Below are 72089 nucleotides of genomic sequence, written 5' to 3'. Positions count from 1 at the left end.
TTAAGAAAACTCAGTGAGTTTGATTAATGCCCTGTGAAGAGTACACTGGCATTGGACTCAAATAGAGATATCTAAAGGGAAAGCGATGAAATGACTAGCAGCTTTGACACACAAGTGATAGAAAAGTAGCTGCTTTGGGTGGCCCACCTTCCCAGAGCTTGTTGGGATAAAGCATCTGTTCTTACCAATGACCAGATGTGTGCCAAGCTATGAGAGAGTTAGCATGGTTTTGTCTTGGACATCATCCAAGAAAACTGCCGTGAGGTGTAAAAAGATCTCAGTGAAGAGACATTCGAGATACCACTACAAAGTTTAAAGCTGAACAAAGACAAAATGGCTGAAATGTGTAGAGATGCCTTTTTAAGGTAGCTTTAGATAACTAACAGACAGCCTCTAAGTGATAGGCAACATCCATAAAATTTTCCAAAGTGAAAATTCAATTAAAATACTTTCAAGTTCCTGAAGCTAATGCTATATGAGTGCAAGACTAAGTTGAGTTATAACGTTCCTCTTGCTGCTACACTTTCTCCTCTTTATAGCAAAACCTTGTAAAGATCAGAAACGTTATCATGATAGGAAAAGGCAGATCACCCACTTTTTATGGCTCTAGAGGCACCATTCCCATTAAACAAAACGTGGGTGCTGTTTCAGAACGTATACAGCATAGCAGTTCATGGATAAGAGAAAAAGAAGTGTTGGCTGAGAAAAGAGAAAAATGAACTAATCATCTTTCCCAATAAACTTGAATACTAAAAGGGCCAGGGAATAATGTATAGCCTAAGTTAAGAATGAAATTTTGACAAACACACAGGGCTACACAATCAAATGATGGTAAACTGAGACTGTGTGTTATTTTTTGGAATGATCAGAATGTTTTTGTTATCTAAATACCACCATAAAATTCATGTGTTTTAGTTGGCAACTTCCAAGATGGTCCTCAATGATCTTGTCTACATGTATTCATGCCCTTATATAATCTTTTCCCTCATATTGTGAACTAAGGAGTAGAAATATGGCAGAAGTAATGTGCATCACTACTGAGATTAGGCTCCCAAAGACTGTAAGATCTGTTATGCTGGCATTGTTTATTTGACCTCGTGCAGGTTCATTCTAATCAAGCCAGCTACCATGCTAAGAGCTATTATATGAAGAGGCCCATGAGCTGGAAAGTGAGAGAAGTCTATTGTCAACAGCTTATGAGATATTCAGGCCTTTTTTTTCAACAGCTTGTAAGGAAATAAATCCTGTCAACAATGAGTAGAATAAGCTTGAAGATTGATCCATACCCATCAGGTCTACAGAGGAGAATATATCACTGGTTAGCCCCATGATTGCAGCTTCGTGTCAGACCCAGAGTCTGACAGCCCAGCTAAGCCATGTCTGGATTCTTGACTCATAGAAATGGCGAGATAATAAACATTGTTATTTTGAGCCATTAAATTCTGGGACAGCATGTTACAAAGCAATAGATAAGTAAACATGAACCCTGCCTTCAATTTCATCTACGGACCTCAGAGGATATAAGTTTAGCATCTAAGTGTAAGAACAGTAGGAGGCAAAGATAAAAAAATTGTGTCTTCTCCTAATACTCCAGAGGACCTGTTTTCATATATGTAACCATTAAAAAATCTACATAAGACATATTACCTGATTTTCAACAGTTTACAATCTCACAACAGATATCTGCAGCAAGGCAAGATGTCCTAAGAATATTTTAAAATGTAGGTACTGGAGAATTCCTAGGCCCTATTTGTAGAATTCATAAAATCCTAGAAGACCATAAGTTCTTTTCCCTATCTTTAGCTCAAATATCCCACTAACAATGAGTTATCTCCAGTTAATGATCATCTCAGTACCCTAAGTTGTTCTCTTTCTTTCCCACATACTTTCACATATAAAAATTCACATGTGTACACACACACACATACACACACACACACCACCTCCAGAAGGTATTTAAGTGTAGAAGACTATATTGAAGATTAGAATAGTGATGGGAAGAACAGAAGGTATACTGATGTTTAAACAACATGCATTGATACAAACAGAATTTTAGAAGCAACAATTACAATTATTATTTCCCTCCAACTCAAAATATTTAGAAGCTGTTTCATTTTATATAGTACACGATTCCATATAATCTCAGTATTTAGTTATCCAGGCAGTGCCCTTCCCTTTATAATTCTCTGTCCCTTCTTTCTTAAGAACAAAATATATTCCTGTAATTAATTATCTACATTGTACACTTGGTTTCTCTCTTCAGTTTCTGAGGCCCTTAGCTAATACTCATATTCTAAAGGTCAATCCCTTTATCCTAGACACCTATTAAAATATTGTATTACAAAAGCATGACAATTTTTAATTAAAATCAGTTCTGTTTCAAGCTGCTACTTTTCAACCGGTTAATGGAGGTTGACAGTAATCTAATTTAGATTGATGTTATGGACACTGAGGTGTGCTCCCCATATGTCCTCCTCTTTTTAAGACAGAAGCATCCATTTCCTCCTAGCTGATTAGGCTGTGACAACTGAAATTGACAACTGAATTCTCTATGCTGAGGAGAGCTACCTTGTCCAATTATGAGAGATTCCTTTTGAGAGGTAGTCTACTCTAATGACTGGCCAGTGTTGGAGTATATTCTCATCTCCTTGCCACAATATTTTTCCTTTGTGTAATTCTGTTCCTACACTATCCCTGTATGTTAATCATTCCTAACTTTCTGCACACATACTCTGTGTGTAGAAATTGTGTGTTGATCGCAGTTAATAAATCTTTACCTTTGAGTTTTATTACTGGGGAACCTAACCTGCAAATATTGGCTGGGTAGAATAGCAGACTTGAGGAGGATGTTAATGAGACAGATTTCAGATATATTGGATTCTATGTTCTATTAGATGGCTAGTGTAAATTGCTTGCTGGTAGCAAAGAGAATAAATAGAAGACTAAACAAAGTTGAATATATAGATGTTGGAGTAATCAATACACTGATATATTTGAAATCACAGGAGTTAACTAGTTTCTTTTTGTTGAAAAAAAAATCTACAAAACAATGAACAAAACTTGTCTTTTGGTTCCAGGACAGCCAAATTTTTTTTTCCCTCTGGAATTTTCACCCAAGTTCATTTCTTACTTCTCACCTGCTAATAAAATAGTCTAATTGCTCATAAGTTAAATAACTAATTCATTCAAATAATAAACTTAATTCCTATAATGTACCATAGAATGTCTAAGATATATTGTAATGAAGAGCAAAGAAATGTTTCACCTAATAATTAGGAGGTAGACAATCAATGATGTGATAGAATAATAATCCAGGCAAGGATTCTGATGGGTGAATTTGTTTGGTGCACTTAGCATCATAAATAAGACCAGTGTAGCTGGAAAGTAGTAAATGAAGCAGGAGGATATACAGAGATGAGTTAAAAGAGTTGAACATGTGTTATAAATTATAGGGCTTTTAGACCATGCTTTGAATTTGTTTTACTATTTAATAACAGCAGGAAGAAACTGGAGATTTTATGCACCACATAAATTAATGCATTAATTATTAAACCTTACTGAGCACCTACTCTGTGTTAGTTTATATCTCTTATTACTGGGGTTCCAATGGTGAACAAAACAGATTACCTACTTGTATCTACATGCTCATGATATAAGAAATTGACAATAGAGAAATAAAGAAGAATAATAGAGTAGAAAAGTAAAATACATGAATAAACAGGTAAATATTTGTGTAACAAAATACCAGGTAGTGATAAAACTCATACAAAAGATAAAGCATCAAAATATATAGAACGACAAAGGGTATTAATTTAAAATGTGTAATCAGGGAAGACTTTTTCAGCACACACCTGAATAAAGCACAAGAAAGGATACAAAAATAATTGCATTTGTTGTTACAATCATATTTAAACTTTAGAATATTATATTAGCTGTAAAAAATTTGGGGATTCACAAGCAAATAGATGACTTTTAGAACATTGCTATTGGATAAGTTCACCTTAAAAAAGAATGTAAAAAGCAAAGAGATAAAAGCAGAAGTAGGCAGAGTTCAACAAGAGTCTTTCTGTTGAGAAGAAAGAAGAGAGTCCCACTGAAATAGAGTGAAGTGCGAAGATGTAGAGTGGTGAAAAGCGTAAGTCTGAGAAAATGAGAAAGTTCTGAGAAATTCTTCTGGGAATGAAAAAAGATGTGATAATTGGGGTGGGGTCAAAGGAGTTTTTTGATGATCCTGTTGTACATTCTGTGTGTTGGTGAAATACATTGATCATGTTGAATTTGGTGATGCGGCAGAGCAGAAATAATTTTAAGAGCACAGTTCTTAATAATGGAGGAGAGAGTGTGAGCCAAGGCAGAAATGGAGAAATTGGCAATGGACAGGAAGAGAACTCTTTCCTCTGTAACAAGGGAGAGACTCCAAACTGAAAATAAGATTATTTATGGTGACCTCAAAATTAACAAATACAAATTGAACACACCTAATTTCCCCAATCTTTTCTTTATGTGTTTCCTAACTCAGTCATTAGAACAAACTAAATGTCCAAGATGGGGGGGGGGGCGAGGACAATCTTCAAATCCCTTTCCCTATCACTAAATTCTAACATAACCATCTAAATTATCTCTAAGCCCTCAAACTTCAGTGAGAGTGAGACATACGGGTGGGATAAAGATGAAGCCCTTCAGTGCAGTCTCTGCCCCAGGAGGGTACCTTTCCTAAGGAACATGGTTGCTTTTTGTATCTGTTATGTTCTGTTCTTTAATGTTCTCTTTATTACTTACCAGTCAATCTCTCATTAATCTAATAGCCTATTTTAGTCATTAATTCTTTAGTATCAGTTTTTCCTGTTCAAATTATATGCAGATGCTCTCCCAATTTTAATTTGACCAGTATCTCTCCATCAGTTCACATAAGAAGGGAAACTGAAATTCAAAACCAGATCTATTAAAAACAGATAGTAATATTTATGAAACTGCACTACAACATTTTATACCTTACTTGAACAATGAACTCAAGTCTTTATGAAATTATCTTAGTGAGCAGAACTTTTGAAAAGAAGACGTTGATTACTCATGTAGATCTGTATTACCAGGCAGTTTGGTTATAAGTAGAAAAATCATTCATTAAATAGATATTGAGAAAGCCCTTGCCATACTCAATGTATTGTTGTTAGGCTCTTGAACTAGAGAAATAAATTCGACTAATGAAATCTATAATTTCACTACTTCTGAAAAAGAAAGTGTCATAAGTTTTACTACTGATGTTTTGGGTGTTTCAGCATTGTTTTATAGAGGAAACCTATATATGCTTTGTGTTCTTATGATTATAAACACTCATTGCAAACTTTGTACATTTCTGTAGACTATTATCATTGACTATTATACTTTACTCATCATATTCTGTGTTACACCTCCTAAGTTTACATTTTTATAATAATAAGAGAAATAAAAATCAAGTGAAGATAATTTTATGTTACTGTTTTACTGGAACTTAAACAATCTTAAGTTACAGAATGTAAAAAGATTTGACTTTTTCTTAAAAATGAGTTTTCTCTTCACTCAAAGTACCATTCAAAATATATGATTTTGGGGTGCCTGGATGACTCAGTCAGTTAAGCATTTGCCTTCAGCTCAGGTCATGATCTCAGGGTCTTGAGATCCAGCCCCTCATAGGGCTCTCTGCTCACTGGGGAGTCTCCTCTCCCTCTGTCCATTCCCCCAACTTCTGCTACCTCTCTCTCTCTCTCAAATAAATAAAATATTAAAAGAAGTGTATGATTTCACACTAAGTCACTATTTTATAAGTTACACCTCTTACAAATGAAAATTCCTGGTGGTTTAATATCCCCAATGGGTGCTTCTATCCCTTCCCATTTCCTTTTTGAAAAAGATTATTGTAACAGAGGAATTCTTTCTGCTCAGAAGTAATGGCAATTTGAAATATATTTTCATAAAGATTTCTTATTTTTATGGAAATTTTAAAGAACTTTTTTCTTTATACTACTCACATCCAGCATCATACTTTTTTCCAGGTGGAAATAAGGTATTTCTTGATCTCATACATCAAAATCTTGACTTTGTGTGTGCATTTGAGATGTTACTCATTAACTATCAAACACATAATTAAAACTTACTATTCTTTAATGAGATAGGTGTCTTGTAAATTAGACAACTACAGAAGGCACACATATTAAAAATCATGTATTACTTTAAAAATAGTCATTGATGTGTTTACTTAACATTCAACATCTCCATCATTTCATATTTAAAAATGTAAATATGTCAAAAAGATGTAAATATATCACCAGAAATGTGTTTCTAATCATAGCTTCCTGATGCTTTTTAAAGAGTCACGGGAAAATATACACAGCGTGGTGATAAAAAAGAATCTGCTACAAAATAGACAAAATATTGGAATCTAGGATCTAGAATCTAGAAATGCCTCCCTTCTCAAATATCATTACTTCTACACCTTATTAATTTCTAAATCCCTTTTTTATAATTTCAAAAATTTTCAAGACAATTTCAAAAAGAAATTAATATATTCTCAAACTTAGGAAGGATTCTTATATTTGTGCCACAAAATTAATCTGAAAAATATATAAAGTATATAATATTAAAATAATAATATATCTATAATATTAATATAGTAATATTATATAATACAAATATATAAAAATATATAAAAATTATTTTTTCTCTTTTTAGAGTTTTTATTTACATTCCGTAAAAATACACAATTTTTAAATGAAGTATTAAAATCTTTTTAAAAATTCTTAAAAACAACAACAACAAAATAAACATGGATGTGAGGTAGCTCAGTCCGTTAAGCCGCTGCCTTTGGCTAAGGTCATGATCCCAGGGGTCTTGGGATTGAGTCCTGCATCAGTCTCCTTGCTCAGCTGGGAACCTGCTTCTCTCTCTGCCTCTGCCTGCTGCTCTGCCTCTTTGTGCTCTCTCTCTCTCTCTCTCAGACAAATAAATAAGTAAATAAATAAAATCTTAAAAAAAAAAACTGCCCAAGCCTTAACTGTTCATTTGAAAAGCTTATAAATTGCAATAAGTCGACACAATTCAGAGTTATGCTAATAATTTGTTAGACATATATACTCTGAGGAAATATAGGCATAGGTGAACTTTCTTTATGTGTAAATCAAAATTTCCAAGTTCCTTGGTAGTGAAATATTGGATGTAGATTTTAATACAGTAAATCTGGTTTAATATAACATGTTTATAGCTGGAATACCTACATTCTAAACAAACAAAACATCTAATATGTTAGATGTTTCAAACATGCAGCATATTTAATTGTATGAGTACTTCATTTTTCAACCAGAGAAAATTTAATCTTTACATTATTAAGGGTTCCTTATGTGGCAAGAAAAAAAGAAGTGTTCTTTGTCTTCATTCAGTTTTTGTGAATGTGTGACAGGGACGCTCCAAATCTCCAAGTCACTAGAAATGGAAGAGTAATCAACTCAACCCTATTGTTGGATTTTGTCCTCAAACTATACTGTGAGTTATTAATATCCCCTCTACAACAGACCACAAAACTGGAAATAGTAGAAGTAGTAAGTTACAAAGTCACCAATACAGCCCATGCCTGTCTGTAGAAATAGACGATTTAAATAGATTCCTTAAATCGTCTATTGGTGACTTTGTAACTTATCTACAGTTTACTATACTTATTAATAGAAAAAAGATAATAATGTCAGCTTTGAAGTTTTATCCTATAGTACCATTTGTTTAGGATATAGTTAGTTAATGAAAATGATGTTATACAAGCTTTATATTTATTCATTCATTGTCACATCTGTGTTGAACATTGATTAACTTAGATCTCATATAAATGAGATTCCTTTTTTTCATTAAGAAAGAATCAGTTTTAAACATTTATCTTTTCTAAGAAAGAAAGGGATTAGGGTGTTCAAATGAAAATCAATAAGAGCATGATTTGAGGGAGATACTATTCTCCACAGTTACATCAGGCAGAAACTATTATAAAGAAATTTGCTTGTAACTGATAAATCGGAATATATATCTAAAACTAAAATCATAATTATAATCAAAGGACATACAAAGTTTTATACTTTTATCGAAAAATATTTCATTAAATTATTATTTTTATTATACATTTTTATTTGAATGATGATTTGCATTCAGTTTTTGAAGTGCATATATGAAAATTAAAAGAAATCTGTGATTAGTTAGGCTAAAAGATCAGCTCCCATTCTTCTATACCAAGTTCTTCATTCTTAAACTTTTCTTGTTGAAATCAATCTTTTTCATACTATAAAAGTTTACTCCTTTCTTCAAGAGGTTATCTGCTTATATCATATGGAAGAAGCTACACAATTATCTAACATACTTTTCTTAATTCTGCAATAAAATATTGTCAGAATTCATTGAGTAAAACTACCAAGAGACCACTATTTAATGTTCCCTTTAATTCAGATAATAGTAGAATTTTATTGAACATTTAACCATGGAAATAGTACCTACTAGTAACATGTTTATAGCTGGAAAAGTCATTTCCCCCTCACGTAGCTTTTCACTGATAGCCACATTTGGATTTTTGGTAGCATGAGTCTCATAGTCACACATGATGAATCACTCGAATTACACTTTTTTCTCATTTTCCACATCTGCTGAAACTTATATTCTACATTCATCATTTACTTTCCATCCCACAACGATTGCTTGTCCTTACATAACTCAGGCACAGACATTCACTTAGTGGAACTGGGTGACTCAGCACACTGTTAGGTGCTGGATGTCACTATGCAGGCATATTCCTAGTCCCTGTGGATCTTGTAAAAAAGTATCTCTTGCGTCTTTTAGAAGTTTTGCTACCTATACTTGACCATGTTCTATCATAAATCTGTTGACTTCCCTTTACATATTTTTTTTTAATTTTTTATTTTTTATAAACATATTTTTATCCCCAGGGGTACAGGTCTGTGAATCACCAGGTTTACACACTTCACAGCACTCACCAAAGCACATACCCTCCCCAATGTCCATAATCCCACCCCCTTCTCCCAAACACCCTCGCCCCAGCAACCCTCAGTTTGTTTTGTGAGATTAAGAGTCACTTATGGTTTGTCTCCCTCCCAATCCCATCTTGTTTCATTTATTCTTCTCCTACCCACTTAAGCCCCCATGTTGCATCACCACTTCCTCATATCAGGGAGATCATAGGATAGTTGTCTTTCTCTGCTTGACTTATTTCGCTAAGCATGATACGCTCTAGTTCCATCCATGTTGTCGCAAATGGCAAGATTTCATTTATTTTGATGGCTGCATAGTATTCCATTGTGTACATATACCACATCTTCTTGATCCATTCATTTGTTGATGGACATCTAGGTTCTTTCCATAGTTTAGCTATTGTGGACATTGCTGCTATAAACATTTGGGTGCACGTGCCCCTTTGGATCACTACGTTTGTATCTTTAGGGTAAATATCCAATAGTGCAATCGCTGGGTCATAGGGCAGTTCTATTTTCAACATTTTGAGGAACCTCCATGCTGTTTTCCAGAGTGGCTGCACCAGCTTGCATTCCCACCAACAGTGTAGGAGGGTTCCCCTTTCTCCGCATCCTCGCCAGCATCTGTCATTTCCTGACTTGTTGATTTTAGCCATTCTGACTGGTGTGAGGTGATATCTCATTGTGGTTTTGATTTGTATTTCCCTGATGCCGAGTGATATGGAGCACTTTTTCATGTGTCTGTTGGCCATCTGGATGTCTTCTTTGCAGAAATGTCTGTTCATGTCCTCTGCCCATTTCTTGATTGGATTATTTGTTCTTTGGGTGTTGAGTTTGCTAAGTTCTTTATAGATTCTGGACACTAGTCCTTTATCTGATATGTCGTTTGCAAATATCTTCTCCCATTCTGTCAGCTGTCTTTTGATTTTGTTAACTGTTTCCTTTGCTGTGCAAAAGCTTTTGATCTTGATGAAATCCCAATAGTTCATTTTTGCCCAAGCTCCTCTTGCCTTTGGCGATGGTCCAAGGAAGATGTTGCTGCGGTTGAGGTCGAAGAGGTTGCTGCCTGTGTTCTCCTCAAGGATTTTGATGGATTCCGTTCGCACATTGAGGTCTTTCATCCATTTTGAGTCTATTTTTGTGAGTGGTGTAAGGAAATGGTCCAATTTCATTTTTCTGCATGTGGCTGTCCAATTTTCCCAGCACCAATTATTGAAGAGACTGTCTTTTTTCCATTGGACATTCTTTCCTTCTTTGTCGAAGATTAGTTGACTGTAGAGTTGAGGGTCTATTTCTGGGCTCTCTATTCTGTTCCATTGATCTATGTGTCTGTTTTTGTGCCAGTACCATGCTGTCTTGATGATGACAGCTTTGTAATAGAGCTTGAAGTCCGGAATTGTGATGCCACCAACGTTGGCTTTCTTTTTCAATATCCCTTTGGCTATTCGAGGTCTTTTCTGGTTCCATATAAATTTTAGAATTATTTGTTCCATTTCTTTGAAAAAGATGGATGGTACTTTGATAGGAATTGCATTAAATGTGTAGATTGCTTTAGGTAGCATAGACATTTTCACAATATTTATTCTTCCAATAGAGGAGCATGGAACATTTTTCCATTTCTTTGTGTCTTCCTCAATTTCTTTCATGAGTACTTTATAGTTTTCTGAGTATAGATTCTGTGCCTCTTTGGTTGGGTTTATTCCTAGGTATCTTATGGTTTTGGGTGCAATTGTAAATGGGATTGACTCCTTAATTTCTCTTTCTTCTGTCTTGCTGTTGGTGTAGAGAAATGCAACTGATTTCTGTGCATTGATTTTATATCCTGACACTTTACTGAATTCCTGTATAAGTTCTAGCAGTTTTGGAGTGGAGTCTTTTGGGTTTTCCACATAGAGTATCATATCATCTGCGAAGAGTGATAATTTGACTTCTTCTTTGCCGATTTGGATGCCTTTAATTTCCTTTTGTTGTCTGATTGCTGAGGCTAGGACCTCTAGTACTATGTTGAATAGCAGTGGTGATAATGGACATCCTTGCTGTGTTCCTGACCTTAGCGGAAAAGCTTTCAGTTTTTCTGCATTGAGAATGATATTTGCGGTGGGCTTTTCATAGATGGCTTTGATGATATTGAGGTATGTGCCCTCTATCCCTACACTTTGAAGAGTTTTGATCAGGAAGGGATGCTGTACTTTGTCAAATGCTTTTTCAGCATCTATTGAGAGTATCATATGGTTCTTGTTCTTTCTTTTATTGATGTGTTGTATCACATTGACTGATTTGCAGATGTTGAACAAACCTTGCAGCCCTGGAATAAATCCCACTTGGTCGTGGTGAATAATCCTTTTAATGTACTGTTGAATCCTATTGGCTAGTATTTTGTTGAGTATTTTCGCATCTGTGTTCATCAAGGATATTGGTCTATAGTTCTCTTTTTTGATGGGATCCTTGTCTGGTTTTGGGATCAAGGTGATGCTGGCCTCATAAAATGAGTTTGGAAGTTTTCCTTCCATTTCTATTTTTTGGAACAGTTTCAGGAGAATAGGAATTAGTTCTTATTTAAATGTTTGTTAGAATTCCACCGGGAAGCCGTCTGGCCCTGGGCTTTGGTTTGTTTGGAGATTTTTAATGACTGTTTCAATCTCCTTACTGGTTATGGGTCTGTTCAGGCTTTCTATTTCTTCCTGGTTCAGTTGTGGTAGTTTATATGTTTCTAGGAATGCATCCATTTCTTCCAGATTGTCAAATTTGTTGGCATAGAGTTGCTCATAGTATGTTCTTATAATAGTTTGTATTTCTTTGGTGTTAGTTGTGATCTCTCCTCTTTCATTCATGATTTTATTTATTTGGGTCCTTTCTCTTTTCTTTTTGATAAGTCGGGCCAGGGATTTATCAATTTTATTAATTCTTTCAAAGAACCATCTCCTAGTTTCGTTGATTTGTTCTATTGTTTTTTTGGTTTCTATTTCATTGATTTCTGCTCTGATCTTTATGATTTCTCTTCTCCTGCTGGGCTTAGGGTTTCTTTCTTGTTCTTTCTCCAGCTCCTTTAGGTGTAGGGTTAGGTTGTGTACCTGAGACCTTTCTTGTTTCTTGAGAAAGGCTTGTACCGCTATATATTTTCCTCTCAGGACTGCCTTTGTTGTGTCCCACAGATTTTGAACCGTTGTATTTTCATTATCATTTGTTTCCATGATTTTTTTCAATTCTTCTTTAATTTCCCAGCTGACCCATTCATTCTTTAGAAGGATGCTGTTTAGTCTCCATGTATTTGGGTTCTTTCCAAACTTCCTTTTGTGGTTGAGTTCTAGCTTTAAAGCATTGTGGTCTGAAAATATGCAGGGAATGATCCCAATCTTTTGATACCGGTTGAGTCCTGATTTAGGACCGAGGATGTGATCTATTCTGGAGAATGTTCCATGTGCACTAGAGAAGAATGTGTATTCTGTTGCTTTGGGATGAAATGTTCTGAATATATCTGTGATGTCCATCTGGTCCAGTGTGGCGTTTAAGGCCTTTATTTCCTTGCTGATCTTTTGCTTGGATGATCTGTCCATTTCAGTGAGGGGAGTGTTAAAGTCCCCTACTATTATTGTATTATTGTTGATGTGTTTCTTTGATGTTGTTATTAATTGGTTTATATAGTTGGCTGCTCCCACGCTGTGGGCATAGATATTTAAAATTGTTAAATCTTCTTGCTGGACAGACCCTTTGAGTATGATATAGTGTCCTTCCTCATCTCTTATTATAGTCTTTGGCTTAAAATCTAATTGATCTGATATAAGGATTGCCACTCCTGCTTTCTTCTGATGTCCATTAGCATGGTAAATTCTTTTCCACCCCGTCACTTTAAATCTGGAGGTGTCTTCGGGCTTAAAATGAGTTTCTTGGAGGCAACATATAGATGGGTTTTGTTTTTTTATCCATTCTGATACCCTGTGTCTTTTGACAGGGGCATTTAGTCCATTAACATTCAGGGTAACTATTGAGAGATATGAATTTAGTGCCATTGTATTGCCTGTAAGGTGACTGTTACTGTATATGGTCTCTGTTCCTTTCTGATCTACCACTTGTAGGCTCTCTCTTTGCTTAGAGGACCCCTTTCAATATTTCCTGTAGAGCTGGTTTGGTGTTTGCAAATTCTTTCAGTTTTTGTTTGTCCTGGAAGCTTTTAAGCTCTCCTTCTATTTTCAATGATAGCCTAGCTAGATATAGTATTCTTGGCTGCATGTTTTTCTTGTTTAGTGCTCTGAAAATATCATGCCAGCTCTTTCTGTCCTGCCAGGTCTCTGTGGATAAGTCAGCTGCCAATCTAATATTTTTACCGTTGTATGTTACAGACTTCTTTTCTCGGGCTGCTTTCAGGATTTTCTCTTTGTCACTGAGACTTGTAAATTTTACTATTAGTTGATGGGGTGTGGGCCTATTCTTATTGATTTTGAGGGGCATTCTCTGAACCTCCTGAATTTTGATGCTCATTCCCTTTGCCATGTTGGGGAAATTCTCCCCAATAATTCTCTCCAGTATACCTTCTGCTCCCCTCTCTCTTTCTTCTTCTTCTGGAATCCCAATTATTCTAATGTTGTTTCGTCTTATGGTGTCACTTATCTCTCGAATTCTCCCCTCGTGGTCCAGTAGCTGTTTGTCCCTCTTTTGCTCAGCTTCTTTATTCTCTGTCATTTGGTCTTCTATATCACTAATTCTTTCTTCTGCCTCATTTATCCTAGCAGTGAGAGCCTCCATTTTTGATTGCACCTCATTAATAGCTTTTTTGATTTCAACTTGGTTAGATTTTAGTTCTTTTATTTCTCCAGAAAGGGCTTTTATATCTCTCGAGAGGGTTTCTCTAATATCTTCCATGCCTTTTTCGAGCCCGGCTAGAACCTTGAGAATTGTCATTCTGAACTCTAGATCTGACATATTACCAATGTCTGTATTGATTAGGTCCCTAGCCTTCGGTACTGCCTCTTGTTCTTTTTTTTGTGTTGAATTTTTCCGTCTTGTCATTTTGTCCAGATAAGAGTATATGAAGGAGCAAGTAAAATACTAAAAGGGTGGCAACAACCCCAGGAAAATATGCTTTAACCAAATTAGAAGAGATCCCAAATCGTGAGGGTGGAGAAAGGGGATAAAAAGAGGTTCAAAAAGGAAGAAAGAAAAAAAAAGAAAAAAGAAAAAGAAAAGAAAAGAAAAGAATTAAAGAAGAAAACAAATAAGAAAAATATAAAAAAGAAAAAATATATATATTAGATAAACTAGTTAAAAAACATTAAAAAAGAAAAAGGTAAAAGTTAAAAAAAAATTTTACCAGAAGGCGAGAAAAAAAACAAAAAATGAAAAAGAAAAAAATTAAATTAACTGCAAGACTAAAAAAAATCACAGGGAAAAAGCCATGAGTTCCGTGTTTTGCTTTCTCCTCCTCTGGAATTCTGCTGCTCTCCTTGGTATTGAAACCGCACTCCTTGGTAGGTAACTTGGTCTCGGCTGGATTTCTTGTTGATCTTCTGGGGGAGGGGCCTGTTGTAGTGATTCTCAAGTGTCTTTGCCCCAGGCGGAATTGCACCGCCCTTACGAGGGGCCGGGGTGAGTAATCCGCTCAGGTTTGCTTTCAGGAGCTTTTGTTCCCTGAGTGCTTTCCGTAGAGTTCCAGAGGACGGGAATACAAATGGCAGCCTCCTGGTCTCCGGCCCGGAGGAGCCGAGAGCCCAGGGCCCCACTCCTCAGTGCGCCGTCAGAGAACAGCGCCCAGTTACTCCCATCTGCCTGACCTCCAGCCGCACTCCGAGCTCACCGAGCCTGCGACCGGTTCAAGGTAACACCGAGCTGTGAGCTTACTGTCGGCCCTGTCTCTGTAGCCAGCTTTCCCGTTCCAATACCCGCAAGCTCTGCGACACTCAGACACCCCCGATCCTTCTGTGACCCTGCGGGACCTGAGGCCACACTGACCCCACGTGGGCTTCGCCCCGGTTTAGCCTCTGGAGCGATGTCCCTCAGCGGAACAGACTTTTAAAAGTCCTGATTTTGTGCGCCGTTGCTCCGCCGCTTGCCGGGAGCCAGCCCCATCCCCCGGGGTCTATCTTCCCGTCGCTTTGGATTCACTTCTCCGCCGGTCCTACCTTTCAGAAAGTGGTTGTTTTTCTGTTTCCAGAATTGCTATTCTTCTTCTCTTTGATCTGCCGATGGATATTCAGGTGTTTGCAATCTTTAGATAAGCTATCTAGCTGATCTCCGGCTCGCTGAAGTAGTCTCAGCCTGCTACTTCTCCACCATCTTGACTTCTCCCCCCTTTACGTATTTTTTTTTAAAGATTTTATTTATTTATTTATTTGACAGAGAGAGAGGCAGGCAGAGAGAGAGAGAGGGATGCAGGCTCCCTGTTGAGCAGAGAGCCTGATGTAGGACTCGATCCCAGGACCCTGAGATCATGACCTGAGCCGAAGGCAGCGGCTTAACCCACTGAGCCACCCAGGCACCCCCCCTTTACATATTTTTTAAATACAAAAGAAACATAATCAGATTACATGCCTGTCAAATGGCAGAGTTCATGGATCTTTCTTGTTTTGTTTTGGGTTTCACTAACTGTGCACTTAGGTAATATTGAAGTCCTTCTCAGAAGTACTCATGGAAGCAGAGTAATACAAAATGCAGTTTCTAAAGTATCTTGTATCCGATACGATTATTTCCTTTCCTCACTGAGTCTCAGGCGCTTGAAAAGTAGACCAGGTGACTTTCTTCAGTCCTGACCATATTTTGCAATCCAGGCTTTTCCTGACTCTTACCTTCGTACTGGACTTTATTGTTAAATTGTACATTTTCCAGGATGCAATGTGGTATCATCAAAGGCTTGATATTTCCTGCTATATTAATTTGTAGGAGTTGCACTCTCTGAAAATATATAAAAGTGGTGTTGGGGAGTCAAGAATAAAAAACAGTAACCGCAAACAGATGTTTACTTTAGAAAGGTAGTAGCAAGAGAGAGAAAAGAGATGGTTTCCAAGTTTTCTGTTTGATACAAACTCTGTTTCTTGGAACTGGGGCAAATGGTAGGAAAGAGTTCATGGCCCCATGTTCTTCCAGTCATGCAGAGCTTGCAGTTGTTTAATGAGGTGATGAAAAGTTCTACCATTGATGGTTTTTATAAATGTAATTCACATTTAGTTGATATTTATCCCAATTTCTGGCATTTGTTTTTCTACTAGTCTCAGACTTATTACTTTTAATAAGTTTTCATGTTTTGGGAATAGTTTAAAGGAAAGTAGGAAGAAGTTGACTCCATTGTCATCCAAAAGTTACCCCGAATTTTTTTTATTGTAGTACTAATATTGAACAGGTTTATTTTGCTTTTCTTTTGAAGATTCCATTAAGTAGTTGATTTAGTCATCGTGCCATCTGTTTTTTTCCTTTTTTAGTTTTAAGACACCAAAGTAGGAACATGTTTTGAAACTTTAGTTTAATAAAGAGAGAGAGAAACAAAAAGAGAGAAAAAGCAGATGAACTTACTCATGAACATGTACAGCAGCCAGCTGTGTTTGCTTTCTTTTGTATCTTTAAACATCAGTTTAATATTACTTTCCTTTCTTTCTTTTTTTTTTTTTTTTTCCATGAATGCTGCCATAGATTGCCAACCAGGCATTTTTGGACCACTTTCAAAGCATTATAAGAAAATATACCCACATGGCAAACATTTTTTCTTTTCCCTTCATTCTAGTTATTCCACTTGTGATTGATGCATTACAACAAGAATGTATACTTCAAATAAAATATAATTTATTTTTTTTAATTTGACCAAAATAGGTTTCCTTCTATAACATAAAAAAGCTAATTTTTTATAATGATAACTAGAATATCTAAGTATAATTACTTTTGTAATATGTAATATTATTTTAACTACTTTTAGAAATACTTTATTTAGTATAATGCATCACATTTGTATTTTAAGAATATTATAAAAACAAAAAAATTATAAAAATTTATTAAAAATAAAATAATAAGAATGTCTATCTGTTAAGGTCTAATATAGAAGTAAAATACATTAAAAAAAAATAAGGAAATATCTCATGATTGCTTGCCAGAATAATTCTGATGAAGTGATAAGCATCATGTCCTCAAGGGAATGAGCAAAGAAATCAGCTCTAACAGAACTGTATTCTGGGTATCATCAAATAAACAAGAAATGCAAGTAGGCTTTAATTATTAAGCTAAATAAGAAGTCTCTTTTTTTTTAAGTGCAGAATGGTACCATTTTATATAATTTCTAAAACTTTATTTTAGCTTTAAATTTAATATATAACCCACTAGACAATTCCTGGCCTAAAAACATTGTGGCAAAAACAATCTGAAAGAAATTTAAGAAACATTTTAACACATGAATTTTAATATAGTTGAATAAATATTCATTTTAAAATGTAATCATAACCCTTAAACATTTTATAACATTTATGAAAAATATATTCATTGCAGAAAATTTAGAACATACTAATAAGAAAAAATTATTTTCTTCACAAAACTTAAGGAAAATAAGTAGCGCATGGTAATTATTTTTCTAATTTAATTTTCTGTTAATAAATGTATTTCATATTATGCTCTGAATAAGTTTCCTTGAATGACTAAATAAATGAATAACTAGAAATATCCAGACTAGTTGTCAGAGGCTATCAAGATTCATTTCATCTATGTATTCTTCATATACTCTTTAAAGATTTTATTTTTTAGAAAGCGCATGTGCACACATACACCTGTCTGTGCAAGTAAGGAGGGGCAGAGGGATTCCAGAAAGAGGAAGAGAATCTCAAGCAGCCTCTCCACTGGGCATGGAGCGCAGTTTGGGGCTCCATCCCATCCCTGTGAGCTCATGACCTGAGACCAAAAGTCAGCTGTTTACCTGACTGAGCCAGCCAGGCACACTAGTATTCTTCATATTTTAATTTTCATCCTCTTTTATACCAATATATTTGGACAGTAATCACTGAAGAAGGATAAAGATGGAAAAGGAAGACAAGAAGTAGAAAAATAAGACAAAAAAGAAGGAGATGAGGCAGAGAAGACAATGTCAGTTAGTACATACAAAGAAACATTTTATATGTAGATACCAACACAATGAGGTAAGTATTTTATTTTTATTTCCCTTTTCCCAGTGAGGAAGTCAAGACACAAATAAGTAAAATGTCTTGTCCAAGTTAACATAACTATTAAATGTTAGAAGCAGAACTTGATTTGAAGATTCTGGTTCAGGGCTCCTGGGTGGCTCAGTTCGCTAAACACCTGCCTTCGGTTCAGGTCATGACCTCAGGGTCCTGGGATAGAGCCTCACATTGATCCCTCCCTCCTCTTCTGCTTCTCCCTCTGTTTGTGCTCTCTCTCTCTCTAGCTCTGTGTCAAATAAATGAATAAAATATCAAAAAAAAAAAAAAGGTCTGGTTCAAAATCCATGCTTTTAATTGACATTTATTCTGATAGAAATCATTACAATAGGTGTACACGATGAAGATGAAGAAAATAGAATAAAATATATTTGCTTTTAATTCTTTACTGTTTATTAGGAGAAAAAATGAGTTCAGAGTTGGTACTGAGGTTGTGTTCCACAAAGTCCAGAAGTTTGTAACTTTCTATCTCTTTGCTTCATTCTGCAAATCTCACTCATATTCTCCAAATTTCCCCCAGGTCAAGCTGGGTGTTTTAACCTTCACATCTACATTTTAGCCAATCAGAAAGAAAGGACACAAGCTATCCCTTAAAGGAATTATCTTGAATTCATGCACATCTTTTCCCCTACTACTTCAATAGCCAGATTATACTCAATTAGTCATAGGTAGGTGCAAAGGAAATTGGAGGTTATTTTGTGTTAGTAAATGTTATCTTATTCTGAATCAAAGGAAAAACAAGTATTAGGTTAGAGTTAACAGTCATTGCAATAGGGAGATACATAGATATTATCACAACTAATATATACTTTTTCTTTAAGTTTATAGTCTATATGGCTAGTAAATGTTAGAGCTAGGGTTTGAGTTTAGCAACCTGAGTCAAGGCAATATGGCATTAAGAAGAGATAATAATTTTTTTAAAATGTTGATTGAACTGATTTAGATTTGGACAACCTTGGAACAAGACTATAATGAGTAGTCATCTAAAGTACTAAAAGAAATTAAAATAATTAAGACAAGTATAAAACCAATATTGACTTTTAGCTTTAGGTAAAATTTACCTAAGATGAAGATTCTAATTTTTCACTGGATAGAAAACTATACATATCAAGCCCATTACAGAATTTGTTAAGAACTCATAAAATATATTGCTTTATTAAATATGAGGACGATCCCACTAATAAATAATTAGAAATCATCCTAGCTATAAATAAATTATACTTCAGGCATGATTTCAAATTGGGTAAAAAGGAAAAGATTTAATATTAAAAAGTTACATGCTTAATTTTTTTTTAAATTAAAAGCTTATAGGAGATTAATCCCAATATTTTCTTTTGGCATATGACATAATCTTATTGGAATTAAAACTTAATGAAAAGTATTATTGTATCCAGTGATCTTTAAATATCAATACAACTAAAGAATTTACATTTAAGAGAAGTTATCTGAGGAAACTAATTTATAAATCCAAATGAAGAAAATAAATTATATAATTCATGTATATAAGCACTTTTTAAGATGTTCATCCTAGTTTAGACATAAAAATTTTCTATCATACTTAAACACAAGAAAAGCAATAGGCTTCTGTTCTTAAGCATTGTAGTAACTTTCTATGCCCAATGAATCTACTCGTATTCATTAAGATAAAATAAAGCATTCTGGGGCTAAGCAAATAGAAAGGAGGATACAAATATGAGGAGGTATAGGAGGAAGGAAGAAAGTTTCACCCCAAAGTTCAAATAAATAATAAAGATAAATCTCAGGTACTCAGAGATTATTTGAATTCTTCCCTGGAATTCCCTAGACTTTGGTACTTTATAACTAAAAAAAAAAAAAAAAAAAGTAGTCAACCCACACTTCAAATTCTTCATCAAAGGAAGTAACTTAAAATATAATTTCAGAAAAGTCAAAGCTTCTCCTCTCTCTTTGGGAGAGAAGATATTCCTCTAATCACGTCTCCTGCCTTGGGGACCCCATGGCTGACTCAGCCCCTCTACATCCACCATCACATCTGTGCCAAGGTCACGAGTCCACAGCTTTCTCCCAGTAAATCACTGAGTGGGGCAGGATATTGGTGCTGATCCATTTCTATGGGAAGTAGGACTCTTCTGACAGGTGCTTTTGACTCATGGATTCACCATTAGCCTGGGCAAAATTTTCTCAGAATGATGCTGTCATCTGAGACTTCCTCCTCAATCCTTTTTTCTTCCCACTTTCCTTCAGGCCAGATCTGCATTGTGGTCTGAAGTTTCCTCTACTTTCTTTCCTTTATTCTTCAGAGTCATTTTCCTCTATTCTTCATTTTCCTTAATAAATCTCTAGCATGTCTGATTCCGTCTGAGCATCTGTTTCTTGGGGAAGCAGAATTAATGCAGTTTGTATAGGAAGTTACATCAGAGAGTGTATCCTGGAGTCAAGATGTAGAAAATTTTAGAGTAGTATGTAAATTCTTGGGATAACTTTTATTGTTCATGTTTATAAATCACATCATTAGAAAAGAGTTGATCTCCCAAGGTCTTTAAAGGTAAGAATAACATGAATATAGCACAATTTTGTATTTTTTATTTAATGCTATTTTGGTTAACTTAATAATCTTATTTAATGTGGCATAGAATTACTTATATGGGAGCATATGCTCTCAGATAATATAAAGCTTTGGAGGTATTTTTTTTTTCCCATGTAAAATTTCTCTGACAACTGCAAATCTAAGTTCTTGAAAGCAGTCAGTGAAAATAAAATAAACAAAATTGTTGAACAAATTAACATGTAAGACATTGATGAGACCCTTTAGATATTTACATAACAAATGATTATGCTCTATAAGTAGATTTTTTTCTCATATAATCCAAAAAATTAAATCAATCTCTATGAAAATTTTAGCTCACTTTCTATCATTGCATCTTTATTGTTTTGCACTTCAAGTGATAGTTTTATTAGACTAACACACAAACATGAAACTGTTTATAGCTCCCCTAGCACAGACTATTAAAAAAAAATTAAATTGCATTAAAATACCCACATGTGAGCTTCATTGAGATCAAGTAGTTTAAGAAATTTGGAATTAATTATAAGAAAAACAAGTCTTGTAGTCTAAATACTCTTTTACGTGATTTTCAATTAGCATAATCTAGTTAATATGAAATTCTTCTTCATTGCTGAATGTAAGTGGCTTTCTGTGCTAGGAATAAAAGCAAATTAAGAGCCAGTTAAAAGTTACCTCTTCCCCACTGTATACAGATTACTGTCCATCTGATTTGCATTACTTATAAAACAAGCATTAGAAATCATGTTATGAGTTAAAAAAGTGTATCAACTAGTCCAGTGAGAAGACAGTATTAAATAAGAAAATTCCATCACCAGAATAGTATACTGCAGTCCTGCATCCCCCATGTCAAAAATGTATATCCACCTGAAACCTCAGAATGTCAACCTATTTGAAATACACCTTACAGATATAATTAGTTAAGATGAGATCACAGGGGATTAGAGTGGGACCGAAGTCCAGTGTCTGGTGTCTTTTTAAGAAAGTGGAGAGGTTCAGAAGCTAACACATAGAGAAGAAGGCTCTTTGTCAACAGAGGAATATTGAATTGACGCAACTGCAAGGCAAGGGTTAAGGGCAACAACCATAAGCGAGGAAGAGGCAGGGAAGGATTCTTTTCTAGAGCCTCCAGAGAAATAAAGACAGTGCTAACACCTTGATTTTCGATCTCTAGCTTCTATAACTGTAAGGGAATATATTACTATAGTTTCAAACCAAACGATTTGTGGTAATTTGTTATGGCAGCATTAGGAAATTAATATAGATACCTTCCTACACTAAAAAATTATTTCAGTTACCAGCAAATATTTCTCCCCTACACTGTACATACACTATTTTACCTATTTACAAGAGGATGGGTTATTTAAAAATATAGGACATTTTTCATAATCTGTCACCAATATACAAAAGAAACATTTTTCTGATGACAGCACAACAGCATTATCTTTAGATGGAGCACAAACATCTGAAACACTTTAATCTGTCATCAACCGTCAAAGTAAAATGTTTACTCATGATGGAACAGCATTATCTATCTGTTAAACACACACAGAGACACAAATACAGACACACACAACACACTTACTTACATTAACAGTTTCCATATTAAATGTAATTGAAGCAAAAAAGAAAAGTTGATTAAATCAACACACAGGACATAGTATAAGTAGCCACTTATTCTAGTGGAAGAAAATATGATCACATTTTGTTAAAAGAAAATTAATAGGCTTTTTTGAAAGAAGTTTTAAGTTTACATTTTTATAACTGAAGTCCATGGTATACATTAGAATGCATTCTTTCTGTTGTAGAGTTCTTCAGGTTTTGACAAATGCATAATATCATATGTTTACCACTACAGACGCACGAAGAATAGTTTCACCGCCCCCAAAATTGCCCAGACTGTATTCATTCATCCCTCCCTTTCTCCCTGCAAACATCCAGAAACCACTGATATTTTCACTATTACTGTAATTTGACATTTTCAGAGCGCCATATAGTTAGAATCATACAATAGACAGCCTTTTCAAATTGGCGTTTTCATTCAGCCACACACATGGGAAGTTATTTCATGTCTTTTTGTGGCTTGATAACTCATTTCTTATTATCACTGAATAATATTCCATTGTGTGGATGTACAACAGTTTGTTTACCTCTTCCTCTATCAAAGCACATCTTGGTTGCTTCCGATTTGAAGCAATTATGAATAATGCTGCTATAAACATCCATGTGCAGGGTTTTGTGTAGACGTAAGTTTTCACCCATATGTGTAAATACCTAAAAGCACAATTGCTGGATCATATGGTAAGCCTATGTACAGCTAACATAGCTATGTTTAGCCTACATTTAGTAAGAAACTGCCAAAATGCCTTCCAAAGTGTCTTGCTATTTGCATTTTCACCAAAAGTGAATGAAAGTGCCTATAGCTGCACATCTTCATCAGCATCTGATGTTGTCCACGTTTTGGGTCTTACCCATTCTAATAGATGTGTGGTATTTCATTGTTGTTTTAATTTGCAGTTCTCTCATGATATATGATCTTGATTTTTTTCATATGCTTACAAACTGTGGATCTTCTTCGGTGAGATTTATATCTTTTTGTCCATTTTTAAAATCAGGTTATTTATTTTCTTATTGTTGAGTTTGAAAGAAGAGCGTGATGAGCTTCATTCTGGGAGGGCTGTAAAAACAAAGAAAATCTGAAAATTGGAAGCAACTGCTATTGTCAAGTAAAGGGCTGTGGGTAGGCTTTGCTGGCAGGGAACAAGCCATAAGGAAGGAGTTTTTCCTTTCCTCTAATCACTCTCTAGAGCCCTCTATTGGCAGTGCTTAACAGGAAACAAGCTTGGTAATAAAAGAGATGGTGTTTCCTCTGTTAAGCCCAGGTGAAGTAAACTCAGCGAAAGTGCAAAAAGATTTTAATGATGTGATTGCCGATAAGCTATCATATTAGTTTTCAAAATATTTCACAATTATTTTTAGTGTTAAAAAAAGGATTCTCAGGAAGGAAGTCGAAAAACAAAATAATCACAGTAAAAAAGGGAACAATTTGTTTTTCTGAAAGTGTTTTAACCTTAAAATCTCTTCCTATTGAAGGACCTATGATGGTTCAGTGTATTTCTTGGACTGTTATTACGTTAGCAAGTGCTTAAAAATTATTATTTAAGTAAGCTAATTTTACAGATTGACCTAAACTTACATTTAAGTAGTGCATAAATTTTAATTTGGCCAAACTGCACATAGAATCCCATATACTATAAAAAGCTTCTGAGTTTTAAGGTATATTTTCTTTCTATGTTTATGGAAGTCAAATTTCTCTATTTGGATATACCTTGTGGTGTTTAGTTATTTACAAGTGCTGTGTGCTGTTTACCTTTTTAAATGGTATACGGAACCCATTTGTTTCAAAGCAGGGATATTAAAAATGTGTATAACATTTGTATTCCCATAGTCTCCACACAATTATTATTAAAGTTTAAAATTAGATTTTTCTCGTATTAACACAAAGAAACTATATAAATATAAAACACAGCATTTATGAACATTGCACAAGAATTTTACATTTCCTTGTATATGTCTAAATAGAGAGTGGCTTAAAATTATTCAAGTTTATTCTGTTTTTTAAACCTACAATATTTCTACAGTTCAATTTTCACAATAATGTTTAGAGTGATTTTTTTTAATCTATTGTTTGCAGAACGGTACCAAATTTTTATTGTTGTTGTTTTAAAAAAGAGCCAATAGAAATCAACTTATAAGTTCTGTGTGTGTGTGTCTGTGTGTATCTATGTGTGTGGTCTGTGCATGTGTATTTTCTTTTATTCCTAGACTGTGTTTTTTTTTTTTTAAGATTTTATTTATTTATTTGACAGACAGAGATCACAAGTAGGCAGAGAGGCAGGCAGAGAGAGGGGGGAGAAAGCAGGCTCCCTACTGGGCAGAGAGCCCGATGTGGGGCTCGATCCCAGGACCCTGGGATCAGAACCTGAGCCGAAGGCAGAGGCTTTAACCCACTGAGCCACCCAGGCGCCCCCTAGACTGTGTTTTGTTGGTGGTTTTTCCCCCCCAGGAATGAATATGATATTTTATCAAGTATTTATAAATATATCATATATTGAAATAATCTTTAATATATCTTAATATAATAAATGTTATGTAAGGGTAAAATATTTGGTGAAATTATTCCATGTAAAATTTAATAATAGAAGATGTACCAAATATACTTGGTACCAAATGTAGAAGATGTACCAAATATAAAAGATGTACCAAATATACTTCTACATAATAGAAGATGTACCAAATATACTAGGCAATATGATTCCTAGGGAAAATGTTGAAAGTTTGAGATCATTGCTGCATATATGCTACCAGAAGAATTGGACAGACTTCAAGCAGAATTTAGAGGTAATGTAGAGAGCCCAGAATGTTGGATGGAAAACTAAAATAGTCTCTTGTTTCCCATCTCCCCAATCAGTAACAGATTCTCAAATTAAGATACAGACCGAGACACAGACAAAAATCAAGAAAAAGGGAGGCACTTTGATAAGATCTCTGAAAGAACTAAGGTGACATTTAGTAGATCTTTTTATTTGGGCCAAAGGACTTACAAAAAGCATTAAGAACATGGTTTTACTGAAGAAATATATGTCTAAATTACTTGCAGTTAAATCTACAGGAAAATGGATGCCTCTAAAATAATTATGGGTATAGATTTATACAGAAAGAATTGACTGGAACCAAATACATGAAAAGTCCATGAAGTTGTTTGTTTTTTTTTTTTTTTTAATTAACATATAATGTATTATTTGCTTCAGGGGTACAGGTCTGGGAATCATCAGTCTTACATAATTCACAGCACTCACCATAGCACATATCCTCCCCAATGTTCATAACCAGCCATCCTTTCCTTTCCTCCCCGACCCCCCAGCAACCCTCAGTTTGTTTCCTGAGATTAAAAGTCTCTATGGTCTGTCTCCCTCCCTGGACCCATCTTGTTTCATTTTTTCCCTCCCACCCCCCATGACCTCCATCCTGCCTCTCTAATTCCTCATATCAGAGAGATCATATGATAATTGTCTTTCTCTGATTGACTTATTTCACTTAGCATAATACTCTGTAGTTCCAACCACATCGCTGCAAATGGCAAGAATCCAGTTTTTTTGATGGTTGCGTAGTATTCCACTGTATGTTTGTATGTGTATATATACACACTCACACATCCTCTCTCTCTCTCTCTCTCTCTCTCTATATATATATATATATATGTGTGTGTGTGTGTGTGTGTGTGTGTGTGTGTGTGTATATATATATATATATATATATTCACATCCTCTATATCCATTTGTCTGTTGATGGACATCTAGGTTCTTCCCATAGTTTGGCTATTGTGGACATTGCCGCCATTAACATTCAGGTGCACGTGCCCCTTCGGATCACTGCATTTTTTTCTTTAGGGTAAATACCCAGTAGTGAGATTGCTGGGTCATAGGGTAAATCTATTTTCAACTTTATGAGGAACCTCCATACTGTTTTCCAGAGTGGCTGCACCAGCTTGCATTCCCACCAACAGTATAGGAGGGTTCCTCTTTCTCTGCATCCTTGCTAATACCCGTCATTTCCTGACTTGTTAATTTTAGCCATTCTGACTGGTGTGACGTGGTATCTCACTGTGGGTTTGATTTGTATTTCCCTGAGGCCGAGTGATGAGCACTTTTTCATGTGTCTGTTGGCCATTTGGATGTCTTCTTAGTAGAAATGTTTCTTCATGTCTTCTGCCCATTTCTTGATTGTATTATTTGTTCTTTGGGTGTTGGTTTGATAAGTTCTTTATAAATTTCGGATACTAGCCCTTTATCTGAGATGCCATTTGTGAATATCTTCTCCCATTCTGTCAGTTGTCTTTTGGTTTTGTTGACTATTCCCTTTGCTGTGCAAGAACTTTCAATCTTGATAAAGTCCCAGTAGTTCATTTTTGCCCTTGCTTCCCTTGCGTTTGGTGATACTTTTAGGAAGAAGTTGCTGCAGCTGAGGTCGAAAAGGTTGCTGCCTCTGTCCTCAAGGATTTTGATGGATTCCTGTCTCACATTGAGGTCTTTCATCCATTTTGAGTCTGTTTTTATGTGTGATGTAAGGAAATGGTCCAGTTTCATTCTTCTGCATGTGGCTGTCCAATTTTCCCAACACAATTTGTTGAAGAGACTGTCTTTTTTCCACTGGACATTTTTTCCTGTTTTGTCACAGATTACTTGACCATGGAGTTGAGGGCTCATTTCTGGGCTCTTTGTTCCGTTCCATTGATCTATGTGACTCTTTTTGTGCCAGTACCATACTGTCTTGATGATTACAGCTTTGAAATAGACCTTGAAGTCTGGAATTATGATGCGGCCAACTTTGGTTTTCTTTTTCAACATTCCTCTGGCCATTCAGGGTCTTTTCTGGTTTCATGTAAATTTTAAGATTATTTATTCCATTTTTTTTGAAAAAAAATTGATGGTATTTTCATAGGGATTGCATTAAATGTGTGGATTGCTTTCGGTAGCATACACATTTTCACAATATGTGTTCTTCCAATCCATGAGCATGGTACATTTTTCCATTTCTTTGTGTCTTCCTTGATTTCTTTCATGAGTACTTTATAGTTTTCTGAGTAAAGATTCTTTGCCTCTTTGGTAGGGTTTATTACTAATCCCATGAAGTTTTTGAGAGAAACACATTTTTTAATGTGCAGCAAACCTTGACTTAGCTCAAGAAAAGAAAACTCCTTTGGGTTCTCAACTCTCTGTAGGCATAAAGAAGGATGGGAAATCTGTTCATCTCAAAAAACGTGTTTTGTAATTCTCTCTAGAAATGGCCAAAGAAAGTGATGGAAAAAGAAGGATGGCCTTAGGACAGATCTAAGAGCCTTGGCAAATATTAGAATAATGAAATAGGCCCAGAAAGCAGAGTCAGAGCTTAATCATGTATTTTGTATCCCACAGATAAGGGATCTGACATCATTTATCCAGCAAGATTTCAAAATGGTTGGAGAGGAATAGATAAGAAAGTGACTGCCATGTGTATCGAATTATTTAAATACGAGTTTTTACTGAGGGTATCATTTCTCTGTTCTACCATTTTATGTCAGAGAGATGTTTTCTTTTTAGTTCATAAACCTTTGAATCATGAAGAACTAATGCAAAGTTGATATTGACTAATGCAAAGTTGATATTGATATAGATCACAAGATCTTGGACTTAAAACCTGATATTGTAATCAGATTAGGATTCTTGGGATGAGTGTGGATATGTTTTGGATGTAGTAAATTTGTGAATAACTGCAAGTACACTGCATTAGTGGTATTATTGGCTAAAATTCTTTATTCCTCCCTATTTTCATGCCCTTTGATATATAAGTTCATACACTTAGTTCATAGGCTAAGTGTACTTTTCCCTTTGACTTTGGAATTGACTTTGGTCAATTGCATATGGACAGATGTGATAGTATGCTAGCTCTGAGCCTAAGCCTTAATAGTCTAAAGCTTTACTGCTTGTCCACTTGTGTTCTGCTAACACTACTAAGCATGTCTCAGCTTACCCACAGATCCATTATAATAAACAGCTGTTGCTTTGAATCATTGAGTTTTGAGGGTTTATTACACAGCATCATAATGCAATAGCTAGCTAATACAGGTATGAACTTAAAAGTGAATCAAATGATGAGGTAGTTCCATTAAAAGTTTCATGAGAACTTTGTAAATTGTTTTCAAGGTATTGCAGCAATTAATACTCAACAGTAGTTTTTAAAAGATTTTATTTGAGAGAGAACAATGGGGCAAGGAGAGAAACAGATTCCCCACTGAGCAAGAGACCAATACGGGGCTTGATTCCAGGACCCCAAAATCATAACCTGAGCTGAAGGCAGACACTTAACTGACTGAGTCACCCAAGCACTCAGGCATGAACTGAGAAATTCATGTCTCTCATGTCTTAATTTTTTTAACCAATCTAGTGAGTTATTAATTATGTTTTATTGAAAAATAAATTTTTAGAGTTCTAGTGATTTTTAGCACCTACTGTGGATTCACTATTCATAGCTGTACATTTTCTTTTTACAGTTTATCTTTTTTATTGATACTTAGGAGGTTTTTTGTATTTTTTTATATAATCAAATTTATATTCCTTTATTGGCAATGTGAGTTCTAAATATTTTCCTAAATACGAAGATTTTGTTGTTATGTGCTTAATTAATCTTTTTGCATCTGGAAGTATATAATTGTAGTATAGTCAAATTTATTATTTTTGATTTTGGTCTTTTAAAAAATTTTAGTGTACCACCATGTCCAGAAGTATTTCTGTATTTTATCCCAAGATATTTTTTTGTGATCTTGCTTTACAAATACGTTTATTTGTTATGGGTTGAATCATATCCCCGTAATAGGTATGTTGGAGCATTAACTCCTATGTGATCTAATTTGGAAAGAGGGTTGTAACAGATGGAGTTAGTTAAGTTAAAATGAGATCATACTGAAATAGGGTAGACTCTTAAACCAGTAATGACTGATGAACTATAAGAGGGAAATTTGGACACAGAAACAGAGATAAGACAAGGAGAATGCCGTGTGTTGATGCAGCCATGAGCTGAGGTATGTCAAGGATTGAGAGCCACAGAAGCTATGAAAAGATGAGGAAGAGTTTTGCCCAAAATTTCAGATAGAGTCTGGTCTTGTTGACTTCTTGATTTTGGATTTCTAGCCTTCAGAACAGAGAGAATAAATTTCTGTGTAAGCCACCCAGTTACGGTAATTTGTTTCAGAAGCCCTGGAAACTGATACAGATTTTGGTACTGGAATGTAGGCTGCTGTTGTAATTAATACCTAGAAATATGGAAATGGCTGTGAAATTGGATAATAGGTAGAGCATGGAAGAATTTTGAGGTATGTGAGAAAAAAAGCATAGATGGCTTCAAAGATGTTATTCGTAGAAATGAAGACATTTAAAGGTGATTCAGATAAGGACTCAGGAAAAAAAAAAAATTGAGGAGAGCTACAGAGAAAACTTCTATTGTCTTACAGAAACATATATCATCATGAACAGAATGTTACCAGAAATGTGAATGAATGTTAAAGGTGCTTCCAATGAGGTCTCAGATGGAAATGAGAAACATGTTTTTGGAAACAGCAGGAAAGGTAATCTTTATCATAAAGTGACAGAACTTGGCTGAATTACATTCTACTTTTTTTGTGGGAAGTAGAATTTAGAAGTGATGAACTTGAATATTTAGCTAGAGAAATGTTCAAGCAAAGTGTGGAAGGTACATCCAGTTCTCTCTGCTGTGTTTAGTAAAATTCAAGAGGAAAGGGATAAATTGAGGAATGAACTTTTAAGCGAAAGGAATCAGCACTTGGCGATTTGGAAAATTCTCAGCCTATGGTATGAAAAGGACCAGAAGCAAAAGAAGTTAGGTGTGTAACTCATGAATCCAATCAACCATCTCAGCAGAAGCCAGAAATAGAACTGGAATTGCTCAGGAAAGATTTGTGGAGGACTCTCTTTTTTGATGGCTTTGATCCTTCCAAATCACATGAAAGGCCAAGGAGGATTTTGAGAATCTTATACCAATAGAAACAATGCCAGTATGAGCTGAAAGGGAGAGAGATAAAAGGAAATGTAGGACTAGCGACTCTGAGGGCAGAGCCAGGTGTCCAGAGGCCGGTAGGGCTACTGCTATCACCACTTGCCAGAGGGCTCAGCCCCTGGGGAAGGGAAGGGCCCTCACTCAGTTTTCCTGCCTAGAACTGGTGGTGCAAGGTTGTCCTAGTGGGCCCAAATGACAAAATACAAAACCACAGAAGATTATTCTTAGGCTTTGAAATCTAGTGAAATTGTCCTACTGGATTTTGAACTTGTTTTGGACATGTGACTTTTTTATTCTTCCCAATTTCTTTCATTTGAAATGTGGTCATTTATCATATGCTTTCCCACCATTGTATTTTTCAAATTAATAACTTACTTAGTCAGAGGCTCACAGATAGAGAAGAATTTTGACCTGGGTGAGTGATATCTCAAGTTTCACATGTAATTAATTTAAATGATTTAATAATGAGATTAGAGACTTTAAATTGAGGACATTTACCTGAGATTTTGGACAGAGTTGATGCTGGAATGCTTAAGACTTTAGGGGATATTGGGTTTGTGTGGATGTATTTTGCACATGGGAGGGACATGAATTTAAGGGGGAGCAGGAGGTGGACTATTAAACATTGAATTATGTTCCTCAAAAAGACATGTTGAAGTCCTTACTCTTGATGACCTTGGAATGTGATCTGATTTAGAAATAGACCTACTATAGATGTAATTAGTTAAGATGAAGCCATACTGGAGTAGAGTAGCCTTCTGAAGCAACATGACTAGTGTCCTTACAAGAAGAGAGAAGTTTAGACACAGAGACAAAAACCGATGAGGAGAATGCCATGGGAATGACAGGGGCAGAGATTAGAGTGGTGTGGTTGCTTGCAAAGGAATGCCAAAGATTCTACTCAGAGCCTCAAAGGAGTATGGCCCTATTACCATCTTGATTTTGGAGTTCTAGACTCCAGAACTGTGAGAGAATAAATTTCCTAATTTATGGCACTTGGTTACAGCAGCCCCAGGAGACTAATACAACATTTAATTTATCAAAGTATATTTTAAGTTATGGTGTGAGGTAGAAATCTACGTTTATTATTCTTTTTATGTGAATAGCTATTTTTTTTCCAGCAATGTACTTAAATTGCATCTTTCTCATTCACACACACACACACACACACACACACATATACACACTTCTCACTCTGTAGGGAATCTTATAAAAACAACTCATATTTTTGTTTTGTTTTTATTTAAATTCATTAGTTAGCATACAGTATATCATTAACTCATTTGTTTACTTTATGTATTTATCAGTAATTTTATAATGAGTATAATTTTATAATGAATCTTAATATCTTGTGTCTCCTCCATCTACTTCAATTTTTATATTTTGAGTGTTTCATTTTTTTAAGCATCTAATTTTTTATATGACTTTTGGCTCAGTTATGTATCATGGTACAAAACTGGAATCTCATTTAAACTGTAGATTATATTGGGGAAAATGAACATTTTGCTATATTTAGTCTTTCTATCCATCAGCCAGGTGTATGAATTCATATATCTGGAAAGCTCTTTCTTTCTATATGTATTTCCTTTGTTTCTGTTATCCAATAAAAAAGTTTAATGAATTTCTTCAGTGAATCTTAGTTATTCTTTGAAGGATTTATTCATAGGCACTATGTAGTTTTTCTTCCTATTATACTTTGTTTATTCTTGTCTGAGCTCAGACAGTTACACACTAGTTTTTGGTTTTGTTTTTGTTTTTTCAACAAATTGTGATAGACTGTGTGACTAGATAGAAGACATTTATTTCTCACAGTTCTGGAGGCTGGAAGTCCAAGATCAGTGTGTGAGCATGGTCAGTGCACTATTTCTGGTTTATAAGAAGGGATAACTTCTTTTTAAATCTTCACATGGCAGAAAGTGAGCGAGCTAGTTCTCTGGAGTCTTTCTAAAAGGTCACTTATCCCATTCAAGAGAGCTCCACTGTCATGACCCAACTACCTCCAAAGACCCTACCTCCAAATAGGGTTTCAACATAAGAATTCTGGAGTCACAAACAATAAACATTACAGTAATCAGAATCGCTCAGAATATATCTTTTATTATTTTTGAAGGGATCTTTATGGCTTTAGCCCTGTTATTGCTTGTTAAAGTATATATTATTATCACTTTGCCAGGTATCTTTTGGTTACTAAGTACCCAGTAAAACTTTTTAAAATTTCTTCTAACTTTTTAGTCTAATTACTTTTTATTTGTCTCTTTTACACTAAGTGTTAGCTGTATATTTTTTTATCATCCAATGTTAGACTCTATACCTTTTGCAAACTGATAAGTTTACATTTATGATGATTACTGAGAGATTTGGAATCTATTATCTTCTTTTGTCTCTGATTGAATTTAAAGCTTTCTCTCACCTTAATTTCTCTTCATTGATTTGAAAGTTATAAATTGTGTGTCCTATTTTTAAGTGGTAACTTGCAACCTTTAAATCAATATTTGACTTACCAAAGTATAAATTTATTATTTGTATAACCTGGAGCCATGAAATACAGTGCAAATATTTTATTTTTTAAAGATTTTTAAATTTATTTGAGAGAGAGAAAGAGTGCCAGCAGGCAGAAGGAGAGAGATAGGGAAGCAGATGGAGACAGAGAGGTGGCAGAGGGAGAGAGAGAGAGGTGGCAGAGGTAAAGGGAGAAGCAGACTCCCTGCTGAGCAAGGATTCCCAACGTGGGGCTTGATCCTAGGACTATAGGATCATGACTTGAGCCTAAGGCAGATGCTTAACTGACACTGCCACGGAAGTGCCCTCAGATAGTTCTTTTTGATTTGCCTGTCTTTGTCTCTGCTTTGTGCGTTTTTACTTTCAGCCTTCCGTGAATAGATTTAGTTGCATTTCCCTTTCTCAAGATGTATTTGTTTCTTTAATCTGGAACTCAAGTCTTTCAACAATTCTGGGGAATTCTTCAAGTATTTTCTGTAGCCCACACCATTCTTCCTGGTCTTACATTATAGAAATTCTATTAAAATTATATTAAACTAAAACATTCTGCTCTCCTTTTCTCCTAATCTCTCCTTCACATTGTTTTTTAATTTCTCATTTTTTTTCTGTGCTTAGTTTTGAGCAATTTCTTCAGGTTTATTGTTCAGTTATATATTTCATATACAATGTGTGTATAATATACATGCTTATATATAAATGTAAATAATTTAAATATAGATAAATTCATATATGTGGGAAAGCTAAAAATCAACATTTTTTGTTGATTGCTTTTATAAGTACTTTATGACAAATTCATCAGGGAATCCCCAAAACATCCATGAAAATATCCCATTAGAGAAGACCACTTAAGGGGCAAAAGTGTGCCAACAAAAGAAGTCAAGGACCATTAAAAACTGCCTATTTCTTTACCTTTCCAGCCTCTCCTCGCCTCTATTCCCTGTAGAAGCCCAAACTCCTTTTCGCCACTACCCCCACCATTCCCACGCAGCATAGTCTTCCAGTCTACAGTAGGGTTGAGATTAAAGAGAGGATTTTTACCACAAACTGAGTCCAGATATTTATTGCTGTCTTAGACTGGAATTCTGATTTTTAATTTTAATTGAGACTGTGCTTGTGTCGTATTTTTCATTAACTAAGTGTGAGCAAAAAGCAGCTGAACTGTCTTAGTTCTCAGCCATAGTCAGAGCCAGAGCACAAAATTTCAGTCACAGCACACATGTGAGGCTCACTTAAGATACTGGTTACTTACATTGAGATATTGCCGTTGAAAAGACAGTGCCTAAATTTTTCAGTAGATTTTATGCAATCTATTTTAGAATATTCTAGTTAAGAGATCTAGATCCATTTCACACTGTTATTTTTACTTTACAGTATAAGGCTATTTTGATATGGTATATGTAGTTAAATGAAATTATCCAGTTATAATTATATACATTTAGTAATTTTAGACATAGAAAGTAGGAGTTAGATAACACAAAATTCTAAAATTGAGCTTTATGTAGTGTACCCAACCTTAGTAATGGATGTTTACTTAGTAACATCAAAGGAAATCCCTATTGTTGTTAGATAACCCAGATCTATGATCACATAAGAGGATATAGAATTTTGGTACACAGTTCTATCATAATTATGTGGCGGGCAGCAATAAATATTAGAATAGTCCAGTTACTGAAAGTATCAGCTAAGCAAATAGCAGTGTTTATTATCTATGTCACCATATATTAACATCGACTAAAAACAATTAGGAAACTAGTACATTTATATAGATGTGTGTAACTTTCACTATGTTGTATCATTGTCTTAGTTCAACTAGTTAATAAAATTACTGAATCTGAAACCAAACAGAAAGCTGCCAGTTTTTATGAACTACAAACTTGAATATTTGTTGTTGGAGTATCTGATTAATATTATTATCTAGAACCCAGTTTTATAAGATGTATAATAATCATCGGGGCACATGGGTGGCTCAGTTAAGTGTGTGACTCTTAATTACGACTGATGATGTGGGGATAGTGAGTTCAAGCCCAGCGTGGCACCTGCTTGAGATTCTCTCTCTCCCTCTCCCTTTGCCCTTTCTGCACCCCCCCCAAAAAAAGATGTACAATAATCATAAACAGTTATATACATATGAATGTACATTATACCTCACTGAGTTCAAAGAAAATCTGTTTTGTAAAGTTATATGGGTTTTAATAAATGCATTATGTCATGCATTTACCATTATAGTATCATTCAGAATAGTTTTACTACTTAAAAAAAAAAAAAATCTCTGTGCTTTACCTATTTAGCCTTCCTCTCCTCCCTCCAAGCCTCTGACAAGCACTGAGATGTTTTGGTTTACTACAGTTTTATCTTTTCCACATGTCCTATCATTGAGATTATATAGTATGTAGACTTTTCCGGGTGGCTTGTTTCTATATCAGTTTTCATTTAAAATTCATCCATCTCTCTTTGGTTCTAAGAGCACTTTTTTCATTGCTGAGTAATATTCAATTGTGCAGATGTACCATGGTTTGTTTTTCTATTTGTCTATTATTTGGCTCCCATATTGGGTCAATATGAATACAACTGCTGTAAACATTCATATGCCGGTTTCTAGGTGGATGTAAAGGTTCAAATGAGCTGGATGTACACGCAGAGCACAGCAACCAGATCTCATGGTAAGACTATGTGTAGCTTTGTAAAAATGTGCAGAAGCGACTGCACCATGTTGCCTCTTCGCCGGTAATGAATGGGAATTCCAGTTGCTCTGCTTCTTTGCTGGCAATGATTTTTTTTCCGTGTTCTTGGATTTTGATTATTCGTATGGTTTTGTGGTGGTATTTTGTAATTGCTTCAATTTACAATTTACTAATGACAGAAGTTGTTGAGCATCATTTCATTTGCTTTTTTGTCATCTTTATGCATTACGTGAGAAAGTGTCGTTTCAGATCATTTGCCCACTTTTTTCATTTGGGTTGTTTGCTTTCTTACTGTTGAATCCCAAGGGTTCTTTGTATATTTTGGACATAAGTTCTTTGCATTTTGCAAATTAATTTCTCCCAGTCTGTGGCTTGTCTTTTGTTTCTCTTAATAGTGTCTTTGGCATAGCAAAAGTTTTTAAGTTTGCTAAAGCCCAAAGATTCTTTTTCTAAGTTTGGCATACTAATGTCTACCTTTTTCCAACATCGTTTAAGAGTATCTTTGCTCCATTATTTTGCCTTAGCTCCCTTGTCAAACATTAACTGACTATATTATTATGTCTATTTCTGGGTTCTCTATTATTTTCTGTTAATCTATGTGTATATACTTTTACCAATACCACATTATCTTAATTATTGTAGTTTTATAAGAAACCTAAAAATCAGGTGGATTAGAGCTTCTTCTTCTCCAGCTCCCTGCATACTATTTTATGTCTATGCCATTAACCATAAACTTTAGAGTCAGTCTGTCAATACAAACAAGAAAGCTTACTGGATTTTGATTGAGAATGCATCGATCCTTAGATAAAGCTAGGGAATATTGGCATATAAACAATCATAAATCTTTCAACCCATGAACACAGAATAGCTTACTCTTTACTTAGATCTTTATTTCTTTCATCAGAGTTTTATAGTTTCCACACAAATCCTATATGCATTCTGTTCTATTTGTCTCTAAGTATTTTTAACATAATAAAAAATAATACTAAAAAAAATAATAAGAAGAATTTTAAACCTATGTTAAATAGTACTTTTTAAAAAATTCAAAATTCTTATTGTTTATTGCTGGCATATAGAAAAGTGATTTACATTATACATTATTTTTACTACCTATTAACAGTATATCCTACAACTTTGCTAATACTCCCATATTAGTTCTAGAGATTTGGGTTTGTTTCTGTTTAGTTTTTGGTCAATTCTTCAGTAGTTTCTGCATAAGCAATAATGTCTCTTATCATCTGCTAATACATTTTGTTTTCCTTCCCAGTCTACCTTTTTAATTTAATAGAATTTTATTTTATTGTCTTACTACACTTGCTATGACTTCTACTCTAAGATTTAAAATTTTTTTTCAATTGAAGTATTGTTGACACATGATGTTACATTAGTTTTAGGTGTAATCCTGAATGGGTGCAATGAAACAGATATTCTTGCTTTGTTCCCAGTTATAAAGGGAAAATGCCCATTTCTCATTATCAAGTATAAAGTTAGCAATAGGTTTTTGTTTTGATAGGTATTCCTTATCTAATTGAGAAAGTCTCCCTCTAATACAAGTTAGCTGAGAATTTTTATCATAAATGGTGTTGGGTTTTGTCAAACACTTTTCCACAGTGATTGTTACGATCTTAGAGTTCTTATTTTTCAGCCTCTTGATGTGATAGATAACACTGATGTTTGACTGTTGAATCTATCAATCTTGTTTAACTGAAATAAATCTCACTTGGTCTTGGTGTGTAACTTTTGTTAAACATTGCTAGATTGGATTTGCCAATAATTTTTCAGGATTGTTGTACCTATGTTTATGAGATATGTGAGGTATTAGAATTCCTCTCTTGTAATGACTTTATCTAGTTTTATTATAATGGTAATTCTGACCACATAGAATGAGTTAAAAAAATGCTCCCACCATTTCTACTTTGTGGAAGATTTGCAGAAACTTGGTATTGTTTCTTTCTTAAATGTTTAGTAGAATTCACTATGGAAACAATTTAGGTTTGATGCTTCCTTTTTATGAAGGTTATTAATTATTAATTCAACTTTTTCAATAGATATAGACCTATTCAGATGACCTGTTTCCCTTTGAATGAGTTTGATATTTTGTGTCTTTCAAGCAATTGGTTCATTTTATCTAAGTTATCAAATTAATGGGCATAAAGCTGCTTTTAGAGCTATTTTATTATCCTTTTAATGTTCATACAGTCAGTAATGATTACCCTCTTACATTTCTGACACAATAATTTCTTTCTCTCTCTTTCTCTTTTTTTCTCAGCTATCTGGGCTAGAGATTCATCAATTTTATTGATCTTTTTAAAGAACCAGTCTTTGGTTTTGTTGATTTTCTCTCTGTTTTTCTGTTTTCAGTTTCACAGATTTCTGTTTTAATTTTTATTATTTCTTTTCTTCGGCAGCTTATGGCTTACATTGATCTTCTTTCAAAATATATTCTTTAAATATTCTAAGCTAACTACAAATAACACTGTCACTTCACACATAGTTCAGGTACTTTACATAAAATATTCTTACTTTCTCCCCTCCTCTCCCTTAAAACACTGTTGTTATTCAATTCCCTTATTCAAATCCTACAATGAGAATACATTAATCTGTGTTTAACATTCCACTGTCTAGATGTACTACCAGTTTTGCTTAAATAGTTGTCTTTTAAATAGTTATCTTTTACATATATTAAGAATAAGAAAAACAAAAGATCTCATTTTACCTCTGTTTATTACTTCTCTAATATTCTTCCTTTCCTTTTGTAGACTTAAGCTTCTGTCCTAGATCATTTTCCTTGTGTCTAAGATCTTCCAAAATTTCCTTTAGAGGAGGTCTAGTAGTAATGAAGGTGTTTTTCTGTTTCATTTTGTTGTGTTGTTTTCAGAGAATGTCTTTGTCTTTCACTTTTGAAGGATAATTTCACTAAATATAGAATGTTAGGTTACCGGGACTTTTTTATACTTTGTACACTTTCTTCAGACTTGTGTTTTTTGATGAAATAACCATTGCGATTCTTTTCCTTTCTCCTGCGTGGGTAAGAGACATTTTTTTCTCTGGCTGCTTTCAAATTCTTTTGCTTTGTCTTAGGTTTCCTACAGTTGAATATGATATGCTTCAGTGTAATTTTGTTGTTTTCTTCTTATTTTGTTTTGTATTTATTCAGTATGATGTTTTCTGAATGTCCTGTAACTCTGGTTTGGTGTCTATAATTAATTTGTCATGTTCTCAGGCATTAATACACCAAATATTTCTTCTGCTTTTCCTTTTACCCATCTTCTCCTTCTGGTATTCCAATTATGTGTATTTTCATCTTTTGAAATTCTGCCACATTTTGAAGGTCCTGTCCTGGTTTTTTCATTCTGTTCTCTTTGGCTTTCAGTTTGAGAACTTTCTATTGACCTATCTTTAAGCTCTCTGTTTTTTGTTTTTTGTTTTTCCCTCATCATTTACTGTTGACATCGTAACAAACATTCTTAATTTCTCTTACAGTATTTTTTTTCATTTCTAGTTTTCGTTTTTTATTTTTCTCAGAGTTTTTTTTTTAAATACCTATCTATTTTTGCCCATTGTCTACTTTTTACCTTAGAACCCTCCATTTATTAATCATAGTTATTTTAAATCTGCTGTCTGATAATTCCAACATCTGTTTCATGTCTTGAGTCTGGTTCTGATCTCACTTTATCCTTTCAGATTTTTTTTTTTTTATGCCTTTGACATATCTTTTACTCTTTGGTTGAATACCTGACATGACAAACCAGGTGAAAAAGAACTGAGAGAAATAGGACTGTAAAGTTTCTTGTTTATCTGGCTAGGAGTTGTGGAGGTTTAATGTTTGTTGTAGCTATAGGTTCCAGAGTCTTCAAATTCCTTATGTTCCTTGTTTTTGTACCCCTTCCCTTTATTTTGGACTTCCCCAAGTATTCCTCTTCATACATAGTTTGTGTCCCCCAGCTCTTTTAGGTGTAATCTGTTGTTATGCTGCAGTCTTGTTGGTGAAATGATAAGGTGTTGGAGAGGAGAAATATTCTGTAACTTCATGATTAAATCTCAGACTTGTACTAGGGCTTGTGTCTCTAGGCTGTGAACTTCACAGGTGCTTTTTCATTGACATGGCTTATTTTTTCTCTTATGTGGGACGGGGAAGGTGGGGTTGAGGGAGGTATTAAGAAAGAGGGAGAAATACCCTTCTCCAGCTGGAATAAGGCTCCAGTAAAATCTTTTCACCTAGGAACTAGGCCTTTGTTATGGAAAACACTTTGGTCCTTTTCCCTGCCAGAGCTAGATCTTTGTCAGATCCATGAGACCATAGTGGGGTGTCTGAAGGTAAAATCCATAAAAGTCTCTGTTCCTCTAAGATTGTAGCCCCAGGTTTCTTACTCTTAGGCAAGTCTTAAGGCATTTTTCTTTTTTTGAGATTTTATTTATTTATTTGACAGAGAGAGAGAGAGCGAGAGAGGGAACACAAGCAGGGAGAGTGGGAGAGGGAGAAGTAGGCTTCCTGTTGAGCAGGGAGCTCAATACAGCCCTCCATCCCAGGACCTTGGGACCATGACCTGAGCCAAAGACAGAGGATTAACGACTGAGCCATCCAGGTGCCCCCGTCTTCAGGCACTTACTACACACTAAGCTATGTCCTGAGAATTTGGAGTATTAGTTACGTGTTTTTTGTTGTTGCTGTTTTTGTTTTTGTTTTTAATGTTCAGTTAGCCAGCATATAATACATCATATAATACATCATTACATCAAAATATTCATTGTTGTTTCTTAATTAAGCAAATGGCTGACTTTTATACCTCATTTAATTAATCTCTGAAGAGAAATGGCACATAAAACATGTTATAGGAGTCATAGCATCCACAAAGTGTATGGAATCAGAAGCCTAGAGCTAGACATGGTACAGATCTCCTCTTCCCAAGAAGCTACAGAAATCTTGGGGAATATTATGGAAGTTTGAGCCGATTTTATCTAGATCTTAAGGAATTCTTAATTATTCCAGTTTATATATGACACAGGGTATTCTCCACTTTTTTTGCCTCTGGTATGCTTAAGAAAAATTAATTTTTGCAGGGAAAAATTGAACCCTAGGGCTTGGGGGTTTACAGAGAATAATTTAATATCTGAGACCTCAAAAATTCTATAATTTTGGGAGGGAGCTTTGAAGCAAATATAAGCAGAAACAATGTTCTATTTTTATGTTTTTAAAAGTTATTTTTTGGTAAAACTTTAATAAAGTAAAACATTTATTTAGCAAAGTATACACATTTTAAGGGTACAGATTGACAACTTTTAAGTGAACAGCGTGTATAGCCAGCACTGATGAACTTTATGTTATACACACATGTGTGAACAAGACTCAGATCATGAAACAAACTATCACTAATAGCCCCTATTATTCCCTTTATGTCCTTCCCCACCCTAAAGCAATGTAAGTGTTACGATAGCAGCCATAGAACATGTTTTGGGATAGCAAAGGAGAACTTAATTTACTTTTAGAAACAACAACTAGACAAACACTTCATTCTCCACTGATTCCCATGGATCAAAATCACTTATGAAAATGTCTTTTTAAGTAACATACAGTCTTCCGGGTCCTATTCTTAGTGACTCTGTGTTGAAGAGTCCCAGTGGAGAGAGAACATTTGAACAGGCCAGCTCCAGCCATTATCCCAATTACATGCTGCTAATGAGAAGATAAGTGAGACTAGCAGGGTAAACAAACAAACACCCAGATGAGCCCCAGCCAACAAACGCTATTGTGCAATAAAATAATTGGAAGTTATTTTAAGCCTCTGAACTTGGGGATGGTTTTCATGCAACAATACCAGGTAACAGAAAATATAAATCTGAATCATGTCCCTAAGATCTCTAATAATAATAATAAAAATAATAATGCAATAATAATGATAATAGTAATAATAATAATAATAAATCTCCCTAAATGATTCTAATTCTAAGCCAAATTTGGAAATACCAGAATTAGTTGATCGTTGACGTGTTTTCCAATCTCAACATTTCAGGAGTCTAGGATCATAGTCAGGCCCAGAAGTGAGTCAGTCTTAATGTGATTCAAACTGAGTAAAATTCTCCACATCACCTCCCAGTGATCCAGAGTTTAGGTAGTCTCTCAATAGGCATTGCCACAAATTCAGATTTACGACCTGATATGGCAATGCTAAAGGACAGAAATACCACAAATGCTGCACCTTTTGCAACCTTCATTATACGTTCCAGTTGGCAGCCTGGTAGTTGATTCTTAGGTACCTTGGAAAGAATTGCATAACAGACTGCACACAGGAAAACTTACTCTACATTGTAGGATTTCGATTTTAACATTAAAATCTGTGTTTGACTATTGACTTCATCACTCAAAACAAAACAAAGAAATCTTAACACAAAATTATTTCATCAGACTCAGTAGTAAATCTAAGCCAATGTGGCTAGTGGGTAATTAGGCATCAGAACCAATGGCTGAAGGTTGTAAGAGACTTTCACAGCTAGTTGAAGCCAAAACACATACGCTTATGATTTCTAAGGGAAAACATTGGGAAGAAGACTTCTAGTGTAAGGAGGTAAGGGCTTAATTTTACTGTTCCTTCATAGTCAATACTAGACTTTTGGCAGCAATAGTGCTGTGAGCAATATTATTTAAGGAAGCAAGAAACCAGCCTTTTAATACTTTTTTATAAACTATCTCATAAAATTTGAAGGGAAGAAATGTTTTTTTCTTACCTCCCTCTACTAAGAAATTCTCATATACAGAGCCAGACCCTGATAAGAGAAGAGCACTAGTTGCTGCAATTTCACAATAAACTTAGTATCTGGGCTTGTTTTTACCATTTATTTCTCTGGCCAGACTTTTGGCTCTGGGGATGAGAATTTTATCTACCTTCAACCTATGTTTATACAGCAATTCAAGATCTGGTTTCAATACAAAAGACTATTCCTTTCCTTCCATTTTTTCTTTTTTTAATTTGAAACAAAGCTAGTAATAAATTGTTTTATAAGTTAGTTAAATTATTTGCTGGGTCGTCATGAAAACTGTGAGGAGACCATATAAACTCAACTCATGTGAATTATGGGCCTATTTTTCACCATTGCCCAAAATATTCTGCTCTAACTTCTGTTTGTAATTAGTTACTTTGGAAAGAACTAAACAGATGTGTTATAGTTTTTTTTTTTTTTTGAATTATCAGCATATATTTAAGACAAACTACATCTTCTAAAGAAATTGTGTCCTCAGGGGAATTATTTGTCTTGTGTTAACAGACTTTTATTTGAGATGTAGAGTTAGTTTTAGGTTTCAGGTGCCCTGGCTTGAAGTTAGTAGAGCTAACGGTTATAGCATAAATTTTTGAACATACAAGATCATTACACTTGGTTCTGATCCTTTGATTTTTAAGAAAGAATGTATTCCCATGATTTAATAGCTGGAAATGATATCTGTACAAGGATTTGTGGTAATTAGGATTGATAAAACAAAATAAAGGTCTAACCCTAACCCTAACCCTAACCCTAACTATGAAAGTTTTAAAATAATTCTGAAAACTTCCCTATAGCACATTATGGGCTAATTCTATTACAGATATTTGTTTTTACAGGGAAAAAAATGTTCAGGATAGAGACATATATGTCACATCAAAATAAATGAACAACTCTCAACACATAGCTTTCAGAGAAATAGTACTTTTCATTTTGAGGAGAAAAGAAGTAGTATTGGGAAAAAATAAGCTCTTTAATATATTGTGTCATAAGCGTAATAACAATACAAAAAAAATTCAAAGCAGTGCCCATTATTTACTTAAATATATCTTCAATTATGATTTAACTGTCAGTAAATAAATTTGCTCTTTCCATTACGCTGCCAATTTATCATCATTTTTCTACTTCATTATTTCATTTTTCTACTTCATTATTTAACTGCTCTAAAATCCTGTCAATTTCTCAGTAATACTTTTAGTTCTTTTGGTTAAAGTAGTCATCCAGAAATAATGTTATGCCATTTTTATTTTATAAATGACTTGGTTCCTAACCATTAGCCAAGCAAAGCACTTTTTGTTTGACAAATATACTTTGAATTGAATAACTAATAAAGTTGTGTTTGATGTAGGATAGCATTTTACGTTTTATCTAAAGTTTTCTCCACATATTTTATTCTAAGATGTGTACTTTAAAGTAATAATCTAAAGCAAAAGTTTCAAGATTTAAAAAATAATCAATAGCATTTTTTAAAGACAATATTGTGTGTTACTATGCCAAGGCTTAAATTCCTTCAGGGCCTCGGGGCGCCTGGGTGGCTCAGTGGGTTAAACCGCTGCCTTCGGCTCAGGTCATGATCTCAGCGTCCTGGGATCAAGTCCCGCATCGAGCTCTCTGCTTGGCAGGGAGCCTGCTTCCCTCTCTCTCTCTCTCTGCTTGCCTCTCCATCTACTTGTGGTTTCTCTCTGTCAAATAAATAAATAAAATCTTAAAAAAAAAAAATTCCTTCAGGGCCTTTACTTTTATAAATTGTATTAATAAGATGTTCATATTTGAAATTCTTTTCTAGCTTTTTTCTGTATTTGGCCATTTTACTTATGACAAAGATAATGACACCTTTTGAAAAAATATATTTTGTCAAATTGCAAAATGAACACTTGGAATTAGTGCAAGCTTCTCTGATTTTTAAAATGAACATAATTGATATTTTAAGAAAACTTTAATGTAAATATTAATTTTCTCAATAAAATATATCAGTTCAATTTAGTTGCATGGTTTGTGGTTTCCGGTTGGCTTCATGTTTACTCTCCTTTCTAAATAAAAGGCTTCAGTAAGGCTATACTTACAATATCATTAGAAAAGAAAAATGAGAACATCATCTAAGAAATATGTTTTACCCAGACATTCTCCTCAGAGTAAGATCATGCTTCATATGTTGTATACTGTTTCTTCATGCTCTGTTAAAAAAAACAGACACAAGTTCAAACTAGAGGGAGAGTAGGTAGGCTTTTCATCTCATTCCTAACATATACATAGTAAAAATGAGTATCCTATTTTTCTTGTTTTGTTTTAAAAATAAGACCTTGATTCTAATTTGGAAGACCATCAAAACTGTGAAAATGAGTAATGACTCTGATTTGGCTCCAACCTGCAATCTGTAGGTTCGCATAACTCCCACTGAAACTAATTATTTTTTTTCCTCCCATTTGTGTTAGTAAGAGTTGGGCATTCAGAGGTTTCAATTAAATTGTGCATATTGAAGTCAATGGGAGTTCAATGATGTTGAGGGAGCTACCAAGGATGAAAAAGATATAAAAGAGGATGTTAAAATTTGTTTAGATTCGATCACTTAGCAGAAAAATATGTTCCCTAAAATCAAAGGGTATTTACCTGTCCTCTAAATTGCAGTTTAAATTTTATGTGTGCTAAGTTCTCAAACTTTTTAAAATGATTTTAAAATACATACTCAAAAAAGACATACACAAATACCTGAATCCTCCAAATTTACCAGGTAAAATATAGTTTTCATCTCAGTGGTAAAACCTTTTTTTCTTTTTCCTTAATTATCTATTCATGTATTACTGCATCCATTATTGACTGCAATCCAATTTTAAATGTTGGGAAAGGCAGTCTTGTGTGCATAGTCCATTATTCTTCATTAACAATTGATCTGGGGCCTGAACACTTTCTTGCCAAGAGATAAAGTGCTCACACAGTCTGAATTGGACCTGTACTTAATGGCTGGAATATCTTTTCTAATTTCATGATCAATGGGTGTTTCATTGTCCTACCTAAGTGTGTATGTCAGTGCATCCCAGTCATGCCCCAGCTTTCGGTTTAACATACTCCATGGAAGTAGGGTTGGGTCTTTCTGCAGGGGCATGAGAGTGATGCATATAGGCCAATTGTCCCACATCAGCTGCCAGGAACTCTCTTTAGGGATGAGGGCCTTACACATACTATTCGAGTTGATCTTGTTCTTTCTCTTCTCAATGTGAGTAAAAGCATTTTTCCATTTAGTGTTGATTGTGCTCTGTTTTCCTTGGTGACTCAGATACCAAGGTACAGTGGATAAAAGTAATTGGAATTCAATTTCCAGTGGCTAGCGTTGGGATGGCCTTTGCTAGTCCCACGAGTTGGAAAGTCCATCTCCGACATTGGTAACCAGGCCGGAAAACATGGTTTTCTGCCTGACATAAAGGTATTTAAAAGGGAGGGGGAGGGAAGCATCGAATAACAATACAGCCAGTCCATTTATACATAAGAATTTCACTGGCTCTGGGTGCTGTCCCTCTGAGGAACTTATAAAACTATCAACAAAATCTTAGTACAAGACAGGATAGATAAACAGATGGGTAGATAGTTAAACAATACATAGAAATACTGAAATATAGGACTTCTGGTGTGTAATATCGTGTTTTAACCCACAAAATTTCCATGGTATGTCTTGTGTTCAACTTCATATATGCTTTCCCTGTACAAGGCACCACTAATTATTGTAATGTAGCTTACTAATTTAATGTTCAAAACAATTCTGTGGAATTCCAATTCTGTGGAATAGAAATCAATATCTCTGTCATATAGAGGAGAAAACTAAAGCTTAGAGAATTAAAAAGAAGAGTCTGGATTTCAATTTTTGTCTTGTGACTACAGTTCCAATTTTCTTCACATTATGCCAGACTGGCTCGCGAATCATCTTCAAAATTATTGTACATATGTAAATCCACTGATATATTATTTGATGAGCATGTCATTCCCTGTGTTATTGGACTTCAATAGACTCTAAATAGCTTAAACTCTCTCGTTCTTTAAATCCCAATTCCCAGTTAAAATGTTATAAAAACCTTAGTAAAGGGATGTAACTCATAAATCTACACAGAATTCATAAACTTTTTTATACTAGTGTTTTGCTAAGATGTATGTGAGTAATTATGGCCATATGTTTTACATTTTATTTAACAAGATAAAACAGTGAGAAATGTTGCTTGACAAAATATTTTTCTTAGACCAAGACACTCAAAATAATTTGGGGATGTTTTCTCAAATCAAAACCCCCAAGTCCATTCATCCATAGTTTTTCCATGTTTATTATTGTCACTTTTTTTTTCTCAGCACAAAGTAGTAATAAGAATAGGATATATGACCGCCTCTGATATTTAACACCAAGGCTATTCCCAGCACAGTGATGACTAATTGAAGGAAACCCTATTGTCTAGAGAATAAATCTCTTTAGCAGGTGGAGGAGCTCACAATACTATTGTATAATATAAATGTACATAAAATTAAATGGAATAATAAAGTTTTAATAAATGAATGTGACATTGGAATTTAGTGTAAGTAAAAATAGGATGACATTGATTCTTTCAACTCCAAATTAAATGAATACTTTTCTACAGAATTAAAAATTTTTATTTTCAAGGTCTTTCCTTTTCTTTTTTCTTTTTCTTGCTTTTTATCAGGTGCCAAATGTGTCCTATATTTACTGAGAGTTGGTAGTTATACTATTATCATAGTTTTTAATTACAGTCTTTTATGCATCACACTAGTTGGATATCCAAAAAAAAAACGGGAAAGAGGTAATGAATGCACATATTATGACCATAGATATATCCATCTGTCTTGATCTGCCTTATATTTTGCTCCAAGTTTTTCTCCATTTACTAATCCTTTCTTCAAACAGCCAAGTTGGTTACCTCCCTCATTCCTCTTTTTTTTTTTTTTTGTAGCTTTTATGTAACTCCTTAGCAGAACACTTAATTATGCTACCTCAAAAATTTACTTGAAATTATGGATAGCACTGAATCTCACTTATCTTTGTATTCTCTGTATCTAACACAATCCTCTACATAATAACAACTAAAGAGAAATACCTCTTGAATTAAACTGCCCAATGTACTATGTTATAGCCCTGAATAACCTAAACTATGAATCCTGGATTTACTATATACTCCTTGGTGAATTTCAGATGAAATCTAGTTATAATTGTAGTAATAATAATAAATAATGGTAATTGCCATTTTAGTACCTACTATACATTATCATTATGTTGTAACATATAGACTACTGTGTGTCATGTATTTTTCATAGATTGGCATGCTTAATTTTTGTAATCAAGTTCAAGACAGCAAACAAAGTATTAACACATTTTTTAGATATGTAAACTGAAGTTTAGCGACATTGAGTGATTTTCAGAAAGACACACACGGGTAATAGAAAGCATAATCATTTAAAGTCATACTTTTCTAACCTGAGATTTTTCAACATTTTAATAATTTTCCTCAAAGACAGTATGCTAACTTTAAATGCCTTGATTTTCTTTTAGAGAAAACTCTTTGTTTTATTTAGAAAAAGTAAAAGAAGTTATTGGTTCTATTTCTTCTACATATGCAACAGAATTACGTGTCCCTTTGAAGATAGGTATGGCTAAGGGACTTTCTTTAGCCAAAAAATATCAGTGATGTGACATGTGTCACATGAATATATAATCATCCATCTGGCATGGCATTTGACAATGACCCAAATAGCGGAGTCCTGGTTTCTAAGGAGGCAATATGGAGCAAATTCCTCTAACCTACAAGTGAGAATCCTTGCTTTTTAAAGCATTGAGATTGAGGGGTTTTTTCTTACTGTAGCAAGATCTATCTACCTAGCAAGTCGAATTGTTACGTAACAAAAACTCAATGTTAGACATGTTTTGGCTTTTGTTGATTAAAATTCCAATGGAGCATTCAGATATCAGTCAAGAAAATGTAGGGGATAAAAACCTAATCCTCTTTTTAATATCTTTATTGATATATAATTGATATAAAAAAGACATATTTAATGTATACAATTGAATAGTTTGGACTCATGTGAAAACATCACCACAATCAAGGTTATAAAAATGTCCAATACAAATCGCTTCTCGGCCTTTTGGCTAAGATCAAGTGTAAAAATATCCAATACCTCTTAAAGTTTCCGTGTGTCCCTTTGTTTTGTTTTCATTTTTTTGTGGTAAGAACATTTAACATGTGATCTACTTATATAACAAATTTTGAAGGGCATGATACCATATTGTTAACTATAGACACTATGTTATAGAGAAGGTCTCTAATACTTATACATCTAGCATAACTAAACTAAAACTAAATTTAACTAAATAACTAAAACTTTATACCTATTCAGCAACTAAGGAAAGAATACATTTTTAGGGTTTTTTTTTTTTATTAATTAATTTATTTAGTTCAATTGCACAGAAAGTATTTTCTGGTCAAATTCTTTCACTGGTAATAAAGACAAATAAAAAGTGGCCAGGGACACCTGGGTGGCTCAGTGGGCTAAAGCCTCTGCCTCTCCCAGGGTCCTGGGATCGAGCCCGCATCGTCCTCTCTGCTCAGCAGGGAGCCTGCCTTCCCCACTCTCTCTCTGCCTGCCTCTTTGCCTACTTGTGATCTCTGTCAAATAAATGAATAAAATCTTTAAAAAAAAAAAAAAGAGTGGCCAGAAAATTAAAAATAAAATCTAAGTTAAAATTTAATGAACAAAGCTCTGCTGAAAACAACCATTTATGGCTAGAAGATAAAAGAGGTCTGAAAGTCATTTGTAAAACATAATGACTATAGTTGATAATACTAGATTGTATAATTGAAATTTTCTAAGAGATTAGAACTTAAATGCTTACACGCACACAAAGTGAGGTGATGAATGTGTTAATTAACTAGATTAGGAGAATTCCTTCTGAAACACAGTTTTTAAAAAAAAAAAGTTGTTTTCAAAACCTGTGATGGAAAGAAAAAGTCTTGCATTATTTTACAGAGAAATAAGCCTTGTTTATTTTCCCATTTAAGTAAAATTTACTCCATTTTTAAGTGTGTGTGGGGTGTGTGTGACTTACAGCTTTCAGGGCCATTCCTGTAAACTCCTTCTGAAATTGTAACAGTATAATGAAATAGATTCAGCACAGACAAATTCACTTATTGATGAGAGATTTAGGACTCTATTTGATATTATCATCATATACCATGTGACAAAACATTACTTTGAAGAATATTTGTTCACCAATCCCTTGGTTCAAATTGAATAAATTTAGAAATTTTTAAAAAGATATGCAATAAGACATTCCAGATTATACACTAATGAGTAGAATCTGAAAAAGTCAAGCTCACAAAGATTAAAGTTTGAGTCAGTGTAAAATTGTACTATGTAAATATCCATAAAAATCCAATTCTTGACTACTTTAAGGCCTGAGTAGTATTATAATTAATTTGACTTAAGAAGTCACTTCATCCAGGGACACCTGGGTGGCTCAGTTGATTAAGCATCTGACTTCTGCTCCAGTCATGATTCCAGGGTGCTAGGATTGCACCCTGTGTGTGGCTGGCTCCCTGCTCAGTGGAAAGTCTACTTCTTCCTCTCCCCAGCCCCTCATGCTCTTTCTCACTGTATCTCTTTGTCACATAAGTAAATTAAAAAAAAAAAGAAGAAGAAGAAGAAGAAGATGTTTCTTTAGTCATTTGACAGTGTTAGTGACTACATGACAAAAATTAATATCTGATTTTTTACAGATTTTACAGTTTAATGTTTGTGGTTTTCTTTCTGACTAAATTGTCTATAGTAATACTGTAAGTGGTAATATCTTTAGATTTAAATTCCTACTATATTTTATGAAAAAAAAGAGAGATATATGTACTTAGCTTTACAGATTTTTCAGTCAGTACTGGCTTAACTGTGGTTGCTTTTATCTTAAATCCTTCTTTTTTCAGTTCTGTGTCTTCTTATACAAATTTTATACAGCCATCTCTAACCAATTAAGAACTTGAAAATAGATACAATATTTTTGGTAAGTACTTAATTAAGAATTCTTGCTACACAATTATTAAAAACAAAGATAAGATTCAGTCTTGCATAAGACCAGGTACATAAACAAAAACAATGACAAACTATAACCCAGTTCATCCTCTTGAATGACAATGACTAGTTTTCCTTTTCTTATGTGTCTGATTTACAAAGACATTGTTTATACAAAATCAGAAACATATAAACAAAGGAAAAATATTTACATTAAGCAAGAGATACTTTACTTTTGCAAAAGGAAACAGAAGTAAATATATAAGCATTCTTACCACAGAATGAACTTGGAAATGTATTTTTATATAATGAACTAAGATTGTATCAAAACTTCTTTTTACTAAAACAGGGATATATACATTTAGAATTATAAGGCAACTCTATAGTGTACATCATGAAATTTTCATCATTAGTATTTGGCTGTTTGTTTATTGGTTTCTAACTGTGAAAACAATAATTTTGGTGAAAAAGATCAGAATATGATCAAAATTTATAATTGTGACATATTGCAAAGATTAGTAGGCAAGATATATTGGATTTTTGGATAAATGACTAAGAATATTGGCTTCAATGCCTTCGTTTGTAGACTCAAATTTAAGATTAGATGAGCTCCAAACATTTCTTTCAGTTCAAAATTATTTTTTGCATTATTAAAATTACAAGCCACTTATTACTCATTGGCTTTTAGAGTAATTCTTATGTGTTCTGGAATGATATCTGTAGCAAATACAAATGAGCATTAGCTATTGCAATCATTAACTATATTGGAAAAAGATTTTTAAAACTCTAAATATATGTACTCTTTATACTCATTCTTTTCATATGCTTGCCAGAGTAAGAGAAATCAGAGACTGTCAGCAGACACTAAAATTCTTTAGCACTTGACACTTCAAATATCTTCTGGCAACATCCCCAAAATGATGTCAGCTTCTCATACAATACCAAACATTTAATACTCCCCCAGAGCATCTCACTTTCAGAGTTGGTGTACTTTCAAATATCAAGTGCAGTAATGGTTTTTCTCCAACCGGTGACTGAAATCTTTAGAAGTTATGATCTGATCTCAACAATGAATGATATTATGAGGTGAAATAAACATAAAATACATGCTAAATGTCTGAGAAAACATTTGTAATGAACAGAGGCCTTAAAAGGCATTCTAGAGACAGCTATGCTAAATGGTATACTTGAAACTGAACTTAATTATGATATTTCAAAAGAAAACATTCCCTTTAAATGAAAGTCTAAGGAGTGTTGCCTTAGAATTTAGCTGTTCATCTACTCCTTAATACCATATTACAGAGAGATTTTATTGTGATAAAGACTATGGATTCTGGATGGATGATTTTAAAAGGGAGGGATATGGGAAGATGGATTAGCCTAGTGATGCCTATTAAGGAGGGAACAGATTACATGGAACACTGGGTGTTATACCCAAGCAATGAATCAATGAACACTACATCAAAAACTAATAATGTACTGCATGGTGACTAACATACCACAAATAAATAAGCAAATATATATATATATATATATATATATATATATATATATATAAATAAACTGTGGAAGAAACCTAAAAAAAAATCATGTATTACATCATATGCTTAGCATCATAGGTAAATAATTTGTTGCCTACATGCCAATTTTATATATTTAATTTTATGTAAATATCTTTATATAAATATTTTCAAACTAGAAATTAGTTTATTTTTTAAATAAAATAACACCTTTTTTTCCTGCTATCTTGAAAAGCTAACTCCAAATCTGACTGAAGTTTTTCTAAGCAACTGCAGTATATACAGTATTCTAATCACCAGTTATTATAATAGACTGAAACACTTATAGGGATTCTCACTTACATCTGGCAAACTAAATGTTCTAACACTACATTCCCATTGATAGCAATGACCTTTGGCTTATTTTGCTGATTTTAAAATATAATGTACACTCATAAACAAGACATTGGAAATTACAGGAATGAAAGAAACAGAGAAAATCACTTATAATTCCACTATCTACAAACATTTCCTTTCTATTTTTTTCTTTTTGTTTTCCCATGGTTAGAATAATATTTCTATAAAAGAACATATTCTGTACTCTTCCCATAACAATATATCATAAGCACTTCTCTTTTTAACTTCATTTTAATGAAGTAAGGTCCATTCTATTATGTTAAGGCACCATTACTGTGTTATCAGATGATCTCTAGGGTTTTCTTCTCTGCATCATAATGTATGTTATATCCCTAAAGTACTAAATAGAAAATTATTTAAGTACATGATGTAAAAAGTAGTCTAGAGGAAGATAATTTAGCAATTAAGTAACATGAAGACTCTGTGCCATTTTTTTTTTCAGTTCTCTGTCTTTCTCTGATGATTGCTAGGGCACTGCAAAATCTCTAGTCTTCATTTCCTCATACAATTTTATTCAAAGACAGAAAGTGTAAGAGGTAATCAGGGCGACAAGAGACTTCTTAATATATCTTTATCCTTTGGTCATGGAGGAAATAATCTCTCCAAGAGACCGCCAGCAATTCTCATGAACTATTGGCCAGAAATGAATCACATGAGAACACTTAATTGCAGGAGAGGGACTCAGAACAAGGGATAAAGAATCAGTATTGGACTAAATTGTCTTTCATCCCCTTAGTCTGGTCCACTGATGTAGAGAGAAAATCAGTTTTCACATGGCAAAGTAGGGAGCAGGCATCATGTTGGTCGGGGAAATAACTGTAGATTAAGAAAATCTCTGAATGCCATGTTTATTACCTATAAACTAGCAATTAATATATGCACTACAATACATGAGACTGGATTCAGCAAAAATGTGACCATTTTTTCTAAGTTCTTATTAGCTGAGAATTGAGTTGCCCTGGTGAATCTCCCTTTGGTGGTACTCCTTTTCTTGGTTGTTATTTGTGGATTCTAACATCTTGACTATTGGGAATATAGAAAATTTTAAAATTTTTGTCTATTAATTTTTCTTTTCTGAAATTTGGTGCTTTTGAGAAATGTTTTAAAAATTTATTCTTGCATATTTCATATGTCCCATATTTTTTTAATCAAGTTTTTATTTAAATTCCAGTTAGTTAATATACTGTGTAATATGAGTTCCAGGTACATGATATAGTGATTCAGTGCTTCCATACAAGATACTTCATTACAAGTATCCTCCTTAATCTGCATCACCTATTTAACTCATTCCCAACCCCACTTCTCCTCTGGTAAACATCAGTTTATACTCTACAGTTAAAAATGTGTTTCTTGGTTTGCCTTTCTCTCTTTTTTTCCCCCTTTACTCATTCGTTTTGTTTCTTAAATTTCATATATGAGTGAAATCATACGGTCTTTGTCTTTCTCTGATGGGCTAGTTTTGCTTAGCCTAATACTCTCTAGTTCCATTCATGTCATTGCAAATGACAAGATTCCATTCTTTTTCCTTGCTGAGTAATGTTCCAGCCTGTTCATGGGGTGAGTGTCTATCCACCACCTCTTCTTTTCTTCTTTATCCATTCATCAGTCGATGGGTACTTAGGCTTTTTCCATATTCTGGCTATTGTAGATAATGCTTCTATAAACTCTTTGGGTAAATACCTTGTAGTGCAACTGCTGGATTATAGGTAGTCCTATTTTTTAATTTTTGAGGAACCTCTGTACTGTTTTCTAGTGTGGCTGCACCAGTTTGCATTCCCACCCACAGTGTAAGATTGTTCCGGTTTCTCACATCCTCACCTGCACTTGCTGTTTCTTGTGTTGTTGATTTTAGCCATTCTGACAGGCTTGAAGTGATTTTTCATTGTAGTTTTAATGCATATTTCCCTGATGATCAGTCATGTTGAGCATCTTTTCACGTGTGTGTTGGCCATCCATATGTTTTCTTTGGGGAAATGTCTATCCATGTCTTCTAATTTTTAATTGGATCATTTGGATTTGGTGTGTTGAGTTTTATATGTTCAGGAAAAATAAGGTTTCTTCAACAAGTAGTGTTGTGAAAACTGGACAGCAACATGCAAAAGAATGAAACTATACCACTTTCTTACACCATACACAAAAATAAATTCAAAGTGGATAAAGATGTAAATGTGAGACCTGAAACCATAAAAATACTAGAAGAGAACATAGACAACAGGAACCTCTTTGACATTGGTCATCGCAACTTCTTTATAGAATTTCTTCTTTGCAAGGGAAGCAAAAGCAAAAATAAACGATTGCGACTTCACCAAAAATCAAAAGCATCTGCACAACAAAGGAAACTAAAAGGCAACCTATGGATTGGGAGAAGATGTTTGCATGTTACATATCTGATAAAAGGTTATATCCAAAATATACAAAGAACTTACATCCCATAGTTTAAATTTGCTGAATCGAGAGTGTTTACATAGGAAGATGCTACCTAAACATTCTGATTTCTAAAAGCTAGAAAGAGAAAAACTAAGGAAATCCCATATTGTCTGTTCAGGGTTATGGAATTAGTTGATAATAATAAAATTAGGGCCACAAAGGATTAACCCATCAGATGTTATGATCATCCTTCTGGAGTTACTATCATTTAAGAAGAGGCAATTCACCAAAAGATGCAAAGAAAGGAAGATCTTATGGAAAATGAGGATAAATCCTTGACTGTGATGCAATAATTTCTGGTATAATTGGAGAGCATTTCCTCTCTTCAAGGACCATATTGCTCAAAGGTAGATGTAGTAAGCCAAGCAGAGGTAAAACATTGATGATATGAAGTGTAAGAGTATACTTAAAAATCTCTCATAAAAATTTAGTCTTACAGACTTAAATACTGTCTGAATTTCTTTCTGATCAAGTTTTCCAGAGATTACACCTCTGCTTATGCCTTTGACCTTTACCCCTTAATTCTAGTGATACTCCAGTATAACCACTTTATCTGAACCAGACCTTGTATTCCTTTGGCCAATTACTGCTTAAGTTTATGTCTATTATGATCTTGTGAAATTATATTTCTTAAGGGAAAATATTATTTCTCACATAATAAGAGTGCTTTACAATCTATATGTACTTTATAACTCTAAATCCTCTTTTCAGTACATGAATACAAATCAGTTTTTCAGTTTGATTATGGTCACATAATCAAAACAAACAGAGGCATAAATCAAATGGTATATAATATTAGAACAGATGTATAGAAACAATATTCAGTTCTCATTGAGGAGAACAACCAATGATATTTTCAGTTAATAATGGCAATGATAATGGTGATGTGTTGATGATGATTATTGTAGGAATTTTTATGCTTACTGTAGGCCTGACTCTTAGAGCTACATTTTCTATCATTCACTTTTAGTACACAAGAAAACAAGCTGTGGAGGCTTAAGTAAATTTCCCAAGACACCCAGGTGGTAAGTAAAGAGGATTTTATTCCAGCATATATCTGTTGACTTCATAATCTGCAGGTTAAACCTACAGTGAGAAAGGAAATATTATCAGTTCTAAAAAAAAAAGAATATGAAAGCAATAGACAAAAAAGGGAAAAAATCAGAATATAAAAATTTTTAAATTATAACAAGTTCTGCCAACTGAGAATTTTTTTCACTTTAAATGAATTAAAAATGCTAGATTTAAAATATAAACTGCACTAATTTTGGACTATTTGTCTTTATAAATATTCAACAAAATATGTGGCTCATGAACTTGTAACACTACAATAAAATGTGAATTCAAAATAACTAATATTGTTATTCAAATATGATACCGGACTAATAGTCTAACTAGTCTAACACTGAAACATTCCAATACTTCATATTATATCTAACAATAATTATAATAATATCAGTTTTTAAGTTTTTATACTAAAGCTATTGGTATTGTAATACTTGTATACCCTAAGTTTCATCAGAAAGTTTAGATAATCATATCTCTCTCTATATCTACAATATTATATACATCAATAGAGTCATATATATCCTTTTCTCTCCCTCCTTTCCCTCTCTCTCCCTCTCCTCTCAATCTCTCTCTCTGAAAGAATCAAGAGTAATAAATAAGAGAGATTCTTCCAAAAAACAAATCCCCTCTACCAGCACCTTCCAGTAATCACAGACTTCACTACAGTATTGAACTTTGAATAGTTAGTATGCTTTAGAAACAGTCTTAAGAGATCCAAATTTTAGTTGTCCTATTTACTAAATATGAGACCCTGTCAGTAGGCCTGACAATGGGAACTAAAAATATTAGTGCATCCACACACATTTCTCTAAGATTTCAATTATATTAAAAAAATTTGGCTTCCACTGGAGAAGTGGTAAACTAAACAGGGTACATGGTACAAAGTGAAACCATAAGCTGAAAACCATATACTTAGCCCCCAGTTTTGGAATATAAACAGAAATCTGAGCTCCATAATGGATGTACATATATTCATTTTGAAACAAAAATTATTATACACTACTCTAATTGTTCTCACCTCATTAGTATAAATATGCATAACAAAATAATAAACCTTGAAGGATATCCTACATTCCAAACTGTTTTTTGGTTCTACTAATTTCCTCTGCTGACAATTGATTTCATGTGTTGCAGGAGCTGACAATTAAATTTTTCAATTTAAGGAGGTCAAACTATAATAAAAAGCAAATGTAATTATAACACAAATTGAATTATTCTATATAGAAATATAATGTACTTTACAGTGGTCACTTTAGGTAGCTCCTTAAAAAGATCCAGAAAGGATAAATTTGACCTAAACCTCAATTTCAGTACCTTATGTTTTGTACCATTTCCTTAATTTCTGTGAATCACTTCAAATCTGCCCATAACCTCCTTGTGTATTCTGTCTTTCTACTCCTGACTGATTTTGCTGTTTGTTCTTGGCTCTAGATTCTTTTTTAGATTGTGAAATCCAGTTCTTTTATTGGCTTCCACAAGAATATCCTCAATCAAACATTTCTTAGTAACTTTACTGAAGAACTGGGCACTGAGAGTCAAAGAAAATTGTACTTTATTCTCAATTTACCACTACTCGTCCATTCTCTCTCTGTCTCTGTCTCTCTGTCTCACACACACACAGACACACAATATGTTCATTGGGCTATATCACAGAGAAATTGTTTACCTTCGAAATCTCAGGCCCTACTGTGTACAGTTTGTCAAGGAATTCTTTCTTATAAATACACTGCTATTTTTTAAGGGCACACTGGTTTGTACCTACTGCTCATTTTGTTATGGCAATATTGTAAAGAACTTGATGACGTTGCAATCTTTTTCTCTAGGCTTGAATCTAGTATATGCCAAAGTGGAGAAATGCCACACAGAAGATGCCACTAGAGTTTTTAGGCTGGATCGTGCTTCTATTGGCAGTTGTGTTCATTTCTTACATGATGCTTGTATAAAGAAATAGAAGCTGTCAGTCATTAAAATGGAAGGCATTCAGCTTTGTGCCTGTCTGAGGATAAAATTGGATTTCTCTGTCTGGGCTCTGCTGATTCCTTTTTATTCCACAAAGCAAATTGCTTTTCCAAGGCGTCAATATTAACGGAAAAAGCCTTTGCTAGGACAGGTAGTACTAAAAGATTATTAGGAGCAATACTTTGTATTCTCTCCTGAATATCATACCATTGGAGAATAGATTTACGAAATACAAAACTCATTTTGAAAGTTTTGTGCAATTTCATGTGTTTTACTATTTTTTTATCTTTCATTCCCATTCCCTTCTCGTCTTGTTTGTGTCTAATGCATCACATTTTTCACATTTATTGACAGTGCAATACTTCATTTTGGAAGCAATAGACAGCTTTAGCAAATGGCTACATTTGTGATGAAAAACAAGATAAAAAATTTAACATCAAAGCTAAGATATTATTCTGTAGCCTTTATTGAGAAATTTGAACTGCTATTTCAAGCATGTTAATTATTTCTGTAACATTATTTGTACAGTTGACAGCCTTAAGCACGAACCATCAGTGTTTCCCTCTGGAATTACTATGTATTTCTGTTAAAACATCTATTCAAACACAGAAATTTATAATGTAGCATGTATGATTTAAACACATGTAATTAAATCAAATTTAATTTAAACAAAAAGTTTGAGTACATATTATTTAAATTAATATCTTCATCATTCACGTTCACTAACACCACAGTGATTTCAAACGATTAGATGTAAATATAGTCATCAAGTTGAAAGTGAGATACTTAGATTTTTTTTTTGACTATTTAAATATACTTTTAATACCACTTGGAGATGCATAATCGCTTGTCATTGAGGTGAATGTGAATCAGCATTTACTATGGTACTAATGAATTCCTTAAAGGTGTATCTTGACAAAAAGAATTCATAGTTCCGGGTCCTTGGGAGGCTTAATCACTGAGCATTGTCCAACTCTTGGTTTTGGCTCAGGTGCTGATTTCAGGATCCTATGATCCGGCCCCACCTGGCTCTGTGCTGGCCCCATGCTGTGGCCCTTGGGATTCTTTCCCTCTTCCTCTCCTCCTCTGACTCTCTCCCTGCTTGTAGGTGCTCTTTCTTTCTCTCTAAAATAAATAAATAAAATCTTTTAAAAATGTAACTCATGGTTCATCTATCTCTGCTGTGAATCTGACTGAAGATAACTGTAATAAAAGCAAAAATTGGGTAGCCAATTAGATTTTTAAATTTTATAATCCTAGAATTTTATTTGTAATATTATTTAGAGATAAGAAATCACATGCTCTTTTGTGATGAATGGGAATAAAATTCTGCTTATAAGCATAAAAACTTCTTATCTTTTTTTTTTAATTTCTTTTATTTTATTTTATTTTTTTTTATTATTATTTTTTTTATTTATTTTTATTTCCAGCATAACAGTATTCATTATTTTTGCACCACACCCCGTGCTCCATGCAATCCGTGCCCTCTATAATACCCACCACCTGGTACCCCAACCTCCCACCCCCCGTCCCTTCAAAACCCTCAGAAAACTTCTTATCTTAAAATGATAGTTTAAAATTATCTTAAAGATCAGTTTTGATTTTGATTTAGTAAAAGTTAGTAAGCTTTTCTTAAATAGTTCTTTGCAAAATCATTTGAAATGTTACCAGTATGTTGAATATACAAAATAAATATCTCAATCAAAGTATTACTGGCTCATCTTTTCTTCCTGACCTCATTGAAAAAAGGAAACAATGGGAATGTCTTGAATTGCAGCAAATATTTCAAAAAAAATGTATCCAAATAAGTGGTTTGTATGAAAATATGAATAATAACTGTGACAACAGGGCATTTTCATTTGTCATTGCAATATTATATTTTTGCTCATTTCATCATGTCCTCTTTGTTTTTATAATAGTACATTTGGGTTAATTCATACATTCAACTTTTCTTGATTGATTGCAACACTCTTATCTTTTCCCTGCACTTTCCTTTCTGTTATTTTAATCCAACAAATTTTGCTCTAATTGGTTAGGCTTGGTTATTTAAAAAAACTTGGAAAATTGAACTGTCAGATAGTTCCTGACACTTCCACATTTCTGCTACAAACTAGGTAAAGAGGTATTTTGTATATATTGCTGAATCTGTGTTCTTTTTTAGATATTAGCATCATGTATTATCTTAATTTTACTAGCTATATGCTTTTAATGATTTCTTGTTTTATATTTGCTTATTTTGGTTTTATTCTTTACAGCATTATTGAGATATAATTAAAACAAAAATATACTTAAAATGTATAACTTAAAATTTTATGTACACACTATATATGAAACCTTGGAGCCATAACAACCATCAGAATCCCTCTCTTCTTTCCCTCTTTGCCCAATACCTATCTTACTCACCACATAACCATTGGTCTGCATTCTGTCACTATAGACTGGATTCCAGAATTTTTATAAATGATTTTATACAATATAATTACATAATTACATATATACACACACATATTATATAATTATTGTGTAATAGTATAATTATTTATTTTATACATTTATTAAATATTTAATATTAGATCATAAGTATTAAATAATATAGATTTATTTTATTAATTTTATTATTCGTTTTAATAATTTTATTATTATAATATTTTGATTGCTTTATCATACTGATATCTATTTAATGTGAATATATTAAATAATAGAAATATTAAATTATATAAACATAAATATTAAATATATTTATTAAATTAATACATTTATATTTATATACTTTTATATGATTATTTATATATTTATGTAATTATTGTGTAAAAGTATAATTATTGTGATATTTATCGATGTCATTTGTGTGTATCAGTAATTCAGTTCTTGGGACGCCTGGGTGGTTCAGTTGGTTAAGCATCTGCCTTTGGCTCAGATCATGATCCTAGAGTCTTGGGATCAAGCCCTGTGTCAGGGTCCCTGCTCAGCCGAGAGCCAGCTTCTGCCTCTCCCCTGCTTGCCTCTCTGCCTACTTGAGCTCTCTCTTTCTCTCTGTCAAATAAATAAATAAGATCTTTTTAAAAAATAATAATAATTCATTTATCTTTGTTGCTGAGTACAATTGCACCTATGGATATACTACAGTTTGTTTATTCATTTACCTATTGGGTAACATCTGAGTTATTTACAGTTTGGGGCCGTTACAAACAAAGTTACTATGAACATTTATATATATAAGTACTTATATTTTACTTTTTCTTAAGTAAATGCCTTAAAGTGGGATAGTTGATGCATGTGGTACTTTATTAAACATTTTTGGGAGCTCCCAAACTGATTTACAAAATTATTGTACCATTTTTGAGTCCTACAATTAGTGCATGAGAATTCCAGTTGTTCTATAGCCTTCAAAAGTGGGTGTTGTCAGTGTTTATAAATCTTAGTTTAACATGTGTAGTAGTAAGTTGTGGTTTTAATTGTCATTGTCCCCATTATCTACTGATATTAAGCATTAATGGCAGAAAAGGTTTTCCTGTCCTTATTTGTAATCATATGTATATGTCTTCTTTGATGAAGTGTGTACCAATATTTAAACTACTTTCACTTTTTTATTATTATTGAGGTTTTTTTAAAAGATTTTATTTATTTATTTGAGAGAGAGAAAGAGAAGGCATGAACAGGAGGAAAGGCAGAGGGACAAGCAGACTCCCTGCTGATTGCTGAGCCGGATGCAGGGACTTTAAGATTATAACCTGAGCCAAAATCAAGAATCAAGTTGCTTAACTGACTGAGCCACCCCTGAGCCACCCAGGTGTTCCTATTTTGAGTTTTAAAAATTCTTATTATATATTATGGATATAAATCCTTTATCAGATATAAGATTAGCTAATACATTTTTTCTTGCCTGGGAGTGCACAACATTTTTTCTTGTTGGGAGTGCACAACATTGTGGGTTTTTTTCTGTTTTAAGTGGGGAGCCTTTAGTCTTTCACTCCTTTTTTACTTAAATTCAATTAGCCAAGGTATAGTACCTCATTGGATTTTTTCTTTTTAAGATTTTTTTTATTTGACAGACAGAGGTCACAAGTAGGCAGAGAGGTAGGCAGAGAGAGAGAGGAGGAAGCAGGCTCCCTGCCAAGCAGAGAGCCTGATGCGGGACTCGATTCCAGGACCCTGAGATCATGATCAGAGCGGAAGGCAGAGGCTTAATCCACTGAGCCACCCAGGCGCCCCAGTACATCATTGGATTTTGATAATGTTCAATGATTAATTAGTTTAGTATAACACCCAATGCTTATTGTATCAATACCCTCTTTAATGCCCATCACCCAGTTACCCCATTCCACCACCCATCTCCTTTCTGCAAACTTCAGTTTGTTTTCTGGAGTCAAGAGTCTCATATGGTTTGTCTCCCTCTCTGGAAAACTGAATGGGAAGAAATCAGAGAGGGACACAAACCATAGTCTTTCACTATTAAGTATAATATTAGCTTTGGGTTTTGGGGACAAGCATATATCAGATAGAGGGATACCTTCTTTTTTTATTTCTCTTAAAATCCATGGTATGAATGGATGATGGGTATAGCCATTTGATTTTTTTGCATCTAATGAGAATATTATATGGTTTTCCTCTTCTAATTTCTTTTTTTTTTTTTTTAAAGATTTTATTTATTTATTTGACAGAGAGAAATCACAAGTAGACGGAGAGGCAGGCAGAGAGAGAGGAAGGGAAGCAGGCTCCCTGCTGAGCAGAGAGCCCGATGTGGGACTCGATCCCAGGACCCTGAGATCATGACCTGAGCTGAAGGCAGCGGCTTAACCCACTGAGCCACCCAGGCGCCCTCTTCTAATTTCTTAATATGTTATATCACATGACTAGTTTGAGAATATTATACCAATCTTATATTCCTCTTATAAACTTAAATTAGTTTTAAGTTTTTTTAAAACTTTTATAAAAAGGTATTCTTTTTATATATTGTTGGATTTGGTTAGCTAAAATTTTGTTAGGAATATTTACATATATATCCAGGAACAATATTCATCTGTAGTTTTATTTCTTATTATGTGGTTATCTGATTTTGACATCACAAGTGACCTCTTCATAGAATAATGTGAAATATATTTTCTTCTTTTAAATTTTTGTAAACAATTTATGTAAGATTCATATTAATTATTTCAAAATATTTTATAGAATTCATCAAAGAACATGTAAGCCTGGAGGTTTTTTTCATGATAATATTTTAAATTAAATTGCTTTAATAAATAAAGAGTTGTTTAGTTTCCCTGTTTCTTCTTGAGTGAGATTCAGTATCTTGTATCTTTGTATCTTTTGATGAATTCATGCATTTTATCAACATTTTTAAATTTATTGACATAAAATTTTTGTATTTTCCTCTTCTATCCATAAAATCAGTGGTAATGTCATCTGTCTCATTCCAGACATGGGTTTTTTTGTGTTTTTTGTATTTTTTTCCAAAATCTGTCTGTGTGGATGTTTATCAGTTTTATTGATCTTCTCAAAGAAAGGTCTTTTGATTTCATTGAACTCTATCATTACCCTGTTTTCTTTTTTCACTAATTTCCGTTCTGAATTTTATTTTCTGTTTTCTTCATGTTCTTATTTACTCTTATTTTTCTAGTTCCTGAATGTGGAAACTGAGGTCAACAAATCATGGCTGTTCTTTATAACAGAAACATTTAGTACTACAATCTTTCCTTGAACATTTAGTGTCAGCTGTGCTTTCATATTCATTCATTTCAAAATGCTTTTTATTTTTCATTTGGTTACTCTTTTAATGCATGAGTTATTTAGAACAGTGTTAGCTACAATAAATATAGACTAAATATACAGAAGTTTTCCAGAAACCTTTTTAGTTTTGATTTCTGATTTAATCCTATCATTATTTTTTAAAAATTTTGAAACTTGTTTTTGACCAAAAATATAGAATATATAAGTACATATTCCATGTGTACTGAAAATAATGTGTGTTCTGTTTTTCTCTGGTAGAATGGCCCATAAATGTCAATGTCATATTGTATGTTGATATTTGTTCAAATGTTCTATATTTGTACTGATTTTTTCTTTTCTTGTTCTGTCAGTTATTCACAGAATAGTATAAAAAAATCTCTGGTTATGATTCTAGATATGTTTGTTTCTCCTTACTATTCTATTATGTTGTGTGTGTGTGTGTGTGTTTTAATTCAGGAGCCTATTTGGTAGGTACCTACCAGCTCCCTTGTTTAGTCTGAAAATGTACCTTTAATAAGTGTGTTGTTCAGACCCTTTACATTAAATGAGTTTATTTCTGTTGTTACAGTTAAAGAGATCATCTTGTTATTTGTTTTCTGTTTGATCCATGTGTTTTTTTCTTTTTTTAAGATTTTATTTATTTACTTGACAGAGAGAGACACAGTGAAAGTGGGAACACAGCAGAGGGAATGGGAGTGTGAAGTAGACTCCCTGCATAGCAGGAAGCCCGATTCTGGACTCCATCCCAGAACCCTGGGATCAAGACCGGAGGGGAAGGCAGATGCATAATGACTGAGCCACCCAGGTGCCCCTGTTCCATGTATTCTATTCTTCCTTTTTGCCCTTGTATTTCATTATTTGACAATTTTTTTTTAATTTTACCTCTTTTGAAATATTATTAAGCAATTGTTAATTGCTTAATATTATTAAGCATTGTTATTTTGGTGATTATTTTAAGGCTTATTATATTCACTTTTGACTAATCAAAGTCTTGCCTATATATAGTACAAGAGATTTGAGTTGAGTTACATTTTTTGTATAAATAATTATTCCAGTGTGATCTTTCTCCACTGATTTTCCCTCTATTAAAGGTCTTATTCTTTATGTGTGAAAGAAATTAAAGATTACCATCATTTTACTTCTCAACTGTCTTTGAGTTTATATGTGAAGTGTATTTCTTGTAAACAGCATAAAGTTGGGTCTTGCTTTCTTATTCAATCTAAGAATCTCTACCTTTTAATTGGGCAGTTTACATTTATACTTAATGTAATTTACATGACAGGGCTTAAGTGTATCATCTACAATACAAGTTAAGGTCTATTTATCTTACAATTTTCCCTCTTTTCCTCCTTTCCTTTATTCTTCTACCTTAAAATATAGTATTTTTATATGCATCTTATTTCTTGTATTATTATTACTTCATATTTTTTTATTATTTGCTCTAGGAATTATTACATGCACTCCATCTCACCCTATCTTGAATTAATTATATATCAGTTAACATTTAATCTAAGAATCATACAACAGTATAATTTAATTTAACCCATCTCATCGTTTATGACATTTTATCATATATTTTGTTCTAATGTTTTAACCTTTCCCTAATAAAATATAATTTTGTTTAAATGATCAAGTTGATTTTAAATAATTAAGGAAAATTTTTAAAAATGACTTAAAGTGACCCACATATTTATCAGTTCTGGTCATCTTTGTTCATTCATGTACATTCAGATTTCCATAAGGATTTTTCTTCAGCTTAAAAACTCCCTTTAACATTTTTTGAAGTAGGAATCTGTTGATAATAAATTCCCTTAGCTTTGTTTTATATAAAAATTTCTTTATTTCACCTTTATTTTTAGAGGATATTTTCAGTGAATATGGAATTCCTGATTAATATTTTATTTCTTGAGAGTATACTGTTCCATTGACTTCTGGCATGTACTTCTAATGTGAAGTCTGCTGTGATTTTTATTTTTCTTTATGCAGTATGTCTTTTGAGTTGTAATTTTTTCCTTAACTTTGAATTTTACCAGTTTGACTCTGATGTATTTTACTCGAAACTATTCTTCTCAATTGTATTGCTATTATTTGCTGTTGAGTTAATGTTTTCATTCAAATTCGGGGAAAAAAGTCACTTATTATTTCATGAACATTTCTTTCCCATCACATTCCTTTTCCATCTAGATCTCTAATTATACAAATGGCAAACAACTTGATATTGCCTAGTGAAACTCTTTTAAAATTATAATCTTCTGGGGTTCCTGGGTGATTTGGTTGGTTAAGTATCTGCCTTCAGCTCAGGTCATGATCCTCAGGCCCTGCTTAGCAGAGAGCCTGTTTCTCCCTCTCCTTCTACCATTCCCTCCCATTCGTGCATGCACTCTCTCTCTCAAATAAATAAATAAATAAATAAAATACCTTAAAAAATTAAAATCTTCTTTTTGAGTTCCAGCTTGCAAAAAATTTTTGAATGAATGTTTACTGACACTTTCAATTGTTCAGTGTTCAATTGTGCAATGTTCAATTTGTTGCTAATACTGTCCATTGCGTTCTTAATTATAGAGATTGTGTTTTTCATTTCTATAATTAATATTTTTTTCTTTTTAGAATTTCCATTTCTCTGCTGAATTCTCTAATTCTTCTGTTATCATACCTATCTTTACATATAAATCTCTACATGTTATAATAGTTACATAAGAGTTTTTATTTGTTAATTCTGATTTAAGAGTCTTAACCCATTCCTTTGTAGACATGTGGATCCATTTCTAATAACCAGATTTTCACGATACTATTATAGGTTCTACTTTTGATCTTACCAGGATGTCCTTTGGGTCCTAACACTCAGAGTTGCCAATTATTGAAAAGGAATATTTGCCCATTATATCAGACCCTTCCTGTACTGTTGTTTCTAAAATTTCTTTTTTCTTTTTTTTTTTTTTTCTCTCTCAAAGCATGTTGAGTGTACCTCACACTCTAGACTATACCTTTTCATACCCCATTCAGGGAATCAGAAAATACCCTGAAGAGGGGAAAAAAAAAAAAGTTGACCAATGTGGGGATCAACTTAATGCATTTTGTTTTCTCAAAGATCTTGCCACCTCAAATCTTACCTCCCCTTGGTTGTTCTCCACTGCTTCAAACTGCCAAATTTTTACATTTATTTATTTATTTGTTTGTTTGTTTGTTTTTATATAATTTCAGTAAGATGCTTAGTCTGATACCAACAACTATCATCTCAAAATAAGAAAGTCTTCCCTTCTTTCTGTTTTGTGTTTATTACTGCATCAATATGTAGCTGATAAGATTTTTTAATGTATACAATGATTCATTCATTTCTTTGATCTGCCATTCATTCAGCAATTGTAGTTTATATACCAGGCATTGTGTTAATTACTGAGATCACTGGTCAAAGTAGATAAAAACAGTTCATAACAGCCTTGCATTGAACACAACATATATGTTCATATTATCTACTATTTACTAAATACCTAAGCATTTAAGCATATTAGAGATACATCTATTTGCATACACATATCTATCATGTCATTGAACCTTTTCAGTAAGATTATTATTATTATTATCTTTTGAATTTTTGTTAAATTAAAGCTTGATGTTCAAACATTTAATAATGCATTTAGATTCTGGTCACACATGTGTATAACTTCACATAGCATACATCTTTATTGGGATTTAATCATAGTAACATTAGTGGAAAGAACTATATTTTCAGAGAGTACTATAATACCTGGTACAAAATAGGCATGATGAAAATAATTACTTCATTTACAAATAATTGAATCTCTAGAATAAACCATTCTGCTTACACAGAAACTGAATCTGTATCAGTTCATCTAAATTTTGACATCTTTACAAAATTGTTAATTAAACAATTGGCTCCTTCATGTTCACCATCTTGCCTAAAAACCCTTCCTTGTCTTTCCAAAATACACACACTGTATGTAAATAGGATATACCATTTTTGTAGAGCTAACTTCAAACCACTCAAAAATATCCTACCATACTTATAGAATGGATACTTATATAATAGTTACTAATACAATACTTATAATTCTGTGATATTTTATGCAAAAATTTATTAACAAGATTATATACATCCCCTGTGTCTTTTTCATAGATTAAATACAGAATTATGTGAACCAACCATTTATTAAACAGTTAGGGATTGATTTTAACCAGAAGTGGAGCTCCTAGACACTAAAAATATAAACATTGATCAAAAACATGCTCTGACTAAAGCAAAATCTAGAAAAGAGTCTATCTATAATTTTGGATCACAGCCTGATTAATTAGAGGTAAATATTTTAGTTATATTAGGTTTCCCTAACATTCGTGGAACTATGACATTTATACAGATCTATGGCATTAAATTATTAGCTTAAATTTTATTGAACACCAATGTTATATTATATGAACACATGCCTCTTTTTGTACTTTTTAAAAAATAATATCACCTATGATTTTACTACTTATATAGCTTTCTACTGGGACCATTATGATTATATAAATTGCTTGTCTCTTGGGAGTATTGAATTACATAATTTTTATCAAAAAGGAACCTCCAGTATCTAAAGCCCACGTTTTTAAAATTGTCCTTTTGTATAATATACATTATATTTTCATGGTTTTATATTTTAATAAAGAGTGTATTTGGATGTAAATATTTGTTCACAACTCCCTTGGGAACTTTTTAGGTATAATCTGAAGCAACCCTTGTATGTGGAGAGTAGGGAGAAACCAAAGAAAGAGGCAGACCACTCCAGATTGGTAGGTGGCAGCTTTAAAAAACAAGGGAACTTACTTAGGAGGTTTGTTTTGGGCAATCTCAAGATGAATACATCTTTTCAGCTGCCTGGCAATTCTTAGAAGTTTATGTAGTGGTCTTGACTGGGTTCAGACACATATACCATGCAAATAATCTCAACACCACAATTTAGCCTCAGTCTGTGTCCTTGGGGCAGCTTCTGGGAATGGCGAAGGCAAGTAGAATGCACATTCCAAGAACTGGTCAACCTTCGATTGCCTGGGTCCAACTTGCAGGTCAACCAGTGGTCACATCTTCTCACTGACTTCCCCAACATCATCACTGGTGCCCTTGGTTATCTATCGGTATTAGAACCAAAGCAGTTCATTGAGATATTACCTCCATCTGTTGACAGAACCAAATTTTTGGCACAGCCTCAAAGAGAAACGAATGAGCTTCCAAAGAGAATGAACTTTTTTTGCTTTTTAGCTAATACAGAATATAAGAGACCTGATCTGAAGATCTGCAAAGTTCATCAAAGAACTCATCTGCTTTATTGGGTTGTAGTAAGATTTCGCTATAGTTAGAGAACATAGGACACAGCTGGTCTCCAGCTGGTGCTTTGTACTATTTCACTGAAGTGGAATGTTTGTTACACCAAGCTTCATTAAAATTAAATTCCACCTTCACTCTATTTACAATGAAAATTAATATGTTTTATAAGGCAATGCTCAAGATTCTACAAGATACAGCATAAGAATAAATAAAATAGAATATGTTAAGATATGTATAATTTAATAGAGCAAAGAGAAGGGTCTGAAAGAAATTTTAAAAGAATCATTTAAAGGAAAGTCAGTATTTAGAGATTAGTAATATCCACAGTTTGATGAAATTATTCTTGATGCTGAGAGTCCTATAATCATTATCAATCTAGTACGTAGTAGACTTGAGATCAAACTAGGGAAGAACCAACTGACCATAAACATATTTATTAAGATAAATAAATATACAAAAACAGAAATGTGATCTAAAAAGGAGGAACATTTATCAATTAATAGTAAAATAAACACAATTTAAGTAACTCAAATATGAACCTAAGACCTGAGACTTGGGAAAATAAGGGCAAATGGTAAAAGATAAAGACAATCAGAATAGAGAAATAATTTAGAATTTGCTTCCAGTATGATTGGCTTTAGACTTGCAGCCATTCCATTTTTGCTATAAATTATAGAAGACCAATAAAATAATGGTTTAAATAATTCAGGAATTTATTACATAAATTGACAAGGCTGGAAGGGAGCCATTTCACAGTGCAGTGACTTACTGAGGTCCTTAAGGATCCAGGTTTTTCTTATTTTGTTCTGTCATCCTCAGCATAAAAATAATATTCATGTGACAGTTGCAGTGGACCTGAGCATCAACTGACATGCAATAATGTACCAATAAGAAGGGGAAATGAGTTTTAAAAAGTTGTCTATTTTCTCTGCTCTCCTTTCCATAAAGGAATAAGCTTTTCTTCTAAAAACACCTGGCAACCATTCTCTTGAGGATCAGTGGTCAGGAAACAACCATAGTCTGTCAAGAGACAAATGAATGGCAGCAAGGACAGAGTTTCAATAGTTGGCTTTTATTCATAGATAAAAAATAATCCACAGTAAAAAGGTTACTTTTATATAAACACTCTTACACACAATTTGTATTTTAATAAAAATAGCAGTTCTATAAAACTATATTTACCATACACTGGAAAAAAGCACTTTGGTATTTTCTTCACAGTTTAAATTGATTTTGACCCACTAAATAAATTTTATGACTCACAGTTGGGTAATATTCCCTAGATTGGAAAATGCTCACTTACCTATTTCTTGGGGTTGGCAATTGCTAAATAGTTTCTGTGAGCCAGGAAGTTGGACAAATGACTATTAGGCATGTATTCAACAGTGTCCCACTACCAGAGACACAATGTGGCAAAGTGGCTTGCTTTCGCTTTTCTCTGCTTTCCTTTTCATAGGAACTAGGAAACTAGGAACTAGGAACTACCGGCTATTTGCCCAATGTGGATGCCATCCAGATTGTCCCCTCAATAAAGTTCAAAGTTGCTCTGAAATCAACATTCTCCTTTGCTAGACATGGGAAACCATGTTTATTGGCTCAGTGTATGTTAAAAAAAAAATTGTATTAATTCAGACAAGTGTGAATGGCTTATTAAGCTATCATAACACAGCATTTTAAAAATAAGATGATTTCTAGCCAAGCAAATATTCACTTGGTGTCAGGTAATACAACCAACTATAGCAAAAACAAAAATCAAGCAGTATAAGGAAAATGCTTAGTTACGTAAGTGTCAACCACTAAGCAAGTGAGCTATTTCTGGGGTTGTCAGCTTGTGTCTGCCTTTTAGCCCATTCTCAATTTTCATAGGTATAATTTTTCCTTTTCCTTTTCTGGACACACTAGCAGTATTTTACTCCAAATGTGTGAAATATAGAAGAACAGAACGGGAAATAAAGTATTTTGACCCACTTGGTAAGTTTAAAAGTAACAGGGCTTTATAAAACTCAAGTATTACAGAAAACTCAGTATAAGACATTAACATTCTATCATAGAGGTCAAATGATTGGCCTTATAGAAACTATGTATTCAATCCATTGTGGTTTTGTTTTTGTTTTCTGATGCTAGTTTGGAAGACATAGATGGGCAAATGTTATGATCCCTGCTTGGAAGTAACAGGGGAAGCAGGCAAGCAAAGAACCTAATAAGCAAACCAAGTTGTAAAACAGTCTATTTCTGATTAAAGACAGAATTACTTCTGGAGTGGGGGGAGAGTCTTCCTTTTTGTATAGTCATTGACTTCTAGATTTTCTGAGCTATTTCATGTAAATGTCTGATTTCATGAAAAGATAATATTTGTGACTATTATTGACTAGATATGTAAATATATGTAAATATATAACTTTCTAAAGTGTTTAAGAGCAGTCATGAGTAATTTTTTTTTACATATATTCATTTGTCCATTTCTGGGTTTTCTATTCTGTTCCATTGATCTATGTGTCTGTGTTTGTGTCAGTACTATACTGTATTGTTCACTACATCTTTTTTTGTTTTATTTTATCTATTTGTTTATTTGAGAGGGAGCAAGCATGAGCAGGGGGATGGGTACAAGAATAAGAAGATTTCCCCACTGAGCATGGCTCTGTCCCAGGACCCAGGTCTCTTGACCCTGAGATCATGACCTAAGCTGGAATGAGTTGTTGGACACTTAACTGAGCCACCTAAGTGCCCCTTGTTCGCTACAGCTTTGTAATATAACTTGAAGTCTGAATTGTGACGTCCACAGCGTTTTTCAAGTTCTTCATTTAAAAAAAAAATTATTTAAATTCAACTTAATTAGCATATAGTGTATTAGTTTCAGAGGTAGAATTGTGTACTTCCTCAGTCCCATACGACACCAATGCTGGTTACATCAAGTGCCCTCCTTAATCCCCATCACCCAATTACTCCATATCACCACCCACCTCTTCTCCAGCAACCCTCAGTCTGTTTCCTATAGCTAAGTATCTCTTATGGTTTGTCTCCCTCTCTGTTTTTATCTTATTTTATTTTCCCTTCCCCTATGTTTATCTGTTTTGTTTCTTGCTGTTCTTTTTCAAGATTGCTTTGGCTATTTTGGGTCTTTTGTGATTCCATACAAATTTCAGGATTATTTGTTCTAAATCTGTGAAAATTGCTGGTGATGATAATTGCATTAAATGTCCATTGACAGATGAATGGATAAGATGTGGTTTGTACATACAATGGAATATTACTCGGCCATAAAAAAAGAATGAGATCTTGCAATTTGCAGCAAGGGGGATAGAGCTAAAGAGTACAATGCTAAGTGAAACAAGTCAGTCAGAGAAGGACAAATACCATTTGATTCCATTCATGTGGAAGAGAGACAAAAGAAATAAACACAGGGGAATAAAAAAGAGAGAGACAA

The sequence above is a fragment of the Mustela erminea genome, chromosome 6 (genome assembly GCF_009829155.1).
Source record: "Mustela erminea isolate mMusErm1 chromosome 6, mMusErm1.Pri, whole genome shotgun sequence".
NCBI classification, from domain to species: Eukaryota; Metazoa; Chordata; class Mammalia; order Carnivora; family Mustelidae; genus Mustela; species Mustela erminea.
Note: the sequence above shows the minus strand (reverse complement) of the source record.